Raw genomic sequence first — 72,089 nt, 5'->3', positions numbered from 1 at the left:
AGAAGGCGATGTTGGGTTTTGCCTTGTTTGGGGAATTGGTTGCAAGAAACCCAACTGGACTAGCTTAGGGAACAACGTAGAGTATTGTTCACCGATGGGCGTGAAAGTCCGCCGTCGGGGTGGCTCCTGGGGGCGGTAGTTATTCTGCGGGGGTTGTGGGTTATAGTGGTTGCGGTAAGGAGGCTGATTTCTGGGAGGTGGAGCTGGGCCTCGGTTGGTTTGTTGTGGTGGATGGTTATAAGGTTGGGCATTCATGATCATATAAGGTTGATGAGCATATGCCACATTTGAGTGGGGGTAGTAGTGTTGTGGGGCTCTTTCCGGAAAATGGGGCCTGGGGTGACGATACTCCCTTGTTTCAGAGGCTGCCATAGTCGCTTCTTCCTTCTTCTTCCCCCTTGTCGTTCCTCCAGACCCGCTTTGGACGGCCTGAGAGGTTGCCCTTATGGCTGCTTGACTCAAAATCCTTCCCGTTTTCAACCCATTTTCCACCATCTCTCCAATCTTGATCGCTTCCGCGAATGGCTTACCCATGGCCGACATCATGTTTTGGAAATAGTCAGACTCTTGAGCCTGGAGAAAGGTAGTGACCATTTCCACTTCATCCATGGGAGGCTTCACTCTCGACGCCTGTTCACGCCACTTAATAGCATACTCTCTAAAGCTTTCTGAAGGCTTCTTCTTCAAATTCGACAGAGAGTTTGGGTCTGGCGCAATGTCGATGTTATACTGGAATTGTTTTACAAAATCTCTGGCGAGATCATCCCATATATGCCATCGGGACATTTCCTGATCCATATACCATTCCGAAGCTATCCCTACTAGACTTTCCCCAAAGTATGCCATTAGCAGTTCTTCTCTTTTCCGCCGGCTCCCCGCAATTGGTTGCAGTATTTCTTAAGATGTGTAATGGGGTCACCGTGCCCATCGTATTTCTCAAACTTGGGGGTCTTGAAACCCGTTGGCAGGTGCACGTGAGGAAACATGCACAGGTCGGCGTAAGAGACGCTCTTTTGCCCGCTCAATCCTTGCATATTCTTCAGACTTTGTTCAAGGCTTCTCATCCTTTTGGCAATCTCATTTTGTTCTGCAAATCTGGGGTTCTGATCCTGCCCGGGTGCAAGCTCGCACTGAGGCGGTAGAGGATTAGTATTGGTAGCGAACCTAGTTGGTTCCATTGAGAACGATGGGGCTTGGAATGTAAAAGAGGATGAGTCAAAGCTTGGCTTGTATGTGGTAGGTTGTGCCGTAACCGGGCAAGGCGATGCAGTAAAGATGTTCATGCTTGCATCAGTGGACGACATTCGGGGATGAGGTTCAGAAGGCGATCCAGCGTAGAAGGCTGAGGTGGCTGGGTACCCGAATGGGGTAGCAGGATAATTTATGGGGACATTAGAAGTCCCACTTGACCTGGAGAATAATTCAGGGAATCCGGGGACGACACTTGGCGGCTCTTTCCCATTGTTCCAGTCGTCCAGCATTTCCAACATGCGGAGCCGTAGGATTCTATTCTCCTCCGCAGTTGTGGATTTAGGTGTGAGGACGGCTGAGATTGAGCTCTCCTCAGAAACAGGGATCGTTTGGAATGGAATTTCAGAAGACATTTCCACACTTCCTTTCGACCTGGTGAAGTAAGTGTGAGTACTGCTTCTGGCCCTAACAACAGGTGGTTGAACACTTCTCCTTGACCTCGTGAAATATGAGTGCGAGGCCAGACTTTCACCAAACCAACCGTCTTTTCAAAAACCCTGGAAAAATTCTCAATGACAAACGCACGATTAATTTGTAGCAAATAACAGATAGTTAATCTCACGTTGGGCATGATGCACCTATACAGTTAAGTGGATTACTATATGTTTGCTACGAGAGCATGCGTCATTCCGGCGTTTTTTGTTAGTTTTTTTTTTTTTTGTTTTTCTTTTGTTTATTTTATTTATTTTGCAGTAAAAGAAATGCGACCGGATCCAATGAGGATTGACTACGTATCACGATGCCTACATGAATCAGATCATTACGTAGTTCAAAAAACACAAATGGGCGTAAAAGAAGCAACCTTTTTATTGTTGAAGTGGTCTATTACAAACTACATTTTGCGAAAGAAAAAGCAAACTTCGAAAATAAACCTAGACTCAACATAGACTAAAATCACCCTGATGGAAAACAGGCAAAAAATGCTAACATACAGATTCGACTTATGAGTGCATTATGGTTTTGAAAATTGGTGTCCGCGGGGCATCGTTCGGCCTCGCCGCGGTCCTAGGCGTGAGATCCCTCTCAAGTTGCTCCAGCTCGTGCATAGTCTGCTTGACATAACCCATTACTGCCGAGAGGACGGTAACGCTGGACATGTTCTCACATCGTAGGCATCGTCTGGTGATGGCATGGGCAATGGCCTTGATCCTATCTCTGGTTTGCTTCTTCTCTACGAGCAGGTGTTTTATCTGAATCGCTGCATATCTTGAAGACTTGAGCATCTTGTACATGCTGATGCTTCAGTCGCCGTACTTCCAACTTCATCTGGGCTATTGAGTCGTACCAGTATCTGCTCTCAATTTGGAAATCCTTGGCCTGATTAGCTGCTTTGATCTCAAGTGCAGCCATCTCTCTCTTTATTTTAGCAGCAGTTTTCTCGTGGTCGCCTTCCAATTGATTCAGGTATCGACGATGCTTATCTGCTCTTGTATCCCACTGTGCTTTGAGCTCTGCTATGACGTTTTCAGATTTCTCCAAACCATCTTGCCATTCTCTGATCTCGCTTTTTAGCCTTTTTATCAGGTACTCGTCTGATCGACGCCTTGGCTGTTTATCTGCATCCAACCTTATCTGTTTGATCTGGGCTCTGAGCATTTAATTTTCTTGAATTAACATGTTCCGCTCTCCCAGATCGGTAGCAATTTGCACGTTGTGCTCGTATTTCATGCCTTCTACTTGTTGCTTTAACTTGCTGATTTCGGCACAATAGCCTCTTTCCTTTGCTAACCAATCACAATGCCTTTGCGATGACTCGGTGAAATTCCGGATGTGGGGTCTCTTAGCTGGCCTTTCATGCTCAAGTTCCCTTCTGTACCATGCAAGGTAACCTGGCGCCGTTTCTCCTTTGGCTCGATCCCGCACGCAAGTATCTGATTTCAAATATTGACCCTCATTCCAGATTTGGCGAATCTTTGCTTCTAGGAACTGTCCGTTAGGACTTATCTCAACTGCTTGAGCGCTAAGATCTTCCTCATGAGGTACTGTCTGGCATCTTCCGCACTGTCTCAAGACTCGGCCGGGTGCGTAAGGTTGAATGCTCTTAAGCCCCATCAGCAAGAAATGAGTTTTAGCCGCCGACATATATAAGATCTCATCAACAGGCAACCATCCCAACGTCCATTGTATTTGGCTGGCAGTAAGAGCTTGAAAGAACGAGGTCCATGCCAGGACTCCTTTGGGCAAAATGATCTCTTTGGTTCTCGTGTAAGATTCTTCTATGCGGGTCTTTTCCTGGGAACCATGGCTCAAAATCTCGGAATGATGACAGAGGTGCTCGGTCATCCATATCTGTAGGAGCAAGTTACAACCTTCGAAGAAATTTCCCCCAGCTTTACAAGCTGTGAGAGCTCGAAAGATGTCGGATACCACCATAGGCGCGAGAGTACTGTCACTTTGCGTGAGTAAAGTGCTGACGACCCCAGATATCTTCAAATCAATGTTTCCATCTTTCCTTGGAAATACCAGAAGGCCCAGGAATATTATCATGAACGCTACCCGTCTGTGCTCGTCCCACTTCTGACGAACTCCTTTGCTGCACAGTTTGTTGATTGGATTATTGAATCCCCCCTCATGACCGTACCTATCATATATGAAGCATGGAGTACAGAATCCGGCTGCTAGATCCGGGTTGTGGACTGTTCTAGGTATTTTCAATGAATCTAGGAACCGATGTACCGTGACGACTCTTGGGGCGACCAAGTATTTTTCCCTCAAGGGAAGCTCAGTATTCCCGATGTATCCGGCCATTTCTTCCAAAGTCGGGGTGAGTTCAAAATCAGAGAAATGGAAAACATTGTGCGCCGGGTCCCAATGGGTAATCAAAGCTCTTATGATATCTCCCCGGGGCTGGACTTCCAACAGACCCACAAGACCTTTCAGATATTTCTTAACCTCATTTTGTCCTTCAACACCTAGATCATTCCACCATAGCCGTAACTTGACAGGGATTTTGGTCATTATTGAAAAATGTTCATTTTGCATCGTGCTCATCCTGCACATTTATTAAGGTGATTTTAACAAAACGACTTGACTCAAAATATTTTAAACGGAGGGGATCAAGTTTTGAACACGGCCTTTAAACACTTCGGGGATGAAGAGTTTAAGGCTGTGCGGGTCAAGTGGACAAAAATGCTAAACAAGACCCAAAAGGTGGTTGTTTATGCAAAGTCAGCCTTCCGGCGTCCCTTTTGGGAACGTTTGGCTATTTATGACAAAACAGCGTCACCTGATTTATTTATGACTCTTTTAAAATTTGACACATTTTATTTATTTATTTATTTATTGATTTTGGCTGTTTTAGCAAAAACGGGGGTTGAACCCGACGAGGGTTGCCTACGTATCTCACATCCAGTGAGAATCAAACCGGCGTAGTTCGGGATATCGTAAAATAGGAAAAAATCGAATAAACCTAGAAATCAGGAATGCGTATTTTTTACATTTTTTTTGAAAAGAGATAAAGATTAAAGAAACTATTTATTTTTTATATTATTTTTTTAGGAAAAATTTGGACTATTAGTCTGAATTCATAAAAGGGGTACTACGAAAGAAACAACACATTTTTTTGAATTATGAATTTTCGATTTTTTTTTACTTTTAAAATAAATACCTTTTTTTTTGTTTTTTGAAAGTGATAAAAGAAAATTTTTATATTTTTTTTAATAACTCTCAATAAACAAGACAGTTTTTTTTAAAAAAATTCCGGCGAGGTTTTGACACTACTTGGACATTGGTTTTATTTTCCAAAAATAAGTAATTATCTCCCCTACGCTGCTATTTTCCCCCTTTTTTTTAGGAACCGGTCGACATGCGGAACCGAAGCAAATAAATGCACAACACAGATAGGAATGCAGCATGATGGTCTTTTCCATTTCAGGTTGCCTGTCCTAGACGGACCCAACCCCTGTGTTGAGTCCCCTAAGTCAAATGCAATATGATGCAAATAAGCGTTCCTACTAGGGATCCGGCATGAAGTTTCATTATACTAGGTTTAAACCTTGGTATTTGTTCTAGACTGTGTACCCGAGCGGACAACTCGAGTCGAGGAGGGGGCTACGTACCGGGGACCCGCGAGATCGTCCGGCTTTGTAACTTGTCCGACCTCTTTCTTATTTCGGGTATTGACACTAACAGAATAGGGAGTCTCGACCAGCGAGCTTCTCCCCGGAGGTAAGAAAAGAAGGGTTTCGGCACAGTTTATATACAGTTCAGATAATATCAAAAGCGGTAAAAGACAACATTTAGCACTTTTATGCAAAACATGTAATAAAGATCAGATAATAAAGCCAAATATAACAATTATTCTAAGCTCGAATTCTTGGACCCTGAACCAGTGGTTCTGGGTCATACTCCCCAGCAGAGTCGCCAGAGCTGTCACACCTCCTTTTTGCGCGCCCGCCCCGAAGGGTTAAATGCGCGGGTGGAGTTTTTCCAGTTTAAGTGACAATATTCGAAAATGGGATTATTTATTTAATTCAGAGTCGCCACTTGGGAAAGGTTTGGCTTTTGGTGTCCCAAGTCACCGGTTTATCTTAAATCTCAAATCGAGGAAATTTTCGACTTTTCCAAATGAAGTCTGCGAACCAGAAATTCTAAGTAAGGAATTCTGTTGACCCGAGGGAAGGTGTTAGGCACCCTCGAATCCCGTGGTTCTAGCACGGAATATCTGATTTAAATACATGTTGTGACTTATGTGCTTCTTATTAGATTTAAACCGCTTTTATTATTATCATTTATTTTTTATAGAATTGCAACGTCGTAAAAATGCATCTCAAACCACGTCACAATCAATGCACCCGTAGTTGTTAACACATTTTGACTCCGTTGAGATTTGGATTTGGGTCACATCAATGTGCACCCGAATTTAAGAACATAATTTACTTAAACCGTGCCTGAAAAGTCTAGCGCGTTATTATTTTTGAGAAGGCCATGAGATTCACTAAATGGCCTAGCCCGAATTCTAAATATTATGATTAGTTGTTGAGGGCCCCGCAATTTGTATTTTTTATTTGGCGAGGCTCGTCTCATTATTTTTAGAAGGGTATCCTACAGTAACTACATTTCTATTATTTTATTTCCAGAGATAGAAGAAAGAAAAATGTATGCTAATTGAAGTATATACTTCGGCCTAAACCAAACTCCTATCAATTTCTGATTAATTACTTTTAAAGTAAAAAGACGTCATGCCTTACGAAAATGCTTCGGTCGAACAAAAGATTACATATGAGATAGATGAAATGCAATACTTAATCCGAACATTTCTTAATCTGAACTTAACTGAACTTATTTGGACTAGATTAAAGGATAACTGGCGAAGTAAAATGCTTTAATTTGACAAGGAATCATATACGAGCTAACGAAATACAACGCTTAATCTGAGCATTTCTTGTGTTGAACTTAACTAAACTTATGTGGACTAGTCTTACTAAAAAAAACTAAATGAAACAGAAAACAGTATTGTGTAAAGTCGAAATACACATGCTTAAACTAACAGACAACTACCGAGCTCAAATACAAAAGGGTAAACTCAGTCGGCTATCAGTACATTCTTTCGAACTGTTGAACCATAAACTAATCAATTTCCACAGGCCTGTTAATGTACTATGAATATCACAACGAATACTTGAACATCTTCACCCTTTTTCATTTCATGCTTTCAAACTTTTTCAATTACATCAATATGGGACTTGAAATGTGTACCTGGAAATGCTGAAAATGCAAAGGAGAAGAAGAAAAAGATGTGGAAATCAGCAGCCAAAAGAAACAGGACTAGCAAATAGCAGCAGCACAAGGCAGCAACAAACAAAGCGAACAACAGAACAGGCTCAAGTGCAGAAATGCAACTATGGCCAATAGAAAGAAATAGCCAAATGAGAGCAACACCCAGTGGAGTAGAATCAGAACTCCAAGCAGACCAAACCAGTAGTAAACCAATGGAAAACACTTGACTGAATAGACACAACTGGAACTTCAAAGAATCAGAATTGATTTCAACAAGTTGAACAACTGAAAACCCAAATAACAAATAGGAAGAAGCAATTTCTGATTGTAGATTGTATACTTTCTATCTCTTAACCTCCCTCTATCTGTGTTTTCCTAAAATCAGTTCTATCCTTTTCAATCCTCTCAGTCTAAATATCCCTCTATGTCTGTATCTCTTTGTATGTCTTTCAAGCTCTCTCTTTCAAAACTCCTCCCAGTGTGTTTTTGTTTTTTTGTATTTTCTGATCTCCCTTTTATAAGCCTTCATATTACCCCTTTTACAACCTGATAGATTATCACCAATACCCCTCCCATGTGCCTCCCATTTTCCATCCCAACTTTAGCTAATTAAGTATTAGACCCCATTCACATTCCCTGGCAGATTCAACTTTTCCATTTTATTAACTAAAAGCAAGTATGGGCAGTAGAATATATCTGACAGCATATGCTGTCAAACCATTTTAAAATTGAAAGCCCTTTTATGCAGGAAAACAGGCTGTGCACAAGGCACATGAGGTGCACCAATGCACATGCTGTGCTAAGTGCACATGCCCTCCATTTCAGAACTTTAAACAAAACATTCCTTTTACATTACTGATTCAAATTGACAACTATAAGTAAACAAACTGAGTTCTTAATTGATCCAAACAATGCTTAGCAGAAGTAGGTCGACTTGTTATTGCTCGGATAACTGAAACTAATTGACGACACATGTCGACTCGACTATATTAGCATTAACATACACAATCGTAGCCAAAAATCAGACATTTAAACAGTATTGATACATGGTTCGAATTATACTGACTAAACAGAAATGCCCTCGAGGAGTCAACTAGTCAGTACAAATTTGGAATACAACCAATACACATGTCTTATCAGAATAGGAGGGGTTCAAACAAACATAGTGGTTCAGGCAAGGTGGACAAACAGAAGTTGGTAAAAATTCAAAGGCACAAATTGAAACAAAACATGAACAGACATTTAATCACTCACATGGACCAAAACAAATAAAGGGAAGAAAGAAGACTCACCTCAAATCTTGAAAAATCAGAAACCTTGACTCGGACTTGGACAGACTTTCTTAAGGCTGAACGGACTTTAATCGAAGTGTTTCTCAGATGAGAAACACTTCGATTAAGGTCCCTTAGAACTTAATTTCTTTGGCTCGAATGGGTTTGAACTAGTGACGAGGAACTACAAAGTTCCAAAACTCAGATTCGGGATTCATGCTTCCCTGGTTAGATTCGGACCAAACCAAGTATGGTTTGGTCACGAGGGGGGTCTGGGGAGTGTCTGGTGTGAAGCTGGGGTTAAACTGTGTAGATCGAGTTTTGACTCGAATCTTCAAATGAAGATTCGAGAAGGTGGGGAGGGATTCGAACTACATGGTTAACAGATCCATGTTCAGGAAGGCAAGGGGATTCTAGGGTGTTAAGGGGAAGGTCACCGGCGTTCATGCCGCCGGTTTTCATGGTGGGGGATACAGGGGCGGCTCTAGGGTTTGAAGGGGATGAGGTTGTGAAGACGAAGGTTGGGGTTCAGATAGGGGGGGGCAGGGTAGGATTATGGGCTTATATAGTTAGTGGGTGGACGGATCTCGACCGTTAGATCAATTTAGATCTACGGTCTGGATCTGATGGTTAAGTGGGACGGTGTCGTTTCAAGTGTTGAGGGTTTGGGTTCGGTCCGGGTCTAAACGGGTCGGGTTTGTTGGTGGGTTACGGGGAATTGATCTTGGCCGTTGATCACTCTGAGATCAACGGCCCAGATCAGGCACGATCCAAACGACGTCGTTTGGACACCCTGGGTACTAAGTGGTCTGGACCGGGCAGGCCTGGGTTTTGGGCATTGTTTGTTTGGGCCAATTTTATTGAATTGGCCCAATCCGGAAGAAGAAGGGGTCCTTTCTCTTTTTTTTTATTTTGACTTCTTTTCTTATTTATTATATTTTTTTTATTATAACAATACAAAAATAAGTAAAATCAAATTAAAAATAAACACCTAGTACAATTATTTGCACACACATTAAAATAATTCAAAACAGGTAAAATTAAACAAAACGAAATCACGGACAAAGATGCTTGTTTATGCTTTTCTATTTAAACCGTGTTACGGTTCAGATTATGCATGACACGTACACACATTTTTTGAATTTTGTTTTAATAAAGTAAATAAATAAAAACGGGCCAAAGTCACAAATAAATCAACAAAGTGCCGCACAGAAATCCAAAAATTGTACAGCAGGACCAATTTTATTCTTTTGGAGCGACTATCTCGCAAAAACAAAAATCACGTGCTCACAAACGTCCCTAAAGGCTTTCTACGAATATTAAACATCTTTAATATCTAAGTTATAAAGCTAATACGAGGGCCATGCAATTTCATTTTTTTTCTAAGTACAGTGCACCTCGATTTATTTTCAAAAAGGAATTACATTCAAACGGAAATAATCATTGGAATTCTCGACTTCTTGAAACTGTTGCGACACCCGAGATTAAGGAATTCAAATGAGCACAATAGTATTTGGTTACTGTGCTCTAAATATGGCATCAACTTCATTAAATCAAGCTTCAATTGAAAATTAGAATAAAAGGAAAGATCCGACACCAATTGCATTCTATTTTTGAATAATAAAAAATTGACTATGAAACAGTAACCAAAGAAACGTGCATCACCACCACAAATCATGCAAATGAAGTCCATTCCATTTATAGATCCCTTTTATACTTGGATCTCAAACACCAAACATAGAAATAGATCAAGACTCCAAATATGCATACTGTTTTTACATATATCCTGCGTACCCCCATCCTTATGCTATTTAATACTCCTACTTTTACCTACAATGCACATTGATTAAAAGGAAGATGCTTATTCTTTGCATGCACGTTTCACCTTCCTCTTTTGACTACAGAACTGTAATGGTAATTTAATAAGCACTTTCACAATAAAATCCCATATGCAATATTTTTAGCTTTTGAGATATTTTTAGTAATGAAATAAAATCAAGCCAAAGAGACATGTAAAATTTAGTTAAATACTTTCAGACCCCATACGCCAATATTTATCAAGTTACTTTACTAACTAAATAACTTATATGCTAAATTTGACCAAAACGAAGACATTAATTACAAGTAAAATTAATTGAAATCAAGGAGATAGAAAAATGCACAAGATCAGATCTGGAAACAAAAATTCAAATATGAACATAGTTCATCCCAAATTCCTATCAAGATGAAGTTTACATACCTATTAAAAGTGAATCAAAACTAAATCCGAAACTGAAAAATGGAGTTCAACAATACTAAGCAGCAAGAAGAGTTCCTTTCAATGCTTCCTCCAACCCAGAATCAATAGAACAAACCCAGAAGATGCTTAAGGAAATCGAAAAAAAACTAAGAAAAAGCTGAAGAATTTTTTTTTATTCTGATTCTGCCGTCTCCTCTTTTTTTTTCTTCTCCTTTTCTTTTAACCTCTAATGTGTATTTATAGCCCTCTCCATAGGGCAACAAATCAAAATTTTTAAAATCAAAACCTACCCTTAGCAAATCTGTTTGTTACTTAAATTTACCTAAACTTAGCACTATTTACTCATTCACACCCCCTCTCTCACCTTCCTAGAACTTTCCTAGGTGGTTATCAGATTATTCTTTGGTCCTAAAATGCCCTAAACACCCTTACTAACACTGGTATTTACCTCTCCAAAAAAAAAACTCTCTTATCCTTAAAACAGATTGGGCCACAAACCCAACAAATTTAAACCAAACTCACACTCGTGGACTCTAGTCCGGATGGAGAAAGGTAGAAAAATGATTGACTACGGCATGACCCCAAATAAAGAAAAAAGAACGGCAACAAACATACTGCAAAGAAAGAAAAAAAACGTGATAAGAACAAAACAGAACAAAAATGAAATACTAAATAAAGAAAGGAAAAACGAAACAAACTGGACAAAAATTCTAATGAAAAGGAAAATAAAAATTACATCTTAATCTCTTTTCCTCTTTTTTTTTACGCAGCAATGAAAAAAAACTATACAAAGAAAATTTTAAACTCCTTGCATGCATGACTTGCTCAAGTCTTCTTCGTCAACCCAAGGACGCATCTCAAACAAAATATTTTTGATCAAATATGAAAATAATGACACAAGTATGGCCTAAAACAAATTAGTGGCTAATACTTTGTGTCACTATGTCCATTCTTGCCCCAAAAAAAAAAACGCTCCAGATCCAAAAGACAAGAACAAAAGAGGGACAACCTACTCATTTGGATAGAAAAACAAAGGATTAAAACTTTGGGCGGATTTGAAAGCCCTGGGCGGCGGCGCCGCCAGCTTGGAGGAGTGGGAGTTTTGGGCGGCTAGGGTTTGCTTTAGAGGGAGATGGAGGAGAATGGGGGGTGATTTTTAGGTTTGGGGGTCTCTTAGGACACTTATATGGGAATTGGGGGATTAATTCCGGTCCATTGTATCAAAGATGGATGAAGGGTTGTGATTAAACGATCCAAAACGACGTCGTTTTGGAGTTTTAATGGGATTTGGACCAAAAATGGGAGTGGGCTGGGGCGGGTCCTGTTCGGTTTTGAGGAAAATTGCTTGGGCTGCTACAAATTCGGCCCAAAATGTAAAAAAATCTGATTTCCCTTTCTTTTTCAAAATCTTTTCCTTTTCCTTTTCAACTCTTTTTTTTTCTAATTCCTTTTTCTTTTAAAACAAAAATAAAACCTAACTTAATTCCTAACCTAAATTATCTTACCAAATTAAATTAATTAACTCTAGTAATTATCACAACTAATTAAATACCAAATTAAAGGAAAGCTAACAAAATTCAGAACTAAAAATTAAACAATGCCAAAATAAATCATTTTTGTGATCTTCCAATTTTGTAAAACAACCAATTTGTTAATTAATCCTAAAATGCAAAGTTAAATCCTAAATGCAAGATATTTTTTGTATTTTTTATGAATTAAAATGCACAGACAAAATGCAAACAATTAACAAACAATGCCACAAAAATCCACAAAATTGTAAGTACTGAAAGAAATTATTTTATTTTGAATTTATGGGAGTAATTCATATAGGGCAAAAATCACGTGCTCACAGCTGCCCCTCTTTGCCCGGAAACACAAAGAGTTTTCGTGCAAATATAAAGTGAGCGGATACGAGCGATTTTTGCCCGTTTGAGTACTCCGTGGGAAACATTTTTTGAAAGAGTTGACCGCACCCTGCTTCTGAGGTTGCCTACATATCCTTGGCTAAAAGAAATCAGGTCAGTGTAGTTCGGGAATGTCTGGTAGCTGGGACTACCATAAAGCTGTGATTTTGCTATTGCTGCTGCTGCTTACAAAAGTCCTATCTATATCTTCAACTTGATCTTGTAGTTCTTGTTGCCTTGTTGTCTTGTATTCTCTTGGTAAAATTCCTTTATTGCTGCCTTGAATTGTAGTCTGATATGTTTTCCCCTTCTTCAGGTGGGTGCCTGACTGCTGAACTTGATATGTATTCCCATGCTCTTCAGGCGGGCTCCTGATTGCTGAACTTGAATGTATTCCCCGCTCTCTAGGCGGGCTCCTGACTTCAACATAGACAAAACAAAAAATTTGAAAGCTAAAATTTTAAATTGTACTCCCTTGTTTTCCAGGCGGGCTCGTAACTGCTGACTTGAATTGTATTCCCTACTCTCCAGGCGGGCTCCTGACTTCAACATAGACAAAACAAAGAATTTGAAAACTAAAATTTTAAATTGTACTCCCTTGTTCTCCAGGCGGGCTCCTGACTGCTACACTTGAAAGTATTCCTTACTCTCCAGGCGGGCTCCTGACTGCTGACTTGAAATGTATTCCCTGCTCTCCAGGCGGGATCCTGACTTCAACATAAACAAAACAAAGAATTTGAAAGCTAAAATTTTAAATTGTACTCCCTTGTTCTCCAGGCGGGCTCCTGACTGCTACGCTTGAAAGTATTCCTTGCTCTCCAGGCGGGCTCCTGACTTCAACTTGAAATGTATTCCCTGCTCTCCAGGCGGGCTCCTGATTGCTGAACTTGAAATGTATTCCCTACTCTCCAGGCGGGCTCCTGACTTCAACAAAATAGACGAAAAACAAAGAAAATCTTCTGCCCCAGTTTGGTGGCTGGGTACAGATGGGAGTGTAAAATTAAATCATATTACCAAGTATTACTAAGAATTTGAAAGCTAGGTCCCATTATCCAGGGGGATCCTGACAATTGACAATTTGAAATCTAAGTTATATCTTCTAAAGGTGTGACTTTTGCTAAATCTTGTTACCTAAGAGGGTATTTAAACTACTCCCATTATCCAGGAGGGTCCTGGAAATCTTAATCTTAAAACTCCTAATTGAATCCTATCTCGAACATGCAAACTTCTAAGCTAACTTATATTCTTTTGGGATATATTTATGCTAGATTATGCTATTTCTGAACTTTAAACTAGGCCCCATTTTCCAGGAGGTCCTGAAAATCAAAAATCAAACATGTTTGGCGACTGCCTTTCTCTACGGAAGGTTTCTCCGAGACAATTGGAATTTTCTACCCCTGTTTAAATCAAAGAACATTTTGTCAATTTAAAATGGTGGTTAGTTTATGGCATTCGTGCTGAAGATCTTTCCACTGCATTGTTTTATTCTGAATGGCTTTCCCGAACTGGCCTTGAACCGCTTTGACTTTCTGACTGACTTTCAAATCCCATGACCTTTGACGAACCGAATGTTCTATACCCATGTTGTTGTTTTGCACCTCTGACCCATTTATCCGAAACTTTTGCATCTCCCATGACATTACCAAATCATTATACCTTACATCGTGCTGTCTTTAGTACGCTCTGACCACGTTGTGATTTGCAATTTTGGAAGTTGGTAGTGAGATTTGAAACTCTTTTCCACCTACTTGGGGAAAGACTGACATTAAAACATCTTAGACAAACAAACCCAAAAGAAAATGAAATGCAATGACTTTGCGGGTTAAGTATAAGAAGAATCCAAAACCAGATGACTGCTACAAAGGGAAAAGAAACAGAAACTTATCTGAGTGGACAGCTGGTACCAATGATCATGACATGCATTTTGGATTAATCGGCCTAATCTGTCCAACCAATCAACTTTCAGTTGCCGTACTTTGTCGCCTCAGAATTTCCATGACCTAATTACTTTAACCAAACCTTGACCTTGTTCATCCTGCGGTGCCTTGAAACAGTTTTCCACCAATAGACCTTTCTCACTTGTTGACTTTTCAACTCACTTTCGCCTCAAGGTGCCCGTGAGGGTTTTCACCAATAAGACTTTCTCATTTTATTTCTCTCAACTCCCGTCGCCTTACGGTGCCTGTGAAGGTTTTCACCAATAAGACTCTCTCATTTTATTTCTCTCAACTCTCGTCGCCTTACGGTGCCTGCGAAGGTTTTTACCAATAAGACTCTCTCATTTTTATTTTTCCTGCTTGATCCAGAGTGTTGACCCTAACATGAATTACCTTTACCATCTCGACTTGGCATTTCTCAAAGACTGATCAGAAGGTCTTTCTTTGGACCGTAATGTGGGCTTTTGGATAGGGTTAGAAAGAAAGGGTATAAAAGGCTCAAAACCATTCAAATGGGTTAAAGTTACAACTTTCTGAATCAGGTTTCTCACAACAACCACATTTTCTGCCCCAATTTCTTGCTTGGGGGCTTTTGGATTTTTGTTTGATGAGACCGAACCGTGAGGCTGCCTACGTATCCTTAAAAGGAATCAGGTCGAACGTAGTTCATGTCATAGAAATTACTTTGTTGTTGTGATTTTTCTTTTTCTCTTTTGCTTTTCTTTCTTTTTCTTTTACTGTTTTTCTCATTCTTTTCTCTTTTCTTCTTTTTCTTCATTCTTCTTTTTTTTCATCCTTTTCTTTCTCTTTCCTTTCTTTCTCTTTTTCTTTTCTTCCTTTTCCTATCTTTCACGCTTGTGTTTCTGATATTCACTACTGATTCCGAAAGAGGGGTAAGAAAGAAAATAAATAAGGCTCAAAAGGGGTGACGAGTGATAAAGTGTTTAGATAGAAGAACAAAACGCCTTCGTCATTTCAATCTTCAAAATATGCCAAATACAAACAAGTACAATCAAACAAAGAAATCATACATAGTATCTCTTGACTGCATCGGAATTGATAGCCATTTCTACACATTTCCCTTCTACATCTGTCAAATATAACGCGCCATTGGACAACACTCTAGTTACGACAAATGGCCCCTGCCAGTTTGGGGCGAACTTTCCTTTTGCTTCAGCCTGATGAGGCAAGATACGTCTCAACACTAACTGACCCACTTCGAACTTCCGTGGACGTACCTTCTTGTTATATGCTCTCGCCATTCTCTGTTGGTACAATTGGCCATGACACACTGCTTCCAATCTCTTTTCATCAATCAGACTTAATTGCTCCAAGCGGGTTTTGACCCATTTAGCGTCATCAATTTCTGCCTCAGCGACAATCCGAAGGGATTGGATTTCGATTTCTGCGGGTATTACTGCCTCCGAGCCATACACCAACAAATAAGGAGTGGCCCCTACTGAAGTGCGAACAGTAGTGCGATAACCCAACAATGCAAAAGGTAACTTCTCATGCCATTGTCTGGACCCTTCCACCATTTTCCGAAGTATCTTCTTTATGTTCTTATTGGCTGCCTCGACTGCTCCATTCACTTTAGGGCGATATGGGGTGGAATTAAGATGTATAATCTTAAACTGCTGACATGTCTCTATCATCAGATGACTATTGAGATTAGCGCCATTGTCCATGATGATTACCTTTGCAATCCCAAACCGACAAATGATATTTGAATGCACGAAATTGACCACTGCTTTTTTGGTCACAGATTTGAAAGTTTTCGCTTCAACCCACTTGGTGAAATAATCAATGGCTACCAGAATAAATCTGTGTCCGTTTGATGCTGCTGGCTCGATTGGCCCAATGACATCCATGCCCCAAGCAACAAAGGTCCATGGTGTCGACATCGTATGCAATTCAGATGGTTGGGAATGAATCAAATCTCCGTGCACCTGACACTGATGACACTTGCGCACAAAACTGATGCAATCCCGCTCCATAGTGAGCTAGTAATAACCTGCTCGAAGAATCTTCTTTGACAAAATGTACCCACTTATATGTGGTCCACAAACTCCGGAGTGTACCTCAGTCATGATGGTTGTGGCCTGTCTGGCATCTATGTATCTTAGCAATCCAAGATCTGGAGTTCTTTTGTATAACACCCCTCCACTGAAGAAAAATCCACTTGCCAATCGTCGAATTGTTCTTTTCTGATCACCTGTGGCCTGTACCGGATATACCCCCATCCTGATGTATTCTTTGATATCATGGAACCATGGCTCCCCATCAAATTCTTCTTCTACCATATTACAGTAAGCAAGCTGATCACGGACCTAAATCTGCAAAGGGTCCACATAAGCATTATCTGGATGATGTAACATTGACGCCAGAGTAGCCAAAGCATCGGAAACTTCATTATGGATCCTTGGGATATGCCTGAATTCTATTGACTGAAACCGCTGGCAAAGATCATGCAAACATTGTTTGTATGGTATGAGTTTCAAATCCCGTGTTTCCCATTCTCCCTGAATTTGGTGCACCAGGAGGTCCGAGTCACCCAAGACCAAGACTTCCTGGACACCCATATCCACAGCTAACCTCAAACCCAGAATGCATGCCTCGTACTCAGCCATGTTATTAGTACAGTAAAAATGAAGCTGAGTCGTAACAGGGTAGTGCTGCCCTGTTTCAGAAATAAGTACCGCTCCTATCCCCACGCCCTTCATGTTTGTAGCCCCATCAAAGAAAAGCTTCGATTCCGGCTTCTCGACTTGTTCCAAATCATCAATGTGCATCACCTCTTCATCAGGGAATAAGTTTTCAAAGGTTCATAATCTTCATCGATCGGGTTCTCAGCCAAATGGTCAGCCAAGGCCTGTGCTTTCATTGCAGTTCGAGTCACGTAGACAATGTCAAATTCTGTGAGCAAGATCTTCCACTTTGCGAGCCTTCCCGTAGGCATAGGCTTATGGAAGATATACTTCAACGGATCCATGCAAGAGATGAGGTAAGTAGTATAAGAGGACAAATAATGTTTCAACTTCTGGGCTACCCAAGTTAAGCCGCAACACGTCCTCTCAAGCTGAGTGTACTTAACCTCATAAGATGTGAACTTCTTGCTGAGAAAATATATGGCCTACTCCTTTCTGCCAGTGATGTCATGTTGACCCAATACACAGTCGAATGAATTGTCCAAATCCATCAAATATAGAATCAAAGGTCGCCCTGGTTCTGGCGGGACCAACACGGGTGGACTTGACAAGTACTCCTTTATCTTATCAAAGGCTTCCTGACATTCATCTGTCCACTTGACTGCAACATCTTTCTTTAACAGTTTGAAGATTGGCTCACAGGTTGTCGTGAGCTGAGCAATAAACCGGCTGATGTAATTCAATCTTCCCAATAGACTCATCACCTCGGTCTTATTCTTCGAAGGTGGTAGTTCCTGGATGGCATTGATTTTTGATGGGTCCAGTTCAATACGCCGGCGGCTGACCACGAACCCCAACAACTTTCCAGACGGTACCCCAAAAGCACACTTTGCAGGATTGAGTTTGAGATTGTACCTGCGAAGCCTTTGGAAGAACTTCGTCAGATCCCTAATATGGTCAGACTGCTTTCTAGACTTCACGATCACATCATCCACATACACCTCGATTTCCTGGTGCATCATATCATGGAATATTATTGTCATTGCCCTCATGTAGGTTGCCCCAGCATTCTTCAAGCCAAATGGCATGACCCGATCATTACCCGTCTTTTCTGCATCTTCCTCGTCCATTAAGATCTGATGATAACCTGCGTAACAATCCACAAAAGAGACAATCTCATGTTTGGCGCAATTATCAATCAAGATATGGATGTTCGTCAACGGGAAATTGTCCTTTGGACTCGCCTTATTGAGATCCCGATAATCAACACACACCCTAGTCTTGCCATCTTTTTTCGGCACAGGCACCACATTGGCTAACTAGGTGGGATACCGGGTGACCCGAATGACTTTGGCATCGAACTGCTTGGTGACCTCTTCTTTGATCTTTACACTCATATCCATTTTGAACTGTCTTAGCTTCTGTTTGACAGGAGGGAATGCCGGGTCAGTGGGCAACTTTGAACCACTAAATCAGTGCTTAGACACGGCATGTCGTCATAGGACCATGCAAAAATACCTTTGTATTCGAACAGTGCTTTAATTATCTCCTACCTGAGTTGAGGTTCCAGATGGACACTTATTTTAGTTTCACGGACATTATCTTGGTCCCTGATAACGCCAAACTATGCCTTATACAAAGACACACACGGACGTAGCAAATATAATCTGAGTAATTCTGCCCATAGTCGAACCACAGGGAATTAACCTATCAATTACTTTTGACGGATTTACTAAATTTACAGAATCAATTTCCCCAAACTTTGTAATTCACAATTGATAATATTTCTAACAACTAATGTCTGAAAATAATTAACAACTGAAAATTAACTATGCTTGATGTGTAACCAGTTTGAAACAAGGTCTAAGGTATTGGTTTCCCCCGTTGGTGAATTCCTTGGTTGTATGTTTCTTATAGCGATGCCTTAGTTGTCTCTATCAATTAAGAACTCTCCAGTTATCATAAATCTCTCTCAAGCAATTATGATAATTTACTAGACGCACTTTCTCAAGCTACGCTAGCTAGATTCTCATTACTGTTCTTTTAGATTGCACCCGAGGTATCGTTATCTCTAATCCAACCTCTAAACCCTCGGTTATGACTCTCGTCTATACTCTGGGAGTGATGTTGTTCAAACAACTACCTAAATATGCACTCTCTCTCAAGAAGATACATAATAAATAGGAACAGATAATTGAGGGCCCTTTCAACTAACCACAATTAAAACGTAGATGAACAAATAGAGATTAACAACCAATTCAAACTATATTAATGTAACAACCAATTTATTCCCAACGAGTTTCACCAAAACCTTAGATTAAAGTATTTAGCTACTCATGACAACGTACGAATAAACTACGAAAATATTCATAATCGAAATTTTGCAAGAAAAATAGAAGAGAATAAGAATTATGATGTTTTGGATGATCTCTCACACTTGTTCTTCTTGCCAAAATAATCTCAAAATCAGCCCCCCCTTTTCTTGGGCGAGTTTCCTACATCTTATAAGGGTTTTACAGAAGCTTTCCCGAATTGGAACTTTGGCCCCTTAAATTTCTGGACTGTACATACACCGCTGCGGCGATGACCGCGGAGGACACTGCCTCCAACCGCGGTCCGGACCGCGGTGGCAACCGCGGTGAGTAGCTGGGCTCTTTGCTCCACTTTCCTTCTCTCTTTTTCTGCTCTTTTGTGTTCGGGTACTCCTGGAGTGGATGTTTCCTTCAAGTTATTGCCTCCAAACACTTCATGTTGCTTCCTCACATCTTACATTCCCTGCGAAACCAAATAGCATTAATTAAAGCATTTTATTGGCAACTTACATAATAAAACAACAACAAAGCATGGGCAATTATGGTGTAAATAGCAACTATATAGCCTATTATCAGTCCCCTAGATTAACTGCTTCTGTATCATTCAAATTAGGTTTGGGCTTTTCCTCGAAATGACTTTGTTCCTTACTAATTTCTTTATAGGCCTCATCATCATCAAATTCCAGCTCGTCATCACACTCAATTTCTTGTATTATTATTTCAGAGTTAGATTGGCTTTTAAAACAGGGCCGAAGATTCCTCATGCATGTCATGTCATTGATATCAGCATAAAAAGAACTGTACAAAAGAAGAAAACAAAAACAAGATTAGAAGAAATGAAGGGTAAGGAACAATTGCATTTCATTGAATTTAAAGATAACAGGGTTTTAACACATCCAACTGGACGGAACATAATATCTAAATTACATACCCTGGAATAATCTATACAACTAAAAGAAAATCAAAACCCACTACCAAGACTCCCTCCGGGTAGGAAGAGGAGTGGCTTCCCAGCTGTTGACTTTTGCACGTGGTCCCACAAATTGCACATCTGCCTTGCTGGACCCTTCCCCACCCTCAACCATGTTAACCTCGGCGAATAACCTTTCGAACCCCTTTTCTAAGTCTCCATCAGCACCAATCAATGATCCGGGAACCTTTGACAACAATTGCTTTCTGATACCCGGCCTAACGAATGATCTGGACAGACGCGGGATTGGCCTTGGCAATGCCCATGCTTTCTGTTTCATTTTGCAGGCTCGTCTCACATCTGCAACTGTAGGCTTGAACCCCAGACCAAAAGTATCCAGATTCTTTGGAAGAGAAACTGGTTGCACAATACCTTGCAGAGATGCACCCAAACCCCTGCCCGGTACAAAACCATTTTTCAACATTTCAACAGCTACTATGACTGATGCCGCAACCATCTTTAGAGTTGGAACGCACTTCCCTTCTGGAACTTTCTCTACCGATACTGTGTCGAAAACCTGATAAACCCATGGCCCCTTGTCATCTTCAACCTCTATGAGCGGAACAATGGCATCATGGGGCACACACAAATTATCCTCGCCATATTACGACAATTTCCTGTCGATCCCATTCAAACTTGACAATTTGATGCAGAGTAAACGGGACCGCTTTGGCAGCATGAATCCAAGGTCGTCCCAACAGTATATTATAGGAGACAGCCACATCGAGCAACTGGAATTCCATAGTAAATTCAACTAGCCCTATTGTGAGCTCAAGCACTATGTCCCCGACTGAATCTTTCCCTCCACCGTCGAATCCCCGAACGCAAATACTCTTCTTGTGAATTCTTTCATCCTCCACTTTCAGCTTGTTCAATGTGGAGAAAGGACAAATGTTCGCGCTAGATCCATTGTCGACCAGTACCCGAGTAACCACGGAATCTTCGCATTTCACCGTCAGATAGAGTGCTCTATTGTGCTCGGTACCCTCCACGGGCAACTCATCATCAGAAAAAGTGACTCTGTTTACCTCAAATATCTTGTTAGCTATCTTTTCCTAGTGGTTTACTGAGATCTTGTTAGGAACGCGAGCCTCGTTCAGGATCTTCATCAAAGCCCGACGTTGTTCGTCTGAGTGGATCAATAATGACAAGAGCGAGATCTGAGCTGGTGTCTTCCTTAACTGCTCCATAATGGAATAGTCTTTCACTTTCATATTTCTCAAAAATTCTTCTGCTTCTTCCTCAGTCACCGCTTTCTTCACCAACACTGGATTATCTTTTGAGGTCTTAGCTTTTCTCAACTCTTCGGGGGCAAAGCATCTCCCTGATCGAGTCAAACCATGAGTCTCACACACTTCTTCTTTAACCTCTTTCCTTTTGTAAGTCACGGTCACCCATTCATAATTCCATGGGACTGCCTTGCTGTTGACTATCGGTAATTGAGTTACCGGTTTGATAATGATAGGATCTGTGGGGCCGCCCTTCACAATTACCACATGCTTGTTCGTCACTCCTGGCACAATCACTTTTGCTCTTTCATGTTTTCCTGCAACGTCACTTGAGGACCCCTTCTTGACCTCCACAGATGGTTCATTATTTGCCTTGTTCGATTTGACCACAGACTTCTCACTTGTCGACTTTTTAAATGACCTGGATTCACTAGCCCGAATCATCATGATGGTTTGCGAAGGCTTCTTAGGCTCCCCTCCCTTATGCACTATCTCAATCATATTTGTTTCATGATGGGCTGGAAAGGGATTCTGATTGATATTGGGCGCTTCCGGAGCTTGGACCTCAATCCGATTGATGTCAATGAGTTCTTGAATGACTGTTTTCAATTTTCAGCATTTCTCTATGTCATGTCCCTGGGCCCCTGAACAATACTCACAACTCACCGAGCGTTCAAGATTTCTGGGAAGGGGATTCGGCAATTTAGCCTCGATCGGATTCAACATACCCAACTGTCTCAGTCTGTGGAATAGACTAGCATATGATTCTCCCAATGGAGTGAAAGTCTTTTACTTTTGCAACCTCTCATTCTTAAAGGCTTGGTTGGGTCGAAAACCCATTCCAGAAGGTTTTCTGTAGGCTTTTGGGGGTGGATAGTTATTTTGTGGATCTTGGTATGGGTTTTGTGGAGCTGGCGCACGCCATTGCGGGTGAACAGGAGGTTGGGTATAGCTTTGTGCGTGATGGACAAAAAAATGGGGATCTGGCAGTGGGTAATAGTGTTGTGGTGGGTTATATGGAGTGTGGGGGTAAGTTTGGGGATAGGGTCGCAGCTGGTTGTAGTAACAGGGAAGGTTCCTGGATCCAACCCAAGTTCCCGACTCAATTGTCACAACATCCTCCTCCTTCTTCTTCCCGAGCACACCCCCAGTACCGTTTTGAATGGCCTGAGTGGTCGCTTTGATTGCTGAATAACTCATGATCTTGTTGGACTTGAGTCCCTCCTCAACCATGCCTCCCATTTTTACGACTTCATTAAAGGACTTACCCACTGCTGACACCAAGTGACCGAAATAAGTGGGTTCCAAAACCTGCAAGAAATAATCAACCATCTTGCTTTCTTTCATCGGAGGGTCAACCCTCACTGCTTGCTCTCTCCAACAGAATCCATATTCCCTGAAGCTCTCACCGTGCTTCTTCTCAAGCTTTGTCAACGACAGACGGTCTGGGATAATTTCGAGGTTGTACTGAAAATGGCAGGCAAAGGCTTGGGCCAAATCGTCCCATGTGTACCACCTGTTGTGATCTTGTCTGGTATACCATTCTAAGGCCGATTCACTTAAACTTTGGCTGAAATATGCCATCAACAATTCATCTCTTCCACCTGCTCCTCTCATTTTGCTACAAAATCCTCTTAAGTGTGCTACTGGGTCACCATGCCCATCGTAAAGATCAAACTTGGGCATTTTGAATCCCGCTGGCAGCTGAACATCTGGGAATAGACATAAATCCTTATAGACCACACTTACTTGACCTCCCAACCCCCTCATATCTCGAAATGACTGTTCTAAGCTTTTGACCTTTCTGATCATCTCTTCTTGCTTGGGAATTTTGGGTGGTTTCTAGGTCTCTGCCGGGAGATCAAGATGAGGGGTGTAAGGATATGGTTCTGGAACTTTGAAGGTGGGTTTAGGGGGATAATACTGGTTGTCGTGAGTTTGGAACAGGGGTTCACTAGAAGATCGGTGTAATGTAGCAGGTGAAGGTGCCACAAAAACAGGTGTAATTGGTGGGGGAGGGTATGGGACTTGTTTGGGTGGTGGAGCTTGAGAAGTATGGGAAGTGGCGCCATGACATTGTTGGTAGAAGGGAAAGGCTGGAGATGAGTTCACAGTGGGAGGCTCTAGAGGTTGGGCTGGTGGTGGGATATAAGCAGGGTTGGCGGGATAAACCGGTGGTGGATGCCCCTTGGCCCAGGCTTGGTACATTTCAGCTATCTGTTGCTTTAGCTTATATATTTCTTCCCTCATCGCATTAACGTCCATTTCTTCCACTTCTTTCGATGGGTCTACAATACTTGTTTTCGATTCCTGGTTGGCCATATTCAGCCTGTCTTTTGATCGAGTGTTGTATGAGTGAGTTGCCAGAATGCCAATCAACTAACCACCTGCCTGGGCTCAATACATCAAATAACAATCATTATTAGCGATTAGGTTTTAACAAATTGGTAACCGCACATTGGGCATGAAAGCACCTAAACAGTTAACCGTCTCTACTATGTATCTGATCGGTTGCATGCGTCATCCCGGCCTTTTAACTGCAATCTTCCCCCTTTTCTTTCTTTTCGTTTCCCTCCTTTCACTTTTGCCTCTGTTCTCTCTTTGTTTTTATTCTCTCTTGATTTTCTAATTTTTTCTCTTTTCTTTTTTGTTTTTCCGCTCTTTTCTTTTCTTTACTCTCTTGTTTTTCCTCTTATTTTATTTATCTCTCTTTTATTTGGCTACGGTCAAATCTTATGGAGATTGCCTACGTATCATGACCCCGCATGAATCAGACCAAGCGTAGTTCTTAGAGATCATAGAACATTTTGGAATTTTCAAATTTTCCATAATAAGACTTGGAAATAAAGTTAAACAAAATTAACAGACTCTGATGACAAACGAAAAACAGACTCAAAAAAAACAAACAACCCACATAAAAATAAATACAGACTCTAAGACAAACTGGCAGACTTTAACGGAAAGAAAATACAAACTCATGGAATCACGAATACATCAATGCCTCAATCGCCCCCGGACCCGTGGGGCATCATTCGGCCTTGCTGTGGGCCGACTCACTAAATCCCCTTGAAGGTGGTGGAGATCTTCCATTACCCGGCGAACAAAAATCATCACAGTAGCGAAGAACATAGATCTAGTCATATCCTCACAGCTACCGCACTTCATTGCGATATAGTTGGCGACCCTTTTGACTTGCTCTCTTATGACGCCCTGCTCTTGCAACAAACGCCCAATTTGTTCGGTTCTGGCTTCCAAAGTTCGTTCGGCTACCTGGTTCTGCTCTTGGAGATGTTGCAAGGTTCTTTCTAGCCGTGCCATTAAGGCGTAACAATGTTCTCTTTCAGCCTTAAAAGTTTTGGCTTGTTTAGCCATTCCACCCTCAAGGTTGCCAATTGCCTTTTCCCAACATGTGACCCCTTTTTCATATCTTTCTTTCATCTGTTGAACGAAAGCTGCACGCCCTTCGACGCTTTTAGCCAACCTCGCCCGTGCTTTTGCTAGTTCAGACTCAGTTTTCTGCAGGTCATCTTCCTAGTCACGTACCTTTTGAGTAAGGTTATAAATGAGCCTATCATCTTTCCTGCTTCGGCCTGGGTTCTCGACTTCCATTTTCAACTGTCGAACCTGAGCTCGGAGGGCTTCATTCTCTCGCATCAATCTTCTCCTTTCACCTTCGGCCTCTTGTGCCTGCAAATCATTGTTGAAGGTGACATTTCTCAACTCTTCTCGTAGACCATGGATGATGGCCTTATATTCCTTTTCCTTCTCCCCCAAGCTAACCTCTCCTGAATTTTATCATCAAAGGCTTGAACATGAGGCCTTTTGGCGGGCCTTTCGGGCTCTGGCTCGTCGTTTACATAAAACATTTTCTCAAACCAAGCAGCATAATTCGGATCTACTTCCCCCTTGGCGATGTCTGTTACCTGAGTGCCATTTTTTAGATACCGGCAGCTATTCTAATCCTGCTGAACTACAGCCTCGGGAAATGCAGCTTCTGGATGTAACTCTATGACTTGGGTGCTTAGATCTTCATCTTCAGGCACAATCTTATACCTTCCCAATTGCCTCAAGACCCTCTGCGGTGCATATGGCTGGATACTCCTTACACCCATTAACCCTAGGTAACCTTTGGTAGCAGTCATATAGATGGCTTCTGTCCTCGGGAGCCATCCTATAGTCCACTCGACCTGACCTGCGTTAAGAACTTTCAAGTGAGAGACCCATACTTCAAACCCTTCTGGTGCGTTATAATCTTTTATCCTTTCCTCGTAACTAATGATGAAGTTATTCGGGCTCGAACCATAACTCATGAATCTGGGATGATGGCGAAGATGCTCGATCAACCACATTTGCAGAATGATGCTGCAACCTTCAAAGAATTGAGTCCCTGCTTTGCATAGAGCCAATGCTCGATAAATATCCGCCAGCACCAACGGGGCAAGTGGATGATCTTCCTTGGTAGTGAGGATTTGTGCAATTCTAGCCATACGAATATCCACTGTCCCTTTCTCATTTGGAAAAACCATGATCCCCAAGAATGCCACAATAAATGCGAACCGGCGATGAATTTGCCAAAGGCCCTTGTCTTGTTTGTTGCTTAGACCTTTTTCATGTGTTTCAAAACCAGCAGAGTGCCCAAACCTGAAGTATAAGAAATGGAAAGCACAACACCCGTTGCTCACACGTTCTTTATTCGTCTGTTTACTAATATTTAGGAGGTCAAAGAACTTGTGCACCGATGGAGCCCTTGGAAATATAAGTTGTTGCTTCCTCAAATCCTGTCCGAATTCAATGTACCCGGCTATCTCCTCCAAAGTAGGGGTGATCTCAAAATCCGAGAAATGAAAGACATTGTGGACAGGATCCCAGAAAGTTACCAAAGCTTTGATCAGATCTTCCCGTGGTTTGATCTCAAAGATGTCTATAAGAGCACCCAAGTACTTTTTCACCCATTTCTGACCATCTTCATCTAGATCACTCCACCACATACACAAGTGTAGCCGAGCTTGTTCCCTGACCACTTCTAACGGTTCCTGGATGGTATTCATTTGTTCCCAGTGAAATATTAAGGTTAGGGTTGACTCGAGTTGACCCTTTTGTAAACAGTTTTTGAAGAAGAAAAAGAAAGGGAAGAGAAAAGAAGAAAAGAACCATAATTTCTTCCCCTATATGCCAACTTTAGCCAAGTGACTATTTTTGCAAATGCGGCCCCTTCCCAATTTCACGCGAATTTTGAGGCCGGGGGGAATTATTTTATGACCCTTCACAAACTTGTCCATTATTTTACGAAAATAGCCTTTTGACAACTGAAGAATACTCTGAGGCATCTCGGCAAGAACGGTTTAAGACATTGCCGAAGCTGGATCGGCTTATTTTGACCAAAAATCAAGATTGCATTCACTCGACCACCGACTCTCTTTTCTTGTTTTTCTTTCTCTTTTTTTCAAAAATAAGGCCGAACCTTATGTAGGTTGCCTACGTATCCCACATCCGATGAGAATCAGACCTGCGTTGTTCCGTCAGTTTTGACACATTTGAAAGAACACAGAGTTTGACTCTTTTTGAAAAATTTTTGGGCAAAGTTTCTGGACGTTTTTTAAATACCGGGATTTTAGAACCGGGCTTTATTTCCTTCACTATATCACTTTTGGTTTTCCTTTTTGCTTTATTTTCCCTAGCTGGTCAGCATGCAAGCCAAAACAAATATATGTTCACATAGCACGTAGAATGCATCAGGATGGTCTGTTATTTCGGGCACACCTGTCCTAGACGGACCCAACCCCTGTGTTGAGTCCCCTAAGTCAATGCACATGATGCAAACAAACGTTCCTACTAGGGATCCGGTATGAGGCTGTGTTTTCTAGGTTTAAATCCTGGGTTTTGGTCTAGACTTGGGGTACCCGAGCGGACAACTGTGGCCGAGGAGGGGGCGACGTACCGGGAGCACTGAAGTCTACCTGGTCTTTTCGCTTGCCCAGCCTCGTTCTATTTGGTATAATTTCTACATAAACAAAAAGCGGGCTACGGGAACGTATGCACCATTTCCATAAGACTCAGATGGGTGGCGTAAGAAGACAGTTATATACAATTCAAATAATATTAAAGCGGTAAACAGATAACATTTAGCACAAAAGATTCACAGAATACAGTAATATTAACAATAAATAAAGCCAAACAAAATCATACTAACAAGCTCGAATTCTTGAACCCTGAACCAGAGATTCTGGGTTCGATCCCCAGCAGAGTTACCAGAGCTGTCACACCTCCTTTTTACCTGCACCCCGTAAAAGGCATAAATATAAGGGAGTTTTCCAATTAAAGGACAATCGAAACGGGATTTGTTTATTTAAAGATTCATAGTCGCCACTTGGGATAATTTATGGTGTCCCAAGTCATCAGTTTAAAATCCCGAATCGAGGAAAGGATTGACTCTGTATTACAGTCTGCGAACTAGAACTCCGAGTAAGGAATTCTGTTAACCCGGGAGAAGGTGTTAGGCATATTCCCGAGTTCAGTGGTTCTAGCACGGTCGCTTTGATCATACTTGACTTATTAAAATTACTGATTTTAGATCCCATGTGCATTTACCTTTTACCGCTTTTTAATTAAGAAAATTATCTTGAAACGGGTCACGCGTACGTGTACCTATTTGTTTGGCGCGTAAAAAAATCATGTCATGCGAACGTGTCCACAATTAATAATGATTTATTATTATTAAAAATAGAAAATTGTGGCCAAAGTTGCGCGTGCCTAAAGCGAACTACGAACATTTGTCATTTGTATGATTAAATGGTAGACGACACACCTCAGACTATATGAGCTAATTTAATTAATAACCTACGAAAATCCATTTTATTATTAAGAAGGTTTGTTCGAAGTTGCGCGAACGCATACTCTGAATTAGTTTTAGAATTGTAATCATGTCACGCGAACGTGTACACAATCACAATTGTATTTTAAACGGCCCTAAAGGCTTTATACGAATATTCACGAATTATTTAGTATCTTGCAAATCCGATTTATCAAATATCAAACCCATTATTAAGAGGCCCAATTACTGAAACGGACGGTTGAACAAATTCCTATCAATACTTCAGTAATTAAAACCAAAAATACTGTGCCAATGTAAGAACCCATATTCAATTTTTCAGGGCTCATTATTGTTCAATGGCACAAATCTGACAATCTAATACCCGTCTAAAATGATCGAATAACCAAGAGGAGGAACTACTACTATGAATCTAATTTTCAAGAGAAAATCTTTGGTGCTATTCTTAAGTCACAATAACTGTTAATCATAAAACTACCTTACACATGAATAACCAGATGAACAGTATGCAAGCATGGAAACCAAATGTTATCATGAGCCAAGAACATTGTTTCATTCAAGCACCAAATCCATATCAACTGAACACTAAATACATAATCACACTTATTACCAGAATAGACTGCATATTAACTCCCTTTTAAATGCTAACATTCGGATATAATGGCAGATCTAAATCACTTAAAGCCATACAAGTCGAGGGTTCATTTAATACGACTGAATCTTCTCATACAAAAGTTCCGTAGTCCCAATATAGTTACAATTATATGAATCAATACAGTATCAAAATTCGTGACACTTCAAATGACCAAAGTACAACAATAACATGAAAAAGAATGCAAATGCAGTAATGCCAGGCTGATTGCCATGCTTTTAGCTTTTATTTCCATCTTCATTATAGTACTTACATCAAGTAAAACTTAAGAAAATGTACCTGAGAGCACAAATAAGAGAGGGGTAAGAAGATCAGCAAAGAGCAGTAACAAGAGCAAGGGTCAGCAGAAAAAACCAATCAACAGAACCAACCAGTAGCTCCAAAATCAAATTTCAAACCCAGAAATTGAAGTAAACGACCAAAAACTAGTTCAATCCAAACAATGGACCAGGAAAACTTCAACCAAGCTGATTTTAATTCATTTCTAAGGTCAGTATTTTCTAAAGTTTTTAGTCATCTGGAATTTTTAGGGATTTTTAGCTCTTCAAATCTTTCCTTGAAAGGCAAGAATGATACCTCTTATAGGCCTAGCCAATAGGGCAGCCCCCAGAACTACTTATTTACCTTTTACCCCCCTTTTAGTTCTTGTTTTAGGTTAAGGGTCCTTAATGTACAATCTAGAAATTCAGAATAGCCCCAACCCCAGCTTCCTAGAAGCTTCCTAGTTAGTTAGAATAAGATTCCTTACACCAATTCCCTAAATTACCCTTCAAGTTCCTTGTTTTTACTTTGAGAACCAAATGGGTCATTGACCCAATAGCTCAACAGACATGGGCTCAAATTCAAACCAAACAGAATTCCTTTAACATGAGGTCTTAGACTGACCTTAGAGCCCAAAGATGAAACCCAAACAAATTCAGAAAACTTAAAAACCAAACAAATCAACTAATTAACGATCACAAACAGGAGGGGAACTAATTAAGCTAACTAATTAAGCTCAGTGACCAAACCAAAAATTTTAACAGGACAGCTAATTAAGCTCAGTGACCAAACCAAAAATCTAGCAGGATAGTTAATAAATCAGAAAACAAATTAAAAAAGAGGAAAGACGAACGGGACTTACCAGCTAGACTTGAAATCAAAACTGAGGCACTGGTTCGACCCAACACAGTGGCAAACATTTGTTCTTGGTGAGGAACAAACGAGTGTCACTATTTTGTGTCAAAACCGACTTGAAACAACCAGAAAATTCATGAAAATGCTTGCATGCATGATTCCGACCTTAGGCTCTCATGGCTTGACTCTTCGATTTGATATTCGAGGAGTTCTAGAGATGTTTGAAGAAATCTGAGTGAGGATTTAGGATGAGGGAGAGAGGACGGTCCTAGGGTGTTAATTTGGGGTTGAACAAAGGTGGCGCCGCCACCGGAGAGAACAAGGGCGGCAGCTAGGGTTTCAGAGTTTTGAGGGATTCCAGTGGGATTCGAAAGGGGATGATGATGGATTCATGATGAGGAAGGGGAAGGGGAAGGGGAGCTCTGGTGTGAGTTTGGATCCGATTGGACGAATTAGGGTTTCGATCACCCTCTTCAATCCAAGATTCGAAGAGTTTTGGTGGGATTCGAGGGGAAAGGAGTGTGGATTCGGAATGAGGAGAAGGAGAGGGATCTAGCGTGTAAATCTGGTGGCCATCGGAGACCTACCGCCGTCGTGGGGCGATTTCCGGCGGCGGTGCATGGTGGGGTTGAGTTGGGGTCTTTGGGAGTGTTGGAGACGACGAGGGGGGGGGGGTTGAGTGGTTCGGACAATTAAATATCAGACGATCCCAGCTTCAGGACCATCCAATCAAGAAACCTCGACGGTCCTGATCTATTGCCCATGAAACAGTGTCGTTTTGATTTGAGTGGGGTAGACCGTGTATTGGAGGCGGATTTGGGCTTGGTTAGACGAGCATGGGGGAATTTTCGTTTGGGCTGGGGAAAACTGAATTGGTTTTAGCCCAAAATATGGTCCTCTCTAATCCCTTTTCCCTCTTTTCTTTTATTATTCCAAAATTCTTTTCCTTTTCCACAAATTAAAAATAACAACTACATTAATCAAATTATCTTACCAAATTCAGATAATTAACTCTAAATAATAACAACCACAATTAATTAAAACCAAATTTAAAGGAAACTACCAAAATTCAAAATTAAAATTTAAAAGTGTAAAAATAAGTTATTTTTTGTGATTTTTCCATTTCTTAAAATAACTAATTTGCTAATCAATCTAAAAATATAGAATTAAATCTTAAATGCAACATATTTTTTTGTATTTTTCATGAATTTAAACAAAATTAACATGCGCAGACAAATGCAAACAATTAACGAAAAATGCTACAAAAATCTACGAAATTGCAAATAATGGGAAAATTTATTTTTCTGAATTTGTGGGAGTAATTCATATAGGGAAAAAATTGCGTGCTCACAATAAGTTCGAATGAGCATCAGAAAGTGTTGATAAAGACCCCCAATGAAGCATATGTTCCAATTGAAACCACTGATGAGCAACTGGAAAGGATGGCAGAACGATTCTTTGAAGTCAACCGGATTTCATTTAGCAGAAATGACTTACCCCCGGAAGGGGCTGCCCATAACAAAGCTCTTCATTTGACAGTTAAATGTGAAGGGTACTACGTGAAAAGAGTCATGTTGTATGGCGGATCTAGGGTTGACATCTGCCCTCTCTCAACTTTGCAAAGAATGGAAATTAGGACTGAGAGAATTAGGCCTAACAATGTTTGTGTACGTGCTTTCGATGGTGTCAAGAGAGACACAATAGGGGAGATTGATTTGATCTTAACTATCGGTCCTGTGGATTTTAAAGTGACATTTCAGGTCTTGGACATGGACACCTCCTGCAATTTTCTCCTAGGAAGGCCTTGGATCCATGCGGCAGGGGCCGTACCTTCTACTATACACCAAATGGTTAAGTTTGAACACGAAGATCAGGAAATTGTGATCCATGGAGAAGACGAGCAATCAATTTACAGGGACCCGTAAGTCCCATGTCTCGAGGCTAAGGAAGGTAGCGAGCACATAGTCTATCAAGATTTTGAGATTGTGGTCGCAGATCAGTATGGGGAAGGAAGCCCGTGTCCTCAAACTTTTTTGTCAAATGCGTCAATCATGGTCACCACCGAAAATATCAAGCACGGATATAAGCCCGAGAAGGGGCTCGAGGTATCTTTGCAAGGCATTACGAAGCCCATCACCTTGACTGCCAGTGAAAATTTCTTTGGTGTCGGTTTCCAAGCTATAGAAGCCGACGTGAAATGGGCAAAAGAAGGTAAGAACGATGGGTGGGTTCTACCTCATCTAGTCCCGCATCTCGTCAGAACATTTGTTAAGTCAAAGTACATAGAAGAAGAAGAAGAAGAAGAAGAAGAAGAAGATGAGGCCTTCACGACCGAAGAAATTGAGGACATATGTGGAGCCATGAGGCAAATGTTGTATGAGGCTCACATGGTCCATCCGGGAGAAGGATCGAGCACTGCTGAGGTGAAATATATGGGGCCCGATGCCAAGCTTCAAAATTGGAAGGCTACTCTGTTCCCAGTCAGGCGAGAATCCCAATAGTTCAGTCTTGCCATCTTTTCTGCATTCTGAGTTATTCCAGGGTGTAACTCGAATGTTTCTTTTAGTTTATTGTCTTTAAAATTCCAATGTAAACCCTTAATCTTCGAATTTAATGAAATCAAATCAATATTTCATCGTCTATAAATCTCTTTCTTTATTCTTTCTGATTTTTGTTACTTTTTCTTATTTCTTCTTTTAGTTCTAATAATGCGGACTTAAATAACATAACATGCTTGCGGACTTCATGCCCAGATCCTAACACCCTATCTAATTGTGAAATAATGAATCAAGAACCAGAATATGATGAAGATGAGACTTTTAGGGAAATAAATCTAGAATTAGAGAAATTTGAGAATAAGCCTAAGCCAAACTAAAATGAAACTGAACTAGTTAATTTGGGTAGTTCAGAAGAGGTCCAGGAAACCATGATAAGCATTCACACTGATGAAAGAACTAGGGATGCATTAATCCAACTTTTGTTCGAATTCAAAGACATGTTTGCCTGGTCCCATGATGACATGCCAGGACTGAGTGTTGATTTAGTAGTACATAAATTGCCAACTTACCCCGATTATCCCCCTGCCCAACAAAACCAGAGAAAGTTTAAAACAGATATCAGTGCCAAGATTAAAGAAGAAGTCACCAAATAGTTGAAAGCGGGTGTCATCCGAGTGGTCCGATACACCACATGGTTGGCTAATGTGGTCCCAGTTCCAAAGAAAGATGGGAAAACCCGAGTGTGTGTTGACTATCGGGATCTGAACAAAGCAAGCCCAAAGGGCAACTTCCCTTTACCAAACATCCATATCCTTGTTGAAAACTATGCCAAACATGAGATACAGTCTTTTGTGGATTGTTATGCTGGGTATCATCAGGTCTTGATGGATGAGGACGATGCAAAAAAGATGGCTTTCACCACCCCTTGGGGTACTTACTGTTACAGGGTCATGCCTTATGGTTTGAAGAATGCCAGGGTAACCTGTATGAGAGCTATGACTGCCATCTTTCATGACATGATGCACCAAGAAATCGAGGTGTATGTGGACGATGTGACCATTAAATCAAGAACGCAGGACGACCATGTTCGGGATCTGAGAAAGTTCTTTGAGCATTTGCGTAAGTATGACTTGAAGTTAAATCTAGCTAAATATGCATTTGGAGTTTCGTCTGGGAAACTTTTGGGGTTTATAATTAGTTAGATGGGAATCGATCTAGATCCAACAAAGATAAAGTCTATTCGGGATTTGCCTCCTCCGAAAACCAAGAAAGGGGTTATGAGTCTGTTGGGAAGGTTGAATTACATCAGCAGATTCATTGCTCAGTTGACTTCCACATGTGAACCATATTTAAGCTGTTGAAGAAAGGTGCAGCGATTAGATGGACAGATGAGTGTCAGGAAGCTTTCGACAAAATTAAAGAATATCTGCCGAATTCGCCAGTCTTGGTCCCACCTAGACCTATTAAATGGGCCTACCCGACCCGGACCCGAACCCGTTGACTCTTGGCCTATGAGTCCTCAACTGGTTCGGTCCGGTTCACTTTCTTATAAGGGCCGGTCCGGATTTGACCCATTAATCAAAATATGTTGACCCGACCCGTACCCGTAACCCATAATCCCTTAACTCGAGCCCTTATGGGCCGAATCCAACTTAATTAAAAAAAGTTAAAAACTAATAAACAATACAAATTTCAAACTTTATACATATATACGAACTTGAAATTACTACATGTCCTTGAAACCCGTTAGAATAATATGAAAGAAAAATCATACTTTGTTAACATGAATACTTGAGAAACATATGGAATTCGATTATTTCTATAACTAATAGTCTAAACCATATGGAATTCAACTATTTCGACAAGACGACTAATAGTGTTTGGTACTATATTCGCAGTTTATGCTTTATGCATTTTGGACCTGAGGTCGCAGTTATGTATACGTATACTTGGGCCCGAGGCCGCAGTTTGTGCACACACACACACACACACACACACACACACACATATATATATATATATATATATATATATAGACACACACACATGCATATATATATGTGTGTGTGTGTGTGAGCTGGTCCGGGCCGATTGACCTGTGGGTCAGCTACCGGTTCTGGTCCGGTCCGGTTTAGTGGGTCAAAATATTATAGCCCGACCCAGGCACATTAAATTAATGGGTTGGTCTGGTTAGGATTTCATGGGTCATGGGCCGGTTAACGGGTCAATTTTAATGGGTTATATGGGCTGATTCGTGGGTTGACCCAGCCCATTTGACAGGTCTAGTCCCACCCGAACCTGGAAGGCCTTTGTTTTTGTATTTGACAGTGTTGGAGTATTACTTTGGATGCGTTCTCGGGCAACATGATGTGACCGGGAAGAAGGAACAAGCAATATACTATTTGAGCAAGAAGTTCACTAGTTATGAAGCCAAATACACTTTATTGGAAAGGACTTGATGCGCCCTAACTTGGGTCACTTAGAAGCTTAGGCATTACTTGTTTTCCTACACCACCTATCTCATCACCAGATTGGATCCTTTGAAATACATATTCCAAAAGCCAATGCCCATGGGGAGGTTAGCAAAATGGCAAATCCTGCTCACTGAGTTTGGCATAGTGTATGTCACTCGCATGACAATGAAAGCTCAAGCTTTAGCGGATCACCTAGCTGAAAATCCTATTGATGATGAATATCAGCCTTTGAGTACTTACTTTCCGGACGAGAAAGTAAATTCAGTTGAGGTAATTTCAGAAGATACCAATGCTTGGAAAATGTTCTTCGATGGAGTTGTGAATGCAAAAGGTGTTGGGATTGGGGCAATTTTGATCTCACCCACTGGTCAGCACTATCCGGCCACAACCCGACTTTGGTTTTTCTGCACGAACAACACTGCCGAGTATGAAGCCTGCATTATGGGCATGAACATGGCAATCGATCAGGATGTGGAAGAATTGGTAATCATGGGAGATTCTAACTTGATTATCCAACAAGCTCAAGGTGAATGGGAAACTCGAGATGTCAAGCTTATTCCATACAGGCAACATATGGAAGATCTTAGCAAGCGGTTCAAGTCCATCGAGTTCAGGTACATTCCTCGGTTTCACAATGAGTTGGCCGACGTACTAGGTACTTTGGCCTCGATGCTTCCATATCCAGGCAATGTCCACATTGACCCACTGGAAATCCAAATTCGAGAAAGACATGGTTACTGCAATGTCATGGAGATAGAACCAGATGTTCAACCATGGTATCATGATATCAAAAGATTCTTGAAAACAAAAGAATATCCCGAGCAAGCTAGTGGAGACCAAAAGAGAACCATTAGAAGGCTTACCAGTGGTTTCTTTTTTAGCGGAGACTTCTTGTACAAAAGGACTCCAGATCTGAACCTTCTAAGATGTGTGGATGCCCAAGAGGCCGGAAGGATCATGAATGAAGAACACACAGGAGTATGTGGACCCCATATGAATAGATACGTCCTTGCAAAGAAAATCCTTCGAGCATGCTATTACTGGATGACCATGGAAAAGGATTATTTCAGTTTTGTCCGAAAGTGTCATCAGTGTCAGGTACATGGGGATCTGCTTCATGAACCACCTTCAGAACCGTATCCTATGTCAGCACCATGGCCGTTTGTTGCCTGGGGTATGGATGTCATTGGGCCAATCGAGCCAAAAATTTCAAATGGGCACAAATTCATATTAGTTGCCATTGATTAATTTACAAAGTGGGTCGAAGCAGTCACTCTCAAAGCCATCACTAAGAAAGCAGTAGTAGACTTTGTGCACTCCAATATCATCTGTCGTTTTGGTATCCCTAAAACTATCATTACGGATAATGCTGCAAATTTGAATAGTCATTTGATGAGGGAGATATGTGAACAATTTAAGATCACATATCGGAATTCTACCCCTTATTGGCCCAAAGCTAATGGTGTTGTTGAAGCAGCGAACAAGAACATCAAGAAGATTCTTAGAAAATTTATTCAAAGTTCTAGACAATGGCATGAAAAGTTGCCGTTTGCATTGTTGGGATATTGCACAACTGTGCGCACATCAGTTGGAGCAACACCCTATCTATTGGTTTATGGCACTGAAGCCGCAATACCCGCATAAGTTGAAATTCCATCTCTCCGAATCATCGTTGAAGCTGAGATTGAGGATAATGAGTGGGTCAAGACCCGTCTAGAACAGTTAACCATGATTGATGAAAAGGGGATGGTCGCAGTTTGCCACGGGCATTTGTATCAACAAAGAATGGCCCGTGCCTAAAACAAGAAAGTGCGGCCTAGGAACTTTGAAGTGGGGCAACTCATTTTGAGATGTATTCTCCTGCATCACAAGGAAGAAAAAAGAAAGTTCGCTCCAAACTATAAGGGTCCGTACATTATAAGAAAATTATTGCCTAAAAGGGCATTGTACTTGGGAGACATTGAAGGAAATGACCCTGAAATAGTTGTCAATGCAGACACGGTCAAAAGGTATTACGTTTAATCCTTATGTGGTGCCGATATTCTCCGATTGGGATGACGAAGGCTTTCATTCTCGCTACCCCAAACACTTCAACCCTTTGCTAACCCTTTGAGATGGTTACCTTTCTTTGATTCCCCTCTTTGGAACCCGAAAACGTTTGTAAAAAAAATCAAAAACAAAGTTCCCTGAACTACGTTCGACTTGATTCCGAAAGGATACATTGGGAGCCTCTCTCTGGGGTTCAGTCACACCAAAACAAAAATCCACATTCCCCCCAAAGTTGAAACTGGGGAAGAATTTATAATGGTTCGGCGACGGTTCGCCTGAAAGGTTCCAAAGTTATAATTCAATCCAAACTTTTTTACCCTAAATCCTGTTCAAAGTCCTTCTGATCAATCAGTAAAGATGTTCAAAATGGAAGGATGTTGGTTATTTGAATCTGATACAATCAAATGAGAGAAATAAAATGAGAGAGTCTTATTGGTGAAAACCCACACGGGCACCGTAAGGCGATGGTGAGCAGAGAAATTGAACATGAGAGAGTCTTGTTAGTGAAAACTCACAAAGAGCACTACAAGGCGACGGTGAGAAGAGAAATGAGAGAGGTCAGTTGGTGAACACCCGCAAAGGGCTCCATTGATCGAAAAGGGAATCACTTACAACCATCGGTACTGGTAAGAGTCCTGCTAAAGTTTTCTCGGTTTTGAGGTATGATAGGAGATTGGATAGCGCGATCGGGCGTCTAGTCCAAGAAGCATGTATATCTATTGAAGTCTGCATGCACTCTAGATAAGTCCTTTTTTCCTTCCCCGAAAGGGACACTTCTCATTTAAATTCATTATCATGTCCTTTGTTTACTATTCTTTGAATCCCTTTAGGTCTAATCCTCCTCAGAAACTAATACAAAGAAAAGATGGCAAGATTGGTCTTACAGGTTTTTGTTTAACAAAAGATAAAATTCAAGGAAGGGCACCCAACCTCAGCAGGTGCATCAAGTCGATCTCGATTGGCCATGATAGCTGATGCTCCAGAGTCAAAATTATTGAAAAGGAAAGAACTCCAAAGTCAAGTGTCCATAAAGGAAAAATAAGGAGAAAAGGCCAAAGCCCAACATGGATTAATCGTCATGCGGAATTTTGGAAAGTCAAGATCCCTGGGTTTAGAAAGGAAACCGATCTCTAGAAAGCCAGCGAGCAATGTATCAAGGCCACAAAACCAATCACCGTTTCAAAACTGACGAATTGTTCTTTGATATTGAAAACAGGAAAACAGGTGCAGTCCCAAAGCAACCCTGCAAGAAGCAGGTGCAATAAAAGCAAGGCATGCAGAAACCAAAACGGTTCTGCAGCAAAAGTTGACTCATAAAGGGAAGTCCTTTTAAACTCTTCATTCATTCTCCCAAATAAAATGAAAAGTGAAGTAAAAAAAAATCATGGTAGCCTAGGGCTCCCAATCTCTAGCTACGTTTTCCTGACATAGGATCCCATTCCCTAGTTAATCCCTGGCATAAACCGATGACCTTTTTCTGGCATAACCCGATAATATTTCCGGCATAACTCGTGGACCTCCCCAGCATAACTCGAGGACCTTTTTCCGGCATAACCCGATGACTTTCCTAGCATAACCCGAGGACCCTTTTTCCGGCATAACCCGTGGACCTCCCCGGCATAACCCGAGGACCATTTTACGGCATAACCCGATGACTTTCCTGGCATAACCCTTGGACCTCCCAGCATAACCCGAGGGCCTTTTCCGGCATAACCCGATGACTTTCCCGGCATAAACCGTGAACCTCCTCGACATAACCTGAGGACCTTTTTCTGGCATAACCCAATGACTTTCTCGGCATAAACCATGGACCTCCCCGGCATAACCCGAGGACCTTTTCCGGCATAACCCAATGACTTTTCCGGCATAACCTGTGGACTTTTCCGGCATAACCCGATGACCTTTCCCGGCATAACCCGAGGACTTTTTTCTGGCATAACCTGATGACTTTTCCGGCGTAACCCGAGGACCTTTTCCGGCATAACTCGATGACTTTCCCGGCATAACCCGTGGACCTCCTCAGCATAACCCGAGTACCTTTTTCCGGCATAACCCGCTGACTTTCCCGGCATAACCCATGGACCTACCCGGCATAACCCGAGGACCTTTTCCGGCATAACCCCTGGACCTTTCCGGCATAACCCGATGACCTTCCCGACATAACCCGAGGACCTTTCCGGCATAACCGATCATTTTTCCAGCATAACCTGGTAATCTTCCCAACTCAGGGCCTCCGATCCCCAATTGATTTCATTATAGATATAGGATCTCCACTCCCTAATTTCTTTTCTCAGGGATACAAAATCCCGATTTTAATTGCTTTCAATAAAGAAATAGTTTAGATTTTGTTATATAACTCACAAAATTTTCCTAGTGAAAACTGGGACAGAAAATTTTTGTTTGTTTGTCTGTTTTGGTGTTTGAGCAGGTTATACCTCAAGACATAGGGTTCGAGATAACCAAAAGAAGAAGTCTCAATCCAGAATAAAAGAAAAGAAAGAACAAGAAAAGAAGTGAACTTCAAGTGCAGAAGTGGAGAAAAGATGCGGACTGCTCAAGATATGACTGAAGTTACGAGCTTTGCATGTCCCGCCTTGATCCGAAAAGCTGAAGAAGAATGAACCAGCATTCGCAGCTAACGAGCATCAAGATTCAGATCATAGTCTGCAAAAAGAACCAGCCAAGACTCAAGATCAAGCTTCAGAAGGTTTACAGATAGGAATCTTGTAACTCGTAGTTGATAGGATTAGTTAGTTAGTTTTTCATTTTTATTTTTGGTGTAATAAGGAGCTCAGAAAATAGAAACACCAGCAACAACAGTGAAATCACAGTTTCTCGGTAGTCCAAGCCACCAAAACTTCTAGAACTAAACTGACCCGATTCCTTTACAGCTAAGGATATGTAGGCAACCTCTGAAGCAAGGTTCGGTCAGACTTTTTCAAAAAATGCTTCCCATGAAGTTTCAAACGGGAAAAAATCGCTCCTAATTGCTCATTTTATCTTTGCCCGAAAACCCTTTGTGTTTCCGAGCAAAGAGGGGTAGTTGTGAGCATGTGATTTTTGCCCTATATGAAATACTCCTATAAAATCAAAGAAAATAGATTTTTTTCAATTATTTGCCATTTTATAGAATTTTTGTAGGATTTTATTAATTGTTTGCATTTTTGTTCATGTTTAATTTTGTTAAAAATCATAAAAGAATGTCAGAAATACCATGCATTGCATTTAGATTTTTGTTTTTATATTCTTAGGATTAATTAGTTAATCAATTATTTTATTGAAAATAAAAATCACAAAAATGGCTTATTTTACATTTTTACCTTTTAATTTTTAGATTAGTGATTTTTCTCTTTTAATTTAGGATCAATTAATTTTTATAAATTTTATAATTTAATAATTAGTTTAATTTTACAACTTAGATTAATTTAGTGTTTAATTTAGGATTTTTTAATTAAAGAAAAAAGAAAAGAAAATACAAAAGAAAAAGGAAATAAGAAAAGAATTGAGGAAAAAGGGATTTGGTTTGAATTTTGGCCATTTTAATACCCAAATCCATTCCCCAACTTACCCAGGTCCAACCCCAAAACTAGTCTACCTGGTCCACTCCCATTTAAAACCAAACGACCCCGTTTTGTTTTTTCTCAATCAGAATTGTTGGATTATTGTGATCCAACGGCTCCGAACTAGCCTCCCAATTAACATATAACTGTCCAAAACACCCCCTAACCCCAAAAAACACCCCCCATTTCACCCTCATCTCTGTCTCTAATCCAAACCCTAGCCGCCCCCAAACCCCTTGCCAGCTCCGTCATGTTCTGCCGCCGGAAATCGCCCCACGGTTGCACAAAACCTCCAAACTCCCACAAATTAACACCCTATAACCTCCTTTCCCTCCCCTTTCCAAATATCCAACCCATCTCCCTTAAATCCTTACCAAACGCTTCGAATCTTAGATCTAAGATCGGAATCACAAAACCCTAATTCACCCAAACGACCCCAAAATCACGACCCACAGTCCTCACACCCCTCTGAACCCTAAACTACAATTAATTCCCCGAAAATCCTAGCCAATTCTTTCGAATTTCAAATCTGAAATCCTGAACCCTAGTTTTCCCCTATTTTGATTTTTCTTTGGTCAATTTGTGTTTGTGTGAACCCAAACCTCCATTAGTCGACTGTTCTTGTTGAGAACAGTCGATTAATGGTAGTTTAAGTTCATTTCACCCCGGTGAAGTTCGATCATCCCTGATTGGTCCGGTTGGAACAAGTTCTGGTAATCTCTTTGCCCTTCTTTTCTCCTTTCCTTTTCTGATTATCCCTTTCATCTCCTTTCTTTTGTGGTTAGCCGCATGTTTTAAGTTCTTCTTTTCTTTTGATCATGTGGCGACCCAAGGTGTCATCACCGTAATTCTTCCTTGTTCCGTGCTCCTGAGGCCTTGAAAACCTCACTTTTAGTTGCCTCGATTTGCATGCGCAGTTCGGGCGCGTAGCCGGAAAGGTTTTATGTTAGAATATGTGGATTTTGTGAAAATTTTGATGAATTTTGGTATTAATATGCATAATGTTGACTTCGGTCAACATTAAGTAAACGGACCCGGACCTGTGATTCGACGGTCCCGGAGGGTCTGTAGGAAAATATAGGACTTGGGCGTGTGCCCGGAATCAAATTATGAGGTTCCAAGCCCGAGAAATGAATTTTTGAAAGAAATTATTTTCTGAAACAAGAAGGTAAGATGTTTTTAAGGTTGTGTGCATGTTTGGTTTGGAGCCCCGAGGGCTCGGGTGAGTTTTGAATGGGGTCCGGGAGGTCTTGGACTTAAGAAAATGCAGGTTCAGGTGTTGCATACACCAGAGCGGCCGCGTTCATTTCCGCGCGGTCCGCGTTGGAGCTGCACGGCCGCGATGCATTTTTGAGTGGTCCGCGTGGCTGAGTCTGAGGGCTAGGGTTTTAGGTTAACCAGCGCAGCCGCGCACCAAAACAGTGCGGTCCACGCTGGAAGGGTTCAGAGAAGCCCCAATTTTTCTCCCACTCGGCGCGGCCGCAACACATTTTTGTGCGGTCCGCGCCAGGTCCTCAGAAAGGTATACAAGTTCGGAAAATCTCAGTCATTTTTCACTTTTCAAAAACACAAAACCTATGAGGCGATTTTCCCAACAACTTTTCTTCCCCAAAACGATTGGTAAGTGATTTCTAACTTAATTTTTTTATTCCTTAACATCTTTTAACATAATTTCAACTTAAAAACAAAGATTTTCATGGGGAAAATTGGGTGTTTTGGGTAGAACCTAGGTTTTCTACAAATTGAGAAGTTGGACCTCAATTTGGGGTCCGATTTAAAAACAAATCATATATTTGGATTCATGAGGGAATGAGTAACCGGGTTTTGGTCCGAACCTTGAGTTTCGACCACGTGGGTCCGGGGGTATTTTTGACCTTTTTGGGAAAAACCTTGAAAAATCTATTTTCATGCATTGGGGATGATTCATTTAGTAATTATTAATGTGATTAAGTAACTTATGACTAGATTCGAGCGGATTGGTGGTGGAATCAAGAGGTAAAGCTATACTAGAAGCGTGAGTTGAGTTTGGAGCATTCGAGGTAAGTGTTTGTTCTAACTTTTGCTTGAGGGAATAGGATTAGGATGATATTTGCTACTTGCTAATGTGGAGTACGGTGTATAGGCATGATGACGGTTATCTATGCACCGGAGTCTAGCATGACCGTGAGTCTAGATTGCTTTTAGTTCGAATAATGTGACACAAGCTCCTTGTTTATTTGATGAGTTTCATATAATGTGAACGGTTGAGGTAAAATTGTGATTGGTGTACTTTTGGAGCGTTAGCTCGAACATGAATGTGTTAGTTGAGGAAGAATGGAGTTTAAAAGGAGAATGTGTTGTGAATACTCCCTTGCCGGGATGTGTAGACTGATATATATATTCTCCCTTGTCAGGATATTTTGGGCTGTTAGTTGTACACTTGCCGGGTTAAAGGTATTGGGTTGTTATTCTCCCCTGAAGGGGTCTACTATATGAAGTCAGATATTATGAACTATATTATGGGATCGTGTGGCACGCCGTCCACTTATATATGATATTATGGGATCGTGTGGCACGCCGTCCACTTATATATGATATTATGGGATCGTGTGGCACGCCGTCCACTTATATATGATATTATGGGATCGTGTGGCACGTCGTCCACTTATATATGATATTATGGGATCGTGTGGCACGCCGTCCACTTATATATGATATTATGGGATCGTGTGGCACGCCGTCCACTTATATATGATATTATGGGATCGTGTGGAACGCCGTCCACTTATATATGATATTATGGGATCGTGTGGCACGCCGTCCACTTATATATGATATTATGGGATCGTGTGGCACGCCGTCCACTATATATATATATATCATGGAAATCGGAGTTTCTTCTTTTTATTTCCGATATTTCATTTTTATTTGTTACTCCCCGATAGCATGTCCCCTCCCAGTTTTACTTTGTATTATCTTGTTATTGTTTTCTTGCACTTGTTGTATATATATCTGTACAGGTTAATTGTGGTAGGTACTGTCTAGCCTCGTCACTTCTTCGCCGGGGTTAGGCCAGGCATTTACCAGCACATGGGGGTCGGTTATGCTGATGCTACACTCTGTGCATTTCTGGTGCACATATCAGGGAGCAGCTTACGAACCACAGCAGTAGACTTCTGGGAGCTATCTTCAGTCCAGGGACTTTCGACGTAGCCTAGCTGACGTTCGCAGGCCGAAGTCCCTTTCCATGTTTTTTTGTTTTTTTATCTTGTATCAGACAAACATGATGTATTTTCCCTTCAGACATTGATTGTAGTATTCTATAGTAGTCCGTGAGCTAGTGACACCAGACTCTGGGTAGCATTTTGGTTCAAACTTCCGCACTTTTGGTTTTCAGTTGCTTTAGATTTAAAGTCTCCCGCTTAAATTTTGTCTCGTTTATTATATTGTTTGAAAGAAAGCAGGAAAGGTGTTTTAAATATTTGGCTTGCCTAGCTCCGATAGTAGGCGCCATCACGACACCCGATGGTGGGAAATCCGGGTCGTGACCAGTTGGTATCAGAGCACTAGGTTACTTAGGTCTCACAACTCACGGACAATCTCAGTAGAGTCTAAGGGATCGGTACAGAGACGTCTGTATTTATCCCGCAGAGGCTACTGAGTTAGGAAAACTTCACCTTGTTCATTCTTGTCGTGCGATTCTGTTTCTCAAGTACTGATTGTCTTTCCACTATGTTCTTTCATAGATGGTGAGGACTCGTGCTTCCTCTTCTACCGCGCAACAGCCTGAGCCCCAGTAGCAGCCCCTATTAGGGGCAGAGGACGAGGTCGAGGCCGTGCCAGAGGCCGAGGCCAGGGCAGAGCTCAGCCCCGAGCAGCATTTCCAGCGACGGAGCCTCAGATCGATTTGGAGGAGGAGGTTCCGGCCCCAGCTGTTCCAGTGGGCCCAGCTCAGGTCCCAGAGGGTTTCATAGCCACTCCAGTGCTTCATGATGCTTTGGTCCGACTGGTAGGCTTTATGGAGGGCATTTCTAGAGCGGGTTTGCTTCCCGTAGCTCTAGCCACATCTCAGGCTGGGGGAGGAGTTCAGACTCCCGATACTCGTACTCCAGAGCCGGTAGCTCCTCAGGCTCAGGTTCCAGCAGTTCAGCTAGCTGTGGCAGCCCAGCCAGGTATTGCAGCTCAGTCCAGTGATGGTGCGGCTATGTCCGCAGATGCTTTGTGGAGGCTTGATCGTTTCACCAAGCTCTTCACAACCACATATAGTGGCACCCCTCAGAGGATGCTCAGGATTTCATATTCAGCTGTCATGAGGTTCTACGGACTATGGGCATTGTAGAGACCAATGGGGTCGACTTCGCCACTTTTCGCATGGCAGGATCCGCCAAGACTTGGTGGAGGGATTTCTGTTTAGCCAGGCCAGCAGAGTCGCCATCATTGACCTAGGATTAGTTTTCAGAGTTATTTCTGGGGAAGTTCCTTCTAGTTACTCAGCAAGATGCTCTTCGTAAGTTTGAGCGTCTCCAGCAGGGTCCTATGACGGTCACCCAGTTTGAGACCCGGTTCATTAATCTTGCTCGTCATGCCATTGTGATACTCCCCACCGATAGAGAGAGGGTGCAGAGGTTTATTGATGGGTTGGCCCAGCCGATCCGTATTCAGATGGCCATGAGTGCCAGTAGTGAGATTTCATTTCAAGAGGCGGTAGATGGTGCCCGCTGGATAGAGATGGCACTTGCTCAGGGAGGTGGTCATGGGTTTGATAAGAGGCCCCGTCATTCTGGTAGATTCAGTGGTACCTCGTCTGGAGGTAGGGATTCTTATGGTAGAGGCCATCTTCGAGGCCCTTTTAGTCAGCTCTCCAGGCTTCTCATGGTACACCAGGTGGTCGTGGTTCTCAGCCGTAGTATTCTGACCAGCAGCTCTTCAGTTCACCATCAACACCTATCAGTGCACCACCACTTTGTTTTTCTCAGCAACCGAGGGCTTGTTATACTTGCGGCGATGTGAGTCACATTGTCAGATATTGCCCTCGAGCTTCCAGCAGCTTGCAGCAGCAGGGTTCTTGCCCGATGATCCAGGCACCAGTTGCCCCACCGCCTGCCCAGCCGACTAGAGCCGGGGGTAGAGGACATAGAGGTGGAGGTAGAGGTCTTAGAGGTGGAGCTCAGACTGCTAGAGGTAGGGGTCAGCCAGCAGTAGATCGTCCCAGGGATATGATTCAGGGAGGTGGGTCTCAGCCCCATTGTTATGCTTTGCCAGCCAGGCCAGAGGCTGAGTCATCAGATGCTGTGATTACAGGTACCATTCTGGTCGGTGATAGGGATGCTTCTGTGCTATTTGATTCCGGATCTACGTATTCATATGTGTCGTCCTATTTTGCACCCTATTCGGTTATGCCTAGTGACTCGTTGAGTATTCCTGTTTATGTGTCAACACCGGTGGGTGATTCTATTGTGGTCGACCAAGTTCATCGTTCTTGTATCGTAGTGTTTGGGGGTCTTGAGACCCGTGTTGATTTGTTGCTTTTGGACATGGTCGACTTCGATGTTATATTGGGGATGGATTGGTTATCTCCGTACCATGCTATCTTGGATTACCATGCTAAGACCGTAACCTTAGCCTTACCGAATTTACCCCGTTTAGAGTGGAGGGGGACTTCTGGTCATTGTACCCGCAGTGTTATCTCGTATGTGAAAGCTCGGCGTATGGTCGAGAAGGGATATTTGGACTATTTGGCATATGTTCGCGATTCTAGCGCGGAGGCCCCTTCTATTGATTTTGTGCCCGTTGTTCGGGAGTTTCCTGAGGTTTTCCCTTCAGACTTGCCGGGTATGCCGCCCGACAGGGATATCTACTTTTGTATTGATTTGGCCCCTGGCACTCAGCCCATTTCTATCCCGCTATATCGTATGGCCCCGCCGGAGTTGAAAGAGTTAAAGGAACAGCTGCAGGATTTGCTTAAGAAAGGTTTCATTAGACCTAGTTTTTCACCTTGGGGTGCGCCGGTGTTGTTTGTTAAGAAAAAGGGTGGTTCGATGAGAATGTGCATCGATTACCGGCAATTGAACAAGGTTACAATTAAGAATAAGTATCCACTACCGAGGATCGACGATTTATTCGACCAGCTTTAGGGTGCGAGGGTGTTCTCGAAGATAGATTTGAGATCTGGTTATCATCAGCTGAGGATTAGGGCGTCTGATGTCCCTAAGATAGCATTTCGCACTCGGTATGGGCACTATGAGTTTTTGGTCATGTCATTTGGATTAAGTAATGCCCCAGCAGCGTTCATGGAGTTGATGAACCGAGTGTTCAGACCTTATTTGGACTTGTTCGTGATAGTCTTCATTGACGATATTCTTATATACTCCCGCAGCCAGGAGGAGCATGAGTAGCACCTCAGAGTGGTCCTTCAGACCCTAAAGGATAGTCAGTTGTATGCTAAGTACTCAAAGTGCGAGTTTTGGTTGAGTTCGGTCGCATTCCTGAGTCATGTCGTATCAGCAGCAGGTATTCAGGTAGACCCGAAGAAGATAGAGGCAGTCAAGAACTGGCCTCGACCAGCTTCAGCTACAGATATTCAGAGTTTCCTGGGGTTAGCAGGTTACTACCATCGGTTCGTGGAGGGGTTTTTATCCATTGCAGCCCTATGACCAGATTGACCCAGAAGGGTGCCCAGTTCAGGTAGTCGGACGAGTGTGAGGCGAGCTTTCAGAAGCTCAAGACGGCTCTGACTACGGCACCGATATTGGTTTTGCCCACAGGTTCAGGGCCATATACGGTCTATTGTGATGCGTCTCGTATTGGGCTTGGTGCAGTGTTGATGCAGGAAGGCAAAGTCATTGCTTATGCTTCGAGGCAGTTGAAGATCCACGAGAAGAATTATCTGGTTCATGATCTCGAGTTGGCAGCCATTGTTCATGCCTTGAAGATCTGGAGGCATTACTTATATGGCGTGACGTGTGAGGTTTACACTGATCACAAGAGTCTTTAGTATCTGTTCAAGCAGAAAGAGTTGAATTTGAGGCAGAGGAGGTGGTTAGAGTTGCTAAAGGATTATGATGTTACTATCTTATACCACCCGGGGAAGGCCAATGTGGTGGCCGATGCATTGAGCAGGAAGTCCGCCAGCATGGGTAGTCTTGCTTATATTCCAGTCAGCCAGAGATCGCTTGCTTTGGATGTTCAGTCCTTGGCCAATCGTCTTGTGAGGTTGGAAATTTCTGAGCCTAGCAGAGTGTTAGCTTGCACAGTTGCTCGTTCCTCACTATTAGAGCGTATCCGCGAGCGACAGTTTGAGGATCCCCATTTGTGTGTCTTGAGAGACACAGTACAGCGTGGAGGTGCCAAGAAAGTAACCTTAGATGATGATGGTGTATTGAGATTGCAGGGGCGAGTTTGTGTACCCAATGTTGATGGGATTCGAGAGTTGATCTTAGCGGAGGCCCACAGTTCTCGGTATTCTATTCACCCGGGTGCCGCGAAGATGTATCAGGATCTGAGGCAGCACTATTGGTGGCGTAAGATGAAGAAAGACATCGTTGCGCACGTGGCTCGATGTTTGAATTGTCAGCAGGTTAAGTACGAGCATCAAAGACCCGGTAGTCTATTTCAGAGGATTGCACTTCCCGAGTGGAAGTGGGAGAGGATTACGATGGATTTCGTTACTTGACTTCCGATGACTCGGAAAAAGTTTGATGCAGTTTGGGTCATTGTTGATAGGCTGACCAAGTCAGTACATTTTGTTCCTGTTGTAGCCACCTATTCGTCCGAAAGGTTAGCCGAGATTTATATCAGGGAGATTGTTCGCCTTCATGGGGTGCCGCTATCTATCATTTCGGATCGGGGTACGCAGTTTACCTCGCATTTATGGAGGGCAGTTCAGCGAGAGTTGGGCACCCAAGTTGAGTTGAGTACAACATTTCATCCCCAGACGGACGGTCAGTCCGAGAGGACTATTCAGATTCTTGAGGACATGCTTCGGGCCTGTGTCATTGATTTTGGAGGCTCGTGGGACCAGTTTTTGCCTTTAACAGAGTTTGCCTACAACAACAGCTACCAATCCAGCATTCAGATGGCTCTGTATGAGGCATTGTATGTTAGGTGATGTCGGTCTCCAGTTGGATGGTTTGAGCCGGGAGAGGCTCGATTATTGGGTACGGATCTGGTTCAGGATGCCTTGGACAAGGTCAGGATTATTCAGGAAAGACTTCGTACAGCTCAGTCCAGACAGAAGAATTATACAGACCGCAAGGTCAGAGATGTTGCTTTCATGGTTGGTCAGCGGGTATTGCTCCGTGTATCGCCTATGAAGGGTGTGATGAGATTTGGGAAGAAGGGAAAGCTCAGCCCTAGGTTCATCGGTCCATTTGAGATTCTTGATCGTATGGGAGAGGTGGCTTATAGACTTGCCTTGCCACCTAGCTTATCAGTCGTGCATCCCGTGTTTCATGTATCTATGCTCCGAAAGTATCGCGGAGATCCATCGCACGTGTTAGATTTCAGCACTGTCCAATTGGACAAGGATCTGTCATATGAGGAGGAGCCGGTGGCTATTCTAGACCGGCAGGTTCGATAGTTGAGGTCGAAGAGTTTTCCTTCGGTGCGTGTTCAGTGGAGAGGTCAGCCTCATGAGGCATCGACCTGGGAGTCCGAGTCCGATATGCGAAGCCGTTATCCTCATTTATTTCCCGACTCAGGTACTTCTTTCTTTTGTCCGTTCGAGGACGAATAGTTGTTTTAGAGGTGGAGAATGTGACGACCCAAGGGGTCATCACCGTAATTCTTCCTTGTTCCGTGCTCCCGAGGCCTTGAAAACCTCGATTTTAGTCGCCTCGATTTGCATGCGCAGTTCGGGCACGTAGCCAGAAAGTTTTTATGTTAGAATATGTGGATTTTGTGAAAAATTTGACTAACTTTGGTATTAATATGCATAATGTTGACTTCGGTCAACATTTTGGGTAAACGGACCCAGACCTGTGATTCGATGGTCCCGGAGGGTGCGTAGGAAAATATGGGACTTGGGCGTGTGCCCGGAATCAAATTCCGAGGTCCCAAGCCCGAGAAATGAATTTTTGAAAGAAATTATTTTCTGAAATTTGATATGAAAATTTGAAATGAAAAGGAGTTAGAAAATATAGGTATCGGGCTCGTATTTTTGTTCTGACGCCCGGTACAAGTCTTAAATATGTGTTAAGCACTATCTGTAAAGTTTGGCTAAAAAAAACGGACGTCATATGACGTGTTTCGGACTTAAAATGGAGAATTTGAGTTATGAAAGTTGAAGAAAGAAAATCATGTGTTTGAGGCTTGATCCTATGTATATGATGTTATTTTGGCGATTTGATCGCAGGAGTAAGTCCGTAAGATGTTTTTAAGGTTGTGTGCATGTTTGGTTTGGAGCCCTGAGGGCTCGGGTGAGTTTTGAATGGGGTCCGGGAGGTCTTGGACTTAACAAAATGCAGGTTCAGGTGTTGCAGACACCAGCGCGGCCGCGGTCATTTCCGTGCGGTCCGCGCTGGAGCCGCGCGGCCGCGATGCATTTTTGTGCTGTCCGCATGGCTGAGTCTGAGGGCTAGGGTTTCAGGTTAACCAGCGCGGCCGCGCACCAAAATAGTGCGGTCCGCGCTGGAAGGGTTCAGAGAAGCCCCAATTTTTCTCCCACTCGGCGCGACAGCAATACATTTTTGTGCGGTCTGCGCCAGGTCCTCAGAAAGGTATACAAGTTTAGAAAATCTCAGTCATTTTTCACTTTTCAAAAACCCAAAACCTAAGAGGCGATTTTCCCAACAACTTTTCTTCCCTAATACGATTGGTAAGTGATTTCTAACTTAATTTCTTTATTCCTTAACATCTTTTAACATAATTTCAACTTCAAAACAAAGATTTTCATGGAGAAAATTGGGTGTTTTGGGTAGAACCTAGGTTTTCTACAAATTGAGAAGTTGGACCTCAATTTGGGGTCCGATTTAAAAACAAATCATATATTTGGATTCATGGGGGAATGAGTAACCGGGTTTTGGTCCGAACCTCGAGTTTCGACCACGTGGGTCCTGGGGTATTTTTGACATTTTTGGGAAAAACCTTGAAAAATCTATTTTCATGCATTGTGGATGATTCATTTAGTAATTATTAAAGTGATTAAGTAACTTATGACTAGATTCGAGCGGATTGGTGGTAGAATCAAGAGGTAAAGCTATACTAGAAGCGTGAGTTGAGTTTGGAGCATTCGAGGTAAGTGTTTGTTCTAACTTTGGCTTGAGGGAATAGAATTGGGATGATATTTGCTACTTGCTAATGTGGAGTACGGTGTATAGGCATGGTGACGGTTATCTATGCACCGGAGTCTAGCATGACCGTGAGTCTTGATTGCTTTTAATTCGAATAATGTGACACAAGCTCCTTGTTTATTTGATGGGTTTCATATAATGTGAACGGTTGAGGTAAAATTGTGATTGGTGTACTTTTGGAGCGTTAGCTCGAACATGAATGTGTTAGTTGAGGAAGAATGGAGTTAAAAAGGAGAATGTGTTGTGAATACTCCCTTGCCGGGACGTGTAGACTGATATATATATTCTCCCTTGTCGGGATATTTTGTGTTGTTAGCTGTACCCTTATCGGGTTAAAGGTATTGAGTTGTTATTCTCCCCTGAAGGGGTCTACTATATGAAGTCAGATATTATGAACTATATTATGGGATCATGTGGCACGCCGTCCACTTATATATGATATTATGGGATCGTGTGGCACGCCGTCCACTTATATATGATATTATGGGATCGTGTGGCACGCTGTCCACTTATATATGATATTATGGGATCGTGTGGCACGCCGTCCACTTATATATGATATTATGGGATCGTGTGGCACGCCGTCCACTTATATATGATATTATGGGATCGTGTGGCACACCGTCCACTTATATATGATATTATGGGATCGTGTGGCATGCCGTCCACTTATATATGATATTATGGGATCGTGTGGCACGCCGTCCACTTATATATGATATTATGGGATCGTGTGGCACGCCGTCCACTTATATATGATATTATGGGATCGTGTGGCACGCCATCCACTTATATTTCATTTTTATCTATTACTCCCCGATAGCATGTCCCCTCCCAGTTTTACTTTGTATTATCTTGTTATTGTTTTCTTGCACTTGTTGTATATATATCTGTACAGGTTAATTGTGGTAGGTACTGTCTAGCCTCGTCACTACTTCGCCGGGGTTAGGCCAGGCACTTACCAGCACATGGGGTCGGTTGTGCTGATGCTACACTCTGTGCATTTTTGGTGCACAGATCAGGGAGCAGCTTACGGACCGCAGCAGTAGGACTTCTGGGAGCTATCTTCAGTCCAGGGACTCTCGAGGTAGCCTAGCTGGCGTTCGCAGGCCGAAGTCCCTTTCCATGTTTTTTGTTTGTTTATCTTGTATCAGACAAACATGATGTATTTTCCCTTCAGACATTGATTGTAGTATTATGTAGTAGTTCGTGAGCTAGTGACACCAGACTCTGGGTAGCATTTTGGTTCAAACTTCCGCACTTTTGGTTTTCAGTTGCTTTAGATTTAAAGTCTTCCGCTTAAATTGTGTCTCGTTTATTATATTGTTTGAAAGAAAGCAGGAAAGGTGTTTTAAATATTTGGCTTGCCTAGCTCCGATAGAAGGCGCCATCACGACACCTGATGGTGGGAAATCCGGGTCGTGACAGATCAGAATTACTTTGCTTGTTTATTTTGCATCTGGTGATTAGGTTAGTCAGAAGCATGTTAAAATTTCATCATATAAAGTTTAATTTCAATTGCATAAACTTAGTTTAATTAGGTTTCATCCTTAGGTTTGATACATGAAATGATTCTGCTTGTTCTTCCACTTTTTCATCTTAGGTTCAGTATTTGTTTCGGATCATTTTAGTCCATCTTTGCAGTTCTATGTTAATTTTTGTTTGATTACCGTATAGATGCATTAATCGTTTAAATTTAGTTTTGTTTAGGTTTAATTAGATAAACAATTTTGTCTACTAATTAGGTTGGTTTTAGTTCAAATTGCATCATCTCTTTTATGCTATTTCTGTTGTCATTTTAATTTGCATTTTTGATTTGGTAATTGACTGTTGTATTGGTTTTCCTTAGTTTGTAAAGCGGTAGAAACTTGTAGGGTTTTAACTGAATTAAAAAAAACTTAGGATAAGTTTTCAGAAAATATCTATGAAAAGAAGCTTCTAGAAGTATACAACTGTCCAGAATTGTTTTAAAAGATACTGAAAATGGGCAGCTGTCGGTTTTCTCTGTCAAAAAAGGTTGTACTATCTAAGGGATTTATGGTAGAATATTCCTAGATGCTATTTTCTGGATATTCCCTATAAAAAAAAAAGCTAGACACTCATTAATAAAAAAAATCAGATTTGGAAAAACCCTAAAAAAGCTTTAAAAGGTTCAGCTACTATTCCATTGGTTTTTGAGTTCAATTGTTCTTCTGATTTTAGCAAAGATTTAAAAAATTTTGCTGGGATTTCTGGTTTTCTGGTTCAAGTTTGGTTTAAGTTGAGGCTGTGCACTGCTTTTCGTTGGTTGTTACTCATTTTCCTATTGAAGTTCACACTGTATTCTTCTGTTCTTTACTGCATCCAGGTACTTCATGAACTTTAGGTGACAAAATATGAAGTTGTAACCTTTTACTTTGAAATGGAATTTCAATCTTTCCTTGTTCTTATAATGTATTCTATGTAGTTAGTTTATAGTTTTGTTTTTTAAATTTGTGTGACCATGCTGAAATTAGTGTTCTATGCTATAACTTAGTTGAGATATTTGTAAGTATGGATGTTCAAATAGTTCAGCTGTTCCCTGTGATGTTTTGATAACTTTAAAATGCTAAGTAGATACATTAGATCATCTGATTGTTTTTTTAGGAACACTGGATAAGTACTGTGTATGGTCAAAGTAGGCCATGTTTGATTTTGGGTATACTTAGTTGAAGTATTTTAGCATTTTAACAATGTTTAAAGGAATTGCATGTTAAGTTATTTTCACGAATAAGTTTAGAGTTTAATCTTTCATTGTTAATGGCATGTTAGTAGGTTAAACTCATGATTTGATTTTATTAGCCTTTGATCTTTGTCTAGAAATTATGTATTGTTTTGGGTATATGTGACTTAGATAATGTTGAGCCTTAAGTGGGCCTTAATATCAAAGGCCCTTTTTACGTAGTTTCAGTATTATATAGTTCTTTTGTTGCATGTATAAAGGAAGTCAGGCCTCATTAAGGCCCAAACGACGCAGGTTTTCTTGTTAAAGTAATTGGGCCTGATGCTGGCCCAGGTGAGGCAGTTTGTTAAAATCAGGATCAGCGGGTACCTCTTCTGTTTCCCTTTCACTTTTGGGCTTAATGTTGAGCCCAGCTGCCTTCAGCAAAGTTTTGCCCATTTAAGTTTTTTTTCTTCCCTGCTCTAGTATAATAAGAAGCAAACCTCTAATGCCGGAAACTTATTCATGAAAAGCTAGGCCTGATTTGGCCCAAGCAAAATCGTTGTGGCAGCCTCACCTTTGTCCTTATTTCTGGGCTCAATTTTGAGCCCAATTCCCATCAACCATATTTTCTCTCAAAAGATTTTTAGATAATGCCTTGGGCCTGCTCTTGGCCCAATTTTTTTTTTTTAATTAAAGACTTGCCTTATATTTTCATACATACTTACAATTAGTAGCTTGATGTGGAACTTCGAATTAGTTGTAAAAATGAATATCCTTAGTTCGTTTTAGTTGAGTACAATCCTTCAAAAAAATAATTTGAGGTGTGTCATACACAAATAAAATTCATAACTTATGGCCCTCATATTAATGCAAAATTAATACTTTGAATTTTTGTAGTTTGCTTTAGGCGCATTTATAATAAAATCATCATAGCTACAGGTACGGTTCTCGTGACGTAGTTGTGATACCTAATTTCCAAATCCGGGGGTACATTTATGTGACCTTGCCACAACTTCTAATAACTTTAATAAATTAAACACGTTGTAGATCGTGGGTACGATTCCCTTGACATGATTCACAACGTGTATCAAACAAACAAGTGTACGACAATCGTAACTTGTTCCAGAATAATTCCATAAAAATCATTAAAAGCGGTTATAAGGTTAAAATGCACAATAGGTTTAACACATGTAGTAAATCAGATAATAGGCCAATATTAATAGTTTAAGCGACCGTGTTAGAACCACGAAACCCGAAAATGCCTAACACCTTCTCCCAGGTTAATAAAATTCCTTATCTAGATTTCTTGTTCGCAGACTTTTAAATAAAGTCAAATTTCCTCAACTTGGGATTTTAAAATAAATCGGTGACTTGGGACACCAAATAAACTATTCCAAGTGGCGACTCTGAAAGAATTAAATAAAATAATCTCATCTCGAATAATATCACTTAAATTGAAAAAAACTTCCTTATATCCCCTCTCAGATGGTAAAAAGGAGGTGTGACAGCACTCGTCTGCCACATGAATTCTTCTGTATATGTGGGCATCTTTTTGAAAAATAAAATATATTTTTTCAATTTTAAGAATATTACTTTTTTTTAGATAAATCGAATTTAATTTATAATAAAACTTGGATAAAACTACATTATTTAGGATAAATAATTTTATTTGGCCAAAAATAATAAAGTTTTAGTTAATCTTTTTTTGTTTTGACCTGAAAAAAGATTTATACAATTGAAATAAATAGTCAAGACATCTAAATAGTTATAAAAAATAAATAGTCATTGCATCAATACATTTTTTTTATTTCTTCTTTTGATGCAATGACTATTTATTTCAACTGTGTATTTTTACCTTTTTAGGTTAAATCTTTAAAAAAAATATTTTTTGAGCACTGTAATTTAGAGCTATATAAAAAATTATAGCCAAAATAATTAATTTCAAATTATATATTTTTTATAACTTTTTAGATGCCTTGACTATTTACTTCAATTGTATAAATCTTTATTTTCAGGTCAAATTCAAAAAAATATTAACTAAAACTTTATTATTTTTTACCAAATAAAAATATTTAGCCTAAATAATATAGTTCTATCCATGTTTTATTATAAATTTTATTCGAAAAAAATTATCTAAAAAAGTAATATTTTTAAAAAGGTAAAAATGAATTTTATTTTGTCGCGCCCCCATTTTTCCCTTTTTCGCTAGGAGAGGAGTTTCCGGGTTTTGACACTCATGGAGTGTAATGACTCATTTCCCTTTTTTTGGGAATTGAGTATTTTGAAAAGTCGCCACCTAATGATTTAAGGAGCATTAGGACACCTATAGATTTCATTACAACTATGCTTGATAACCAGAGATTGGGTAAGGCCTTGAAATTACCCCGAGGGGAAGGTGTTAGGCACCCCTCAGGATCCACTAGTGTGGTTCCCGGCCAAATAGTTTTTTTGTGAATTTGTGCAGTTAGCAAGTAAACAAATAAAGGCTCAAGTAAGAGGGGATTTAAGTTAAACACACAAACATTTGAAAACAACTATTGAAAGGCAAGGTTTGAAAGAGTTATAAGCTAGACATGTTTGTAAAAAAAATAAAGGGGTCCTAGGTTTGTATATAATATGGATCACTTCAATGCAATACTCGGTATGACACTCCTCAAAAGAGGGGATACACGTGGTATTAGCGCACCGGTCATCATATCCATATCTACCCTTCCCGCCCCGTTAAGGTATTAATACGCGGATTGGTCTCGACATCTATTGCATGCTATTACCCTTCCCATTCCTATCAGTCCCAGAGGAATTTGGGACTACTATTCCTATAAGAGGGAGGGTTTTAGGCTGACTCTTAGGTTTAAAGGTAAAAAGGCTAAGGCGACATATAAAAACACATATGACTGCATTTTTGAGGGGAACATGTAAGCAGTTAAAAGGCTAATGTATACCTACGCAAACAATTCATATAAATAGCATGACTTAAAACATAGTTAAGGTCTGAATCATAAAATCATAAGGCGGAGTTTGAGTCAGAACCAGATTCATTATATAACTCAGAAAAGTAGTCTGAATCAGGCCTGCCTGCTGGTTGTAGCAGTTGGTAATTGACCAAGGCAATTCCGGTTTTATTTAAGTAGTTACCTAAGGCTTGCCTAGGCGTAGTAGTGATGTCCTATGAGCATGATATCTATTACTGATTGGGAGTAGTAAAATAGTAAACAATTTTGAACAAGTGACTTGGATCCTATAGGCATGCTTTCTAATAGTATTAATTTAAAAAAGTAGGCTATTTAAACTTATTCAGAACAAATAAGTACGAGCCAAACTAATTTTTTAACTAAACTGGTTTTAGATCCTATAGGCATGATCTCTATTATAGCTGATTTTAATTCCTACATACATGGTATCTAAGTATTAAAGGTTGATTTTAGTCCTATAGGCATGGTATCTAATTGAACATGAAGTGGAGTAGGCAGGATGTATTTGATCAAAACGAAGTTCCTATAGGCATGATTTCTATTAAAAGGCCATTTAGACATAGCAGAATTATGTTAAGCATGTTGAATTTTATTAAACCAAAGCAGATCCTATATGCATCTTTTCTAATAGATCATATTGAAATACACCCTATAGACATGTTATCTACCCTTCTAATAGCTGAAGCATGCACAATCACCCCATCCCTTTTCACTAGCCAGCCCCAACATTGTTTAGAAATTATTACATCCCAAATGATTGAATTACAAAATAAGTGCAGAAATGAGAAATTACAACCAAAGGAAGCCTGATCTTCACTTCCTATCTGAGCTATGTAATGAGCCACTTCAATGCCAGAATTTTAAAGCCTTTCTCATACCTGGGTGTGTCAAAGTTCCCTAAGAATCTCAAGGGATCCCGGGCAGTGCTTACACCCAAGTTTGCATAGCTAGACAAAGATGAGTGCAGTGTGGAAGGGCCAACCCTTATATGTCCAAGTTCAGAAGGAAATCAAGGGTCCCAAGGCAAGGCTCACACAAGAGGGGCAGAACCTAGGTTCTAGGAGTATAGTGGAAGTGCAGAATATAGTTGAAAAAGAGTTTGTTTAAAACTGGACTAGCAAGTCCATTTTGAAAGTAATCAGTAGCAGAAGTGTTTGAAATCAGTTTGGGTAATGAACAAGCTCAAACACATAGAATCAGTAATCACACCAAGGGGTCAAGGGGTTTTGGGAATATATTGTATGAAGCATATGACCCCAGTAGGGACCAGGTTTGGTCATGCACAACAATAGCTGATGCTGGCATGCCCACAAACCAACCAGAGAACGTAAACACATAGAGGGGATATGGGGTTTGGGATTCATAAGTCAGCAAACATATAACAAATGACTAACAGAGTACACACATAGGGAGGAATTAATTTAAAAGGGGAAGGGAACATATTACAACATTCTAGTAATGTAACTTGACTGCAGAAACATAAGCCGAAGTAGACAAGAATGAGAGAACTTGGAACAATTAGAGAAACATGTTGTTGTTGAGGCTTAAGAATTAACTAGGGCATACTAGTAGAGAAACAAAGTGCAGAAAGGAAAAGTAAGCAAGAATCCACAGTCTAGCCTTGGCTTTCAGCCGGCTAGACAGAGCAGCAGAACAAGTATCAGTAGAGAAAGAGAGAGTTTGTGAGTGTAAGTATGAGTTCTGAACTCAAATTGTTCGTATGTTTAAAGAAAAAGTGTAGGGTATTTATAGTTTTGAAAACGAGTGAAGAATAAGGTAATAAGTAAAGTCTTAACACAAACATGGAAATAATCACAATCAGAATCAATTAACACAAGTGATTCCCTTTAATTAAGGAATCACTGCTTAACGGATACTAGCAGGTTTAGTTAAGGAAAGAAATCAATTTGGGACAGATTGATTATTGCCATATAAGGGGGCAGTAAAAGCATGAAGTAAATAATTAAGTCTAAGTACAAAAATATGCTCAGTTTTGGGAAAGGATTCAGCAAGATCAAACATCACGGTAAAGGAAAGGAATCAATTAATTTTAAATAAATGAGTGAAAAATTAGAGTTTATAAGGGAACCCTTTGCAATCAGTTGTAAGATTGAGGGAGTCAGAATCAATCAAGAAAGGGTCATGATTTTGCACCTCAACATATAAATAACAAGGAATGAACATGCATGCAGGGTCAAACATGTTTGACAAAAAGAAGCACCACAAAAATACAGTAGCAGTATGGGTAAACTAGGATTCAGCAGTAGAAAAAATATTCGAAGCACAGTAGTCAAGCAGTCACATAGAACCCAAAGTGCAGAGAACCAAACTGACAGGTAAGAAAAATTAGAAACAAGTAAAGGTCTCACAGTAGTAATAAATGAGGAACACCCCTTTTAAGATATTAGGGCTTCACAGTAGTCGAGTTTAAGAGATGATAAGAACTCAAATCAGATAAGTCAAATAAGTAAAAGAGAGTCAGAAACAAAGAACTTAATCAAACAAGTACACATTTAAACAAATAGTTTCAGAACTCGGAGAAGACCAAAAAGGAACTAGGGTTTTTAACATGCTGAATCAAGTAGAAGGAAAGCATAAACAGGTTGTTTGAACATAGTAAAATCGTAACCACACCAAAAATCAGAGAAGAGATCTTTAAAAAGAGGTTAAGAGAAAAACCCTAATCGTTGAAGAATGAAGAGTCATTTTGAAAGAAAAATTGAAGAACCTTCGAGAAAACACTTAAGAAGTTCATAATAAGCACAGATCTAAGATAGATCTGAAAGAAAATTAAAAGATCTTAAAGCTAGGGTTTCAGATAACCCAGAAAAGGTGAGAGAAGCCTTGAAAGTTACCGATCTAACCAGAAAAGTCAAGGATCTGACTTGAACGGCCATGGCTAGCCGGAGAAAGACCGGAGACAGAGGTTGAGCAAGGACTGGACCAGATCTCTTTGAGATATAGCCATGAAATTACGGAAACAAACACTCAGGAGCCATAGGAGGCCGATACATATCTCAAATGGCCATGAGAGGCCATGGATTAGGCAGTGGTTGAGGTGGATTAGGCAGTGGTTGAGGTGGATTAGGGTGGAATTAGATGGCGGTGGCTAGGGTTCATGTGAGGTTGCAGAGAGAATTGAGAGGCAATGGATTCAGAGGCGATGTTTGGTGAAAAGTGAATTAAAGTAAGGGGCCGTTCAGGTTTATTTTAGGAAGGGTGAATGTTGGTCGTTGAGCAGAATGATCAACGGCCTAGATTAAATAGGGTAAGTAGGGGATCTGGGTTAGGCTGGTTAAATTGGGTTAGGGGTCGGGTTAAAAACTGAAATTGGGCTGGGGAAATTGCGTCTTATTTGGGGTTGATTTTAGGCTAAAAATTAAATACAATTGGGCTATTATTTAAATAGCCAATTTTTCTCTTTTTAAATGATAAAAAATAATAAATAAATTTCTGAGATTAAATTGAAAGCACTAAAATGATTTATAATATATAATTAACAATTTAAAAATATAGGATCTCATTTTATAAACATGAGACAAATTTAAACCTAAAAATGTCTAATATTGCAATTGTGTGCAATTAGCTTTAAAAATACTAAATAAAATTATGAAAATATGTAAAAGTTACCTTAGTCATATTTTGGCATAAATATAAGAATCCAATAAATAAATCATCAAAAATAATAATTTTGGAAATAATTATTGAGATTTTGTGGATAAAATAGGGAAAAATAAATCAATTTAAACCTTTAAAAATTATGGCAAAATAATAAAACATTTGGACATGCTTATATATGCATATATGCTATTTTTAAAGTATTTTGCATATTAAATATATATAGAAAAAAATTGGGTATCAACAACTGTCCCTCTTTACCCAATAAGGATGAAAGAGTTGTCGGGTAAAGATATGATGGCCAATTTTGACCGAGCGAAATGGCTTGAAGAGGTTTAGGCCGCACTCTAGCTTCTGAGCTACCTACATATCCCTAGTTTTACAGGAATCAGTCCATATGTAGTTCAGGATCCATCGGCGGAGTATGCCGATGGAGACTTTTCAAGAACGGACGCAATATCTAAGACCAGGTGAGTGAAAGGTTTACAGGAATGGTTAGGTTTGATATGGCTGCGGGAACTGGAGCAGGACTACTCCTGCCGAGATGGCCGTTGCTCGCCAGTTTACCTGCAATGAAATAATACAAGCGTATTCTGTGCATAAATTTAAACATGATGCAAATTCCCGTTGGACCATGAATGTTATCCTTAGACGGTTAGGATGATGTCCTTAGACCATGACGTCCTGGGCCATGAAGCGTATGATAAAGGATTCGCAGGTCATGAAATGATGCTCTCGGGCTATAAGGATGGTGCCTCCGAACCATGATACCTTTGAATAATGATATGCAGAAGATTGAAAGGGATCCTCAGTACATGACATGGTGTTCTCGGGCTATGAAGATGGTGCCTCCAAACGATGACGCCTTCGATGAGTTAGCGATGTTTCAGCCCATAAAGGATGCAGTAGCATGATGCCAACAAGACGGAGCTTAGTCTTGCAAATTAAAGGGCAGAGCTTAGCCCGTAAGAAAAGTGAAATAAATAGTACTTAGTTTCGAAGAAAACAGGAGGCAGAGCTTAGCCTCGGAAGGCAAAATAATAGCCTTATGCAGGATGCAAATGCGGAGAGAGGTAGAGCTTAACCTCAGAAGGCAGAATGGTAGCCTTATGCAAGAATGCAAATGGAGACATCGTTTAGTCTCGGAAGTCAGAATGGTAGCCTTATGCAAGAGTGCAGATGCAGACAACGTTTAGTCTCGGAAGGTAGAATGGTAGCCTTATGCAAGGATGCAGATGGAGACAACGCTTAGTCTCGGAAGGTAGAATGGTAGCCTTATGCAAGTTGGAATGCAGAATAGTAGCCTTATGCAATGTAAATGCAGATGGAGGTAGACCTTAACCTTGGAAGGCAGAATGACAGCCTTATCAATGCAAATGCATATGGATGTAGAGCTTAACCTCGGAAGGCAGAATGGTAGCCTTATGCAAGACGAAATAACGAATGATAGTAGAGCTTTCTTAGCTGGTAGCAGATTGTGATTACTGAGAGCATTGTGTCAGATGGAAAATCACTGGCATGTGCGGATAGCAAGTGTTGGTAAGTGAAACGGTTCTGTTCATCCCATGGGTGTATAGTATATTTGATGATTTTGCAATCCTAGTACCTGCATCCAAAGAAAAATCGTGAGTTTTGTAAGGGGGAAGGTCAGTTCGTATCCCCACTGGCTTTGCTTGACCTTCTCGACTTTGATCTGGTGATACTGTATGTATCATTGGGGTAGCGTTGCTAAACAAAGCAGTTTCGATAATAAACACGCATGATTTCGTAAAAATATGGTATAAGTAAATAATTAAGAATAGCTTTTAGGTGAACCGATGACTGTGACGCAGTTCGGGACATTGCAACCTCTCTTGCTACGGAATTTTGAGGGTCCTCCTCAAAATTCTGCCCTAGTTTAATGGGTTGATGCTTCTGACTGTTGCTTGTGACGATTGGCTGAAATTACTTTGGAATTTTGAGGGTCCTCCTCAAAATTCTGCCCCAGTTTCCAATTGCAGGGGGAAATGAAAATTTTATTGAATTGTGACCGAACCCATAGGGCTGCCTCGTATCCCCTCTTAAACGGAAATCAGGTCAGGCATAGTTCAATTTACATCAAATAAGGAAATCATAAAGATTACACATAGTAACGCTTGACTGCATCTGAATTGATTGGCTTTGGCCAGACTTCTCCGTCCATTTCCGCAAGTATGAGGGCTCCTCCTGTCAGAACCCGGTGAACCATGTATGGACCCTGCCAGTTGGGAGAGAACTTCCCTTTGGCTTTATCTTGATGCGGAAAAATTTTCTTTAACACCAGTTGCCCCGGTGTGAAATGTTTTGGCTTGACTCTTTTGTTGAAGGCTCTGGACATTCTGTTCTAATAGAGTTGACCATGACAAACTGCATTCATTATCTTTCCATCTATAAGAGCCAGTTGCTCATAACGACTTTTTACCCACTCTACGTCGTCGAGCTCAACTTCTTGTATGAACCTTATGGAAGGAATTTCTACTTCAGCGGGAATGACAGCCTCCGTACCATAAACCAGCATAAAGGGGGTTGCCCCGGTTGATGTGCGGACTGTGGTGCGATACCCCAATAGAGTAAATGATAACTTTTTGTGCCACTGTTTATGCTTCTCTATCATTTTCCTCAATATCTTCTTGATATTCTTGTTGGCGGCTTCTACAACTCCATTCATTTTAGGCCTATAGGCTGTGGAATTCTTGTGTCTGATCTTGAAAGTTTCACACATAGCTTTCATCAAGTCGTTGTTGAGGTTGGAGCCATTATCAGTAATGATTGACTCTGGAATCCCGAATCGGCAAACAATACGGTCGCGGACAAAGTCTACCACGACTTTCTTAGTTACTACTCTGTAAGATGTTGCTTCAACTCATTTGGTGAAATAGTCGATGGCTACTAGGATAAACCTGTGTCCATTGGAAGCGGCATGCTCGATTTATCCAATAACATCCACCCCCTAAGCGGCAAACGGCCATAGTGAGAGTATTAAGATCATTTAGAGGTACCTTTATCACGTCTGCGTGTATTTGACAGTGGTGGCATTTCCGGACACACTGGATGCAGTCCGTTTCCATGGTCATCCAAAAGTAACCTGCTCGGAGTATCTTTTTTGCTAAGACAAAACTGTTCATATGTGGACCGTAGGTCCCAGCATGAATTTCCTCTAGTAACTTGGATGCTTCCTTTGTGTTGACACACCTTAGTAATCCCAAATCAGGAGTCCTCCTATAAGGATTCCTTAGCTGTGAAAGAAGTTGTTAGACAATCTCTGAAGTGTGCCTTTCTGAGTAGGGTTTGCAAGCCCTAGGTACTCTCCTTTTGCCAAATATTCCTTGATATCATGAAACCAAGGCTTTCCGTCTGCTTTTTCTTCAACATGGGCATATTAAGTTGGCTGATCGTGGATCTTTACTGGGATGGGATCAATGAAATTCTTGTCCGGATGCTGTATCATAGATGACAGGGCAGCCAACGCATCAGTGAACTCATTCTGGACTCTGGGAACATGTTGGAACTCTGTCTTCGTAACCTCTTTCTCAATTCCCTTACATGATGCAGATACGAGAGTATCTTGGAGTTCTTGGTCGCCAATTCTTCTCGTACCTAATGTATAAGCAAGTCTGAATCTCCAATTACTAGCAACTCTTGAACGTTCATGTCAATGGCCATTTTGGGTCCTAAGAAGCAGGCTTCATATTCGGCTATGTTGTTGGTGCATGGGAACCTGAGTTTGGGGGACACCAGATAATGCTGATCGGTTTTTGATACTAGGACTGCTCCTATGCCAACTCCTTTGAAATTTGCCGCTCCATCGAAGAACATTCTCCAACCGTAATAGGATTCTGCAATGTCTTCTCCTATGAATGATACCTCTTCATCAGAAAATACGTTTTTAGGGGTTCATATTCTCCATCCATGGGATTCTCAGCAAGGTGGTCTGCCAATGCTTGTCCCTTGACCGATTTCTGAGTTACGTAAACAATGTCAAACTCACTCAACAGGATTTGCCACTTGGCTAACTTGCCAGTAGGCATGGGCTTCTGAAAGATGTACTTCAAAGGATCCATCCTTGATATGAGATATGTAGTATAGGCACAGAAATAATGTCTCAGCTTCTAAGCTACCCAAGTCAAAGCACAATAGGTGCACTCTAATAGAGAATACCAGGCCTCATACGGGGTGAACTTCTTACTGAGGTAATAAATGGCTTGTTCCTTCCTCCCCTTTTCATCATGCTGTCCCAGAACGCAACCGAAATCTCCATCTAATACTGCAAGATAGAGTAATAAGGGTCTACCTGGCTCGGGTGGGACTAAGACTGGTGGTGTTGACAGGTACTCCTTGATTCTGTCGAAGGCCTTTTGGCAGTCATCAGTCCATTTGGTAGCGGCGTCCTTCTTCAACATCTTAAAGCTTGGCTCACAAATAACTGTAGATTGTGCTATGAATCGACTGATGTAGTTGAGCCTTCCCAGGAAGCTCACCACATCTTTATTGTTCTTTGGCGGTGGAAATTCTTGAATAGTCTTGACTTTTGATGGATCCAGTTCTATTCCTCGGTGACTCACAATAAACCCAAGCAATTTTCCAGCAGGAACCCCAAATGCGCACTTCGCGGGATTCAGTTTCAGGTTGTACCTCCGCAGTCTATTGAAGAACTTCCTCAAATCTTCCATGTGATCAATGGCCTTCTTGGACTTGATGATAACATCATCTACATATACCTCTATCTCCTTGTGTATCATATCATGGAAAATGGTAGTCATGGCCCTCATGTAGGTGGCCCCTGTATTCTTCAGTCCGAACGGCATCATCTTGTAACAGTACATTCCCCACGGCATAATGAAAGCCATTTTCTCAGCATCTTCTTCATCCATCTAGATCTGATGATAACTAGCGAAACAATCTACAAATGACTATAGTTCATGCTTGGCGTAATTGTCAATCAGGATGTGTATATTCGACAAAAGGAAGTCGTCTTTCGGACTGGCCCGATTGAGATCCCGGTAGTCGACATAGACTCTGACCTTCCCATCCTTATTTGGCACCGGCACGATGTTGGCTAACCATATTGGGTATTCTACTACCCTGAGAACCTTTGCTTTGACCTGCTTGGTGACTTCTTCCTTGATTTTCAAACTCATATTAGGCTTGAACTTTTTGAGCTTTTTCTTTACCGGCGAACATGTCGGATCGGTCGGCAGTTTGTGAGCCACAATAGACGTACTCAGACTAGTCATATCATCATACGACCAGGTGAATATGTCCTCATATTCCTTTAGAAATTCTGTGTACTCTTTCTTTTCTGATGGCGATAGGTGAACGCTGATTCGTGTTTCCTTGACGTTTTTTGCATCTCCCAAGTGAACAATTTCTGTCTCGTCCAGGTTGGACTTAGGCCTGTTCTCAAAGTTCTTAACTTTTCTAACAATTTTGTCAGGTATGTCATCTTGCTCTGAATCAATATTCGTTTGTTGTGTTGTCTCATTGTATGTCACAGTCATTGGATCATCAAGATAAGTAATAGCAATGTTGTATAAGTAAAGTAATGAGAAAAAATGATAATGAGTGTTGATTTATAAGAAAAGTCAAAATGCTTTGATAAATTGCATAACTGTTTTGAACATTAAAGATCTTATTGCGGGAATTGAAAATCTGAAAAGAAAATCATTTAGTAAATAAAACAGTGAATGATGCTTGTTTTAGCATTGCTACCCCGAAGCTCGTCAGGCTCTGGTTGTCCTGATGGTCCAATTGTTGAGGCGTGCCCCTCTGCTCACAGCCTGTATGGAAGGGCCTTCCGCCCCTCCTCCTCGAGAACAACACAATAGTCCATCTCATTGTCTTTTAGGAACAAGTTCTTCACCGCTGCGAGTGCTTCTTCTTCGTCTGACCCATAAACAATGTAAACCTGTTGGAAAGTCTGCTCTAGACATGGTATTGGCTACCTAGCAGATAATAAGGACCGCGCCATGGTGGCGACCAGTTGTTGAATTCCTCCCAGGTGTAATCATATCACAAACCGAAAGTAGTGCCATGTTTCTTGAGTTTTATGGGCTTAACGATTCCTTGAAGGTTCTTGCCGAGCCCTTTTCCAGGTTTGTACCCACTCCAATTCAGTATACTCACGATTTTGTTACTGAACCCGTTCAATGTGGTGGTAAGTCTCTCCACCCAGCTTCCTTCTTCCCTCGATTGCCAGAATGGTCTGGCGACTATATATAGGGTTGCTACCGTCACCGTGAATGATCACCTCCTGGTGATTCCATTCAAATTTTACTGCTTGATGCAGTGTTGATGCTACGGCCCTAGCAACATGAATCCATGGATGTCCCAATAGTAGGTTGTAAGATGCTGGCACATCTATTACCTGGAAATCGACATCGAACCATGTTGGTCCTATTTGCAAGCATAGAATGATCTCACCAATGGTGGACCTCTGAGAACCATCAAAGGATTTCACATTAATAGCTCCATCTTTTATCTTGTGTAGTCCTTTACCCAACTTCTTAAGTGTTACCGGCGGACAAATGTTAAGACTGGAACTTCCGTCGATCAGGATTCTGGTGATAAAATTGTCCTCGCATTGCACAGTGATGTGCAGCGCTTTGTTGTGCCCCAGCCCTTCAGGTGGCAGCTTGTCCTCATAAAAGGTGACCTTATGGCTCTCCAGCACTTGTCATACCATGTTAGCCATTTCCCCGCCAGTGATATTACTTGGTATGTATGCTTCACTCAGCACTTTTAATAGAGCATTCTTGTGTGACTTGGAGTTTTGTAGCAGGGAGAGGATGGAGATTTATGTTGGCGTCTTGTGTAACTGGTCAATGACCGAATACTCCTTGGCCTGTATTTCCTCAAAAGGTCGTCTGGACCTGTCTCAATGCTGGGTGGCCGATTGGAGGCCTGCTTGCTTGACTCAGCTAGATATTCAGGGGTATAGACTCTACCAGTTCTTGTCATACCCTGTGCTACGATAGTTTCCTCAATGCTGACCTTGCCTTTCCGCCTTGCCTCGACTGTATAGTCCCATGGTACAACCTTTGTATGGAATAGTGTCATGGTCGACATTGCCACTGGGATCGGTATGGATATCCTCACCCAGAACGGAGCATGTGCCTTGGGTAGCAAAACTGGAACCTTAAATGGTGCAGGTGCATTTGCCGGAGACATGAATTCAACCTCAATCGGTGCTGGTGTCTTTGCGGATGATGTTGCTTCAAACTCAAGTGGCACAGACATATTCACCTCAGCGCCCTTAAACGCGTGAATCTGGACTATGATTGTATTGATGGTAATTATTGCCTTTCTTTGGGTCATCGCCTTCTGCGATCAACCCTGATTGATCCCTCGGGATCCTAGTCGTCTTCTATTTCAATCATGTGGATACCCCCACCCTTGTGGTCTGGTAGAGGGTTGTTGCGGACATTTGGAGCGGGTTCCTTTGCCACAATAATCTTGTTATCAATCAAGGACTGTATCTTGTCCTTTAAGGAGCGGTGTAAGCACGTGATTTTTTCCCTATATGAAAATTACTCCCAAAAAGTCAAAATAAAAACAATTTTCCTTTTGTATGCAATTTTGAGGATTTTGTGGCATTTTTGGATAATTATTTGTATTTGTCCATGCATGTTTATTTGTTAAATTAATAAAAAATACAAAAATATGTCACATTTGTATTTAGGATTTAATTCTACAATTAGGAGCAATTAAGTTTGTTTTTACAAGAACAAAAAATCATAAAAATATTGAACGTTGCATTTTTAGCATTTAATGTCCAAATTGTGTGATTTTATCGTAATTGCTATTTAATTGTGTGTTAATTGTTATTGAGAGTTAATTTGCACTTTTATAAATTAATTTAGTTCTATATGATAATTTAGGATTTTTAGAATTTAGTTTTAGTTTAAGAAAAAATAAAAGAAGAAAAAAGAAGCAATAAAAGAGGAAGAAAATCGGATTAAATCAACCTTCTAATTTAAATCAACCAGGCCCAAACCAAATAACCCCCACCGGGTCGACCTGACCCGGTCCGCCCCATAACACCAGCCATCGACGACCATAACACCATTGCTGCTGCCTTCGTCGAGCTCCAACCAAACGTTGCTGCTTCTTCTGCTTCACCTCCCATGACTGCCTTGTCGACCTCCAGCAAAGAACACCCAAGAACCCACCCTGCTGCTGCTCAACACACATACACACTGCCTCACGTCCAAACAACCTGATGTCTCGTCGTTTCTTCAGGTTCAATCCGTCGAGGTCGTTGTTTGTCGTTCTGAGTTCGTCGAGGTTAAAAGAGAAGGTGGGTTGTCGTTGAAGTCGAGATCCGTTAGGTCGTTGGCAGTCTTGGTTCGAGTTTTCCATTTCCGTTCGAGTTCGTCGTTGGTCATTTCCGGTTAGTTGGTTTAAGTTTCATTTCTGTCCGTATTTTGTTTGATATTCTCGGATTTGAAATCAGTATATGTTTGATTCTTTTCTTGTTCGTTGTTGTCATTTCTTGATTATTTCTTCAGTTTGTTTTATGTTCTTGTTTAGTTTTAATATAGAAGTGTTTAGTTTAATCATGTTGTTAGATTTAATTTAAAGTTCAATTGATTATTGAGTTTAGTGATTTGAATATACTTGTTTGTTTTGTTCAATTTGTTACTGTTATTGAAACTGAAAGTATGTTTGTTGTTAAAAATATTGTTCAATCAAAAATATTGAGTTTCTAGCCTAAATTTGCTGACGAAATTTGTTAGAAATTGGTTATAGCTGCTGTATTTTGGTTAGATTGATTAGGCGAATTGGTTATAGCTGATGGGGGTAGAATGGTAAATTACAATATTTTCAGGGGTAGAATGGTAAATTACAGTACTTTCAAGGGCATTTTCGGGATTTTAAAGGAGTCTTAAAAATAATTAATGAGTGCTCTGTCCACTAAGTATTAAATAATATTAAAATAATACGTAGTGGGGGACAAGACATAATGGTGGAGAATTAATACATTGTTTAATATAGTGGGGGACAAAGCATGCGGTAGTGGGGAATAATGGAATTAATTAAAGAAAAGATATGGGTTAGTGGGAACTAATGTATTTGTTTAATATAGTGGGGGACAAAACATTAAGTAGTGGGAAGTTAAAGGGGGATGAGTAGAAGATGGTGGGATTTTAGTTTAAATGCTTCAAGTTTGTAAATAAATAGGGGGAAGAATTCCGAAAATAGGAGGGGGAAGAATTTGGAAAGATAAAAAAGATTTTTGAGGATTCGAATTTGAAGAGAGTTTAAAAGAAAGAATTTTCTGAACATTAAGAGAAAACTAAGGGTTAAACATTAACTGGTCTTTCAATCTAAAAAAAAGGTTCATTTTGTTTTTGCCTGTTGATTATTGTTGGTGTTTCTGAATTTTTATGTGGTTTGTTCCTTGAGTTTAGTTGGTTATTTGCTACTACTTCACATGTTATTGCTGGATTGTTATTTTGATTTTAAAATCTGTCACTGGTTTCTCGTTGCTGGTTGTTACTGGTTGCGGGGTGTTGCTATTGTTATATGCTACTGCATTTCTGCTGATCTTCCTTTTCTTTTACTTCCAATACCAGGTACACGGCTGTAACCTTGTCGATATTGTAAACTGAAATGTGAAAGCATGAATACATATGAAGAATGGAACTTTGAAGTTTTAATTTAACATTTTCTTTGTTTCTTTTACTAATTGTATTTAGGCTATTTCATGTATTATTATTCTGTAAATTTCTGTCGCTTTGCATAACTAGGCATCTTATAGTGATGTATTAAATAATACTTTGCTTTAACTTGATTATTAGGTAGTATATATTTAAGCATGCTCATTACTATCAAACTGTTTAATAATTGGAATAAGAGGAAAATAACATAAGTTGGTCTTTAGTGAATCGGCTTGGCAAAACTGATTAAGTTCACTAGCTATGAAGGTTTTAATATTGTCAACATTAGGTTAATCGTGAACATGTAGCTAAATTTAGTTAAAGCATGAATTTAAATTAATTTCGCGAATTAGGCATTATGGCATGATTTGAGTTCAAACAAGACGAGTTAATGTTTAAATTTAATAAACTTTCGAATATGCATTAGTAATTAAGATTGATTCTAGTTTCAAATAGTTGTAAATAATTAATTCCAACGGTTCAAGTCATCTAACAATGCGAGTTTAATCTAGTTATAGGATAATTAGTTTCTTTTGAATATATTATTTGTCGATTCCGTATTTTATTTATAATTTCAATTTTAGTAATATTCCTTTCCGTTAACATTTGTCTTAATCTAGCATTTAATATGTAGCTAAATTTAGTGAAAACATGTAATTAATTAGGATTTTTTCTCTTTTATTTTAGAGATGAATTTAATAGAAATGTAGTCACTTTAGGATATCCTTAAAATAAATGAGGCGTGCTTCGCCAAAATAAATACAAAATTGCGGGGCCCTCAATAATTATTTGTTTTAAAATACTTAGATTCCGGGACGGGCCGTTTAGCAAATTTCACGGCCCTACCCAAAATAATAACAACGCGTTAGTCTTTAGGCGCGTATTTAATAATGTTATTTTCCTAAACTCGGGTGCACATTTATGTGACCCAAATCCAAATCTCAACGGAGTCAAAGTGTGTCGACGACCACGGGTACATTGACTGTGACGTGGTTCGAGATATATTTTCACGATGTTGCAATTCTCGATAAAAATAATAATAATGATAAAAGCTGTTAAAAGTTAAAATTCACACATATGTTCAACATGTATTATATTAGATAATCAAGACGAATATGACAGCTGAGCGACCGTGCTAGAACCACGGAACTCGGGAATGCCTAACACCTTCTCCCGGGTTAACAGAATTCCTTATCCGGATTTCTGGTGCGCAGACTATTAAACAGAGTCATTCTTTTCCTCGATTCGGGATTCACCGGTGACTTGGGACACCATAAATCTCCCAAGTGGCGACTCTGAAACAAATAAATAAATCCTGTTTCGATTGTCCTTTAATTGGAAAAAACTCCCTTCCGCGCCCCTTTCGCGGCGGCGCGGGTGAAAAAGGAGGTGTGACAGCTCTGGCGACTCCGCTGGGGACTTAACCCAGAACCACTGGTTCAGGGTTAGAAATTCGATCTTAGATAAATTGTTATATTTAGTTTTATCTGATTTTGTTACATGTTTGGGCCCAATGTGCTAAATGCTGCTTTTACCACTTTGATATTATCTGAATTGTATATAAACTTTGTTGAAACCCTTCTCTTCTTACCTCCGGGGATGTGCTTACTGGTTGAGACTCCCTATTCTGTTAGTGTCATACCCTGAAATAAAAGTGGCTCGGAAAGTTTCTAAGCCGGCTGGCCTTTTGGTTCCCGGAAAGGAGCTCCTTCCTCACTCGAGTTGTCCGCTCGGGTACACTGTCTAGAACATATGCCCAGGTTGAACCTAGAATAACTTGACTTCATGCCGGATCCCTAGTAGGAATGTTTATTTGCATTATATTGCATTTGACTTAGGGGACTGAATATCTACTGGGGAGGTAACCCAGAATCTCTAGTTCAGGGTTCAAGAATTCGAGCTTAGAATAATTGTTATTATTTGGATTCATTTATTATCTGATTTTATTACATGTTTTAGCCTAAATGTGCAAAATATTACTCTTACCGCTTTGATATTAGCTGAACTGTATATATAAACTGCTACGAAATCCCTCTCTTCTCTCTCTTGAGGAGTGCACGTTGGTCGTGACTTCTTTCTGTTAGTGTCCTATCCCAAAATAGAACGAGGATTCGAAGGAGTTGCAAAATCGGATGATCTTTTGGTTATCGGTACGCAGTTCCCATCCTCGGCTCGAGTTGTCCGCTCGGGTAAGCCAGGTCTAGAACAAACACC

The 72,089-nt window shown here is 40.9% G+C and overlaps 2 protein-coding genes and 1 long non-coding RNA gene across 3 annotated transcripts; 2 read left to right on the top strand and 1 right to left on the bottom strand.

The window, feature by feature from the left end:
- Positions 1-6,570: 6,570 nt before the first annotated feature.
- On the bottom strand, positions 6,571-11,659 carry LOC142162830 (uncharacterized). Its single transcript, XR_012694292.1, has 2 exons — positions 10,480-11,659; positions 6,571-6,957 (listed from the first exon to the last, which is right to left on the bottom strand). It is a non-coding gene; the product is annotated as an uncharacterized LOC142162830 (long non-coding RNA).
- Positions 11,660-31,518: 19,859 nt separating this feature from the next.
- Positions 31,519-32,001, top strand: LOC142163360 (uncharacterized). Its single transcript, XM_075220635.1, has one exon. The coding sequence runs from the start codon at positions 31,519-31,521 to the stop codon at positions 31,999-32,001; it is 483 nt and encodes a 160-aa protein (XP_075076736.1).
- Positions 32,002-35,537: 3,536 nt separating this feature from the next.
- LOC142163359 (uncharacterized) lies at positions 35,538-38,414 on the top strand. Its single transcript, XM_075220634.1, has 3 exons — positions 35,538-35,824; positions 37,928-37,983; positions 38,314-38,414. Exons 1-3 carry the CDS (start codon positions 35,538-35,540, stop codon positions 38,412-38,414), a joined length of 444 nt encoding a protein of 147 aa, XP_075076735.1.
- The last annotated feature ends 33,675 nt before the right edge of the window (positions 38,415-72,089 follow it).

This window comes from Nicotiana tabacum, chromosome 8 (assembly GCF_000715075.1).
Source record: "Nicotiana tabacum cultivar K326 chromosome 8, ASM71507v2, whole genome shotgun sequence".
Classification (NCBI taxonomy): domain Eukaryota; kingdom Viridiplantae; phylum Streptophyta; class Magnoliopsida; order Solanales; family Solanaceae; genus Nicotiana; species Nicotiana tabacum.
The sequence above is the reverse complement of the archived record's forward strand: the minus strand, read 5'-3'. Positions and strand labels throughout refer to the sequence as shown.

Coding starts and splice junctions, on each gene's coding strand:
- LOC142163359 (XM_075220634.1), top strand. CDS start 35,538: ATGGGAGATTCTAACTTGATTATCCAACAAGCTCAAGGTGAATGGGAA. Junction 35,825..37,927: donor GAACCAGATGTTCAACCATG/GTATCATGATAT, acceptor GAATCCCTTTAG/GTCTAATCCTCCTCAGAAAC. Junction 37,984..38,313: donor TGGCAAGATTGGTCTTACAG/GTTTTTGTTTAA, acceptor TATTGAAAACAG/GAAAACAGGTGCAGTCCCAA.
- LOC142163360 (XM_075220635.1), top strand. CDS start 31,519: ATGGCAGAACGATTCTTTGAAGTCAACCGGATTTCATTTAGCAGAAAT.